At 45.6% G+C, this 72,089-nt stretch overlaps 1 protein-coding gene across 2 annotated transcripts; it reads right to left on the reverse strand.

Moving 5' to 3' along the window:
* Positions 1 to 20,285: 20,285 nt before the first annotated feature.
* Positions 20,286 to 33,164, reverse strand: LOC144791245 (C-C motif chemokine 20-like). Of its 2 annotated transcripts, XR_013602337.1 has the most exons (5): positions 32,810 to 33,164; positions 29,372 to 29,486; positions 25,662 to 25,739; positions 21,036 to 22,879; positions 20,286 to 20,755 (listed from the first exon to the last, which is right to left on the reverse strand). XR_013602337.1 is itself a non-coding variant. In XM_078665900.1 (4 exons), the coding sequence occupies exons 1-4, from the start codon at positions 32,892 to 32,894 to the stop codon at positions 22,780 to 22,782; spliced, it is 378 nt and encodes a 125-aa protein (XP_078522026.1). In that variant the 5' UTR covers positions 32,895 to 33,164; the 3' UTR covers positions 20,286 to 22,779. The 2 variants fall into 2 exon arrangements, 1 of the variants encoding a protein (XP_078522026.1); XM_078665900.1 differs by having other exon boundaries at positions 20,286 to 22,879.
* Positions 33,165 to 72,089: the final 38,925 nt, after the last annotated feature.

Consider the following 72,089-nt stretch of genomic DNA (forward strand, 5'->3'; position numbering starts at 1 on the left):
AAATTAAGCACTGTTACTGCTGGCCAAGCAGTGCTGTCTCTGAGAACATTTTGTGCTTCAATATAAACCCCTGCCAGTGGTATTACTCTTCGGCTTTGCGTGTTCTTTGTACCCTGATAAAGATGGAATCTCTAAAATGAGTGGGGCAGATTTATGATGACTGGCGCATCCCCAGGGATGCCCCAGTCATCCTGCGCCGCTGCTCGGCCACCCATGGTGCGCCGCATTTACAATGCGGCGCACCATGGGGCAAAACCGGCATAGATGCGTGACGCATCTGTGCCGTAAAGGTGGCGCATTGTTGGAGCTGCGTCGCAAGTGCGATGCAGCTCCAGCAAGGCTCGGGGGTGCCCCATCTCCACAATGCTGCGTCAAGACCTACGCCTGCTTCAAGCAGGTGCAGGGTTTTGACGCAGCATTGTTCTGAAAGTGACAGAGTGAAATCTCATAGATTTCACTCAGCCACTTTTAGGAGGCGTTCCTGCGCAGGAACGCCCTCCCCTGCGCAGGAACGCCTCCTTATGGCGCAGGGCTTTACAACGTGACGCATCTCCTAGATGCGTCACGTTGTAAATAGGGAGCATTGTTTGCGCCGCCTGTGCGTCACATTATTTGACGCAACGGCGGCGCAAACAATGCTCCCTATTTACAACGTGACGCATCTAGGAGATGCGTCACGTTGTAAAGCCCTGCGCCATAAGGAGGCGTTCCTGCGCAGGGGAGGGCGTTCATAAATCTGCCCCAATGTATTTATTCTGTCAGCCTCCTGAATCCTTTCGGAACAATACTGATACAGCCGGATTCTTATCTTATCTTACCATCACCAGGAATCCTCTCATGTCGCCATGATCTTTTTATCTGCTAAATGGTGTGAAGGGGAGAAAATCCAATTTTACCACATAATCAAGCAAAATCTATTTTGTAACTCTAAAGGACCACTCACTCCGAAATAAAATTTATGGGGTTTATTACAAAGCCAAAAATAACTGAACATACAAGCACCTCAGCGAGAGGTTAAGAAAATAGATCAGCACTAGTACAAACATAATCCTACGCAGGAGTCTCATCCGACTCAGAATAAGAAGAATAGTTAATTCTAAAAGCATCAGGCATGCAATAAGTGCTCCAATCTCTATTTTAGTCTTCATTAGCCTAGAAAAGAAAAGCAATTAATCTGTCCCTATATTGTCGCTGAGGTGACATCCCTACTTAGCATCATCCCCAGGCAAGAGGGAAAAAGGTGTCAGTAGTGAAGACTTTCTTAGAGGTACACTCACTTTAAACAGGTAAGTAGCCAAAGCTACAGAGTTTGTTCTAAGATGCTCCTTCTAACTTCCCCTCTAGTCCTCAACTGCTCCACCCTCAGGGTTCACTATCCCTAATACAAAATCACAAAACAATAAAACACGCCCTTTACACACCTCTTTGGACAGGTCTTCTTTTCTGTACTTTTCCATTGAAACTCTGACTTCATCCAGAAACCGTTGGTGTGTCCTTGGGTCCCAGGCACCTTCTCCACTGAAAATCATTTCTGCATTCCTGTACACTCCCATGGAGGCTCCGTCGACTATTCTAACTCTTAAAACAAAGGATTATTCTGCCTAACGAGACATGTGTCCTTGCACCTGCAACTGAAGCATGTTAACGAGAAAACTTTCCATTTCAGAAATATGCTGACTAAACAACTGAGAGCTTTCTCAAGGGAAAATACATTTTGGCCTAAAATATTCAGCTAACATAAGAAACAAACAGGCCTTTCTCTTAAACCTATATGTGATTAGGCCTTTACACACTTAAACCACACATTAATAGCATTACATCCATAAACATTTAATGCATTACATTTTCTTTAATGAATAAGTAACCTCCACCTGCAGATGTTAATATGGTGCAGGTTTAAATCTAATACATCACATTATACATGAACTAATATCATATGAACAACATTTAAAATACTATTTCACCTATACATCCTATCAATCACTACAAAGGACATGATATTAATGCTAACACACTCGAATATAATTCATTTTAATGCTACATTATTGCTGATCACACATTAATATATATCGTAAATATGTAGGTGCGAACTAGCCATGATTATGATGCACCCCTACAATTTTCAGAATAACATGACGCTCTATCAGTACCCCCCCTTTGATGACTGGTGTCATCACACCGTTACAGCTCCCTTGGAGAAATGACCGACCTAACCAGAAGTCGTTGCCATTCTTCCTTGTCAGAACCTTTCCAAATTCTTGATATTCTGGTAGTGACTGTTCTGCAGTCTAGCAATTCTCATCTAATTTTCTCTAAGAGATCTCTCAACCTTATTCGCCTTGTACCACTGAAAGGCTCAAACAAATCCCCACAAGAAAACCACACAAACCAAAATGATAATGAGCAGCTTCAAAATATATCCAAGAATACCCTTTCCCAAATTTGCAAACCAACTTCCCACTTTACCAAGTTCTTTTCCAATCTTTTCCCAAACACTTTTTTCTGTCAGATGCTTTATCTGGTGATGGATCAAAGTGATGTTATCTATATGTTTCTCCAGATCTTTGCTGTTATCTCGAATATATGTACAGCACTTCTGAACTTTCAACATTTTACAGACCACACCCTCTTTTGCTAATAGGACATCTAAAGCAAGACAGTTCTGCATCACCATCGTCCTTATCGACAACATCTCTCCATCCACAAGTATCAATGCCTTCGCTGTATTCGTTTACAGCTTATCAACTACAGTTGCCAACTTCCTGATCTTCACATCATTCAGAATCACTCCCAACCCTGGTACTATGGCACCAAAAATATCTCCAATCACTGCTCCTGCACTCGCATCTCTCTTTGGTCTATGATATTTTTCACCTTCCAAAAGTATTGGTCTTCTGCATGATAAATCTTTGGGTAAATAATATTCAAAGAACACGTACCATACCAATTTGTAGGCAATCTCACATAAGCATTTTTCCCACACACATAGTACACCGTTGGTATCACTTGTACCGATCCTTGCAGAAAGTTCTTCGCAGACTCTTCCATGGTGAAAACATGATCACATGCACTCTGACTCACATAGACCTTATCATAATAGGTCTGCACACGTTTCACACATAACTTTCTTCTCTGCTCCATGTCCAAAGCTATAGGACCTTAACTCCTATTTGCTCTGTGATTTCTCTCCTCCTCTGTCCAATCTACTGGACTTTCTCCAGTATGGCGAGTTTGTGTTAGTTGTCTATATCTATCTTCTACCTGATCTATACATTTCGTTTCTACATCTGTTAGTGAACATGTCAAATTGTGTCTGTGGGCATATGAAGTATCTAACGTTGAAGTCGGTATGAAATACTTCCCAAGCCTATAATCCTGCTTGTAATAATCGTACTTATTCAGGTGCCTAAAAGCTGGAACCTCTGAAAGCACCACATCATAATTGGAAAAGAAATACTCATAATGACTTCTTCCATAAAACACAGTCAACAATAAACTACACGAAATCCCATACGTCAGTGGAAGATGGTGATACTTAATACCCTCCTCTACTGAGGCAGGTAACTGCATACACACATAGCAATATTTTGCATCCATCACCTCAACATACTCATATAGCAGCTTGGCATAAGCATTAAGCCTAAAATCACCTTTTGATAAATCTACATGCAATTTACGACTATTTTGATCTCGCATAGCTTTTTCAGGTCCAACTATACCCTCTTTCTTGGTTGAAGTACTAGGTGTAGACCCCCCCCCCCACACAGCTACATCTTCTTCCTTATGTGGAACAACCATTGACACCATAATCACCTCTACTATTGAAGCTATCACTCCTCCTACGAGTCCACATATCATATATTTAGACACATGGTTCGGATTTCCAGACTCCATTGTCTTTGTCGGGTTGTTCAGTATTTAGTCTTTCAGAGTCTTTTTCACTCGCTCTAAATTAAGCTTAAATCAGTTTAAACAACACTCCGAAAAGACTGGAAAATCCCTTTACAGTACTTTAGTTCCTTATTTACATAGTTCAAAAGACTTCCCTAGCCCTCCTCCTTCCTCTATGGAGAGTCCCTAAATTTCTTCTTCTTCCACTCGGGCCTAAGTTATCTTCTTTTAGCTTATTTACAACAAAGTTCACTTTTCAGTCCAAAATAAGATCAACTCCGATTATTTCTAAAACACGCTACAAAAGTTCAAGATGAAGAATTATTGTTTCATGAGACGGAGCTTCAAAACCAAACGGTAGGAAAGGCTAATCTGTTCAAAATCAGATGACAAACTCTACTCAGAACTGGAGGATTCGGAACCGTGATAGTCAGCACTCCTTCAATTTCAAGTCCTGGAACCAACAGTACCACATCGATTTTCACGTTAGGGCTATTGCTGATCCCTGTCACGGACCTCAACCTACCGGAACTCACCACTCCTGGCATCAGTCACAACGTACGTCCACTCCGGAGTAGCGTATCTCTGACAAGGCACTCTTGTTCGTCTTGATCTTCTCAGACCTCCTTGAGCTTGCCCTTCTTTGTTCTCCTCAAATGCAGAGTTCTCAGACACTGGGGCAAGATCTCTCTCAGGAGCCAACCTCAAATTCAGTCTTCTCTGTCTCTCGGGCCAAACTTCTTCTGTTTTGTGAGCTCTTCCGCTTTCTCCGAGTATATCCTGTGCACCACTTCCTTCTTCTGCTGAGTTCGATTCTGTAACACCCACAATGACACTTCCTTCGTCTGAGTCAACGTTAGGATTCTGATTGATGTAATCCTCTTCAGCTTTACCTGGGGCACAACCAGCTGCGTCAGCAACCCTCACAGATTGACTTGCCCTCTCTTGTGCCCCTGCCACATCAGCTGGATTTTCATTTGCGAGAGGAGCTGTTTCTTCCAAGGGTGCTGGAACTCTGCGGGTATTGGAGGCATGCACCCTATTTGGCAATCCTTCACACTTCACTGCTTTATTCGTTATATGTATCACTTGGCACAGGCCTTTCCAGCGAACATCCAGACAACTCTTCCTCACGTGTTTCCGAACAAGCACATAATCACCTGGGCATAGGTCATGGCACAGTTCACTCGAGGCTGGAACAGCTGCAGCTTGTACCTGCTGAGACACAGAATGGACCACATCAGCTAGTCCCTTGCAGTAATCAAGAATCAAATCATCAGTGATGCTTATCAAAGCTGTGGCTGGCACTGACGGCAGTCGCATCGCCCTCCCCATCAAAATCTCATGTGGAGATAACCCAGTCCTCCTGTCTGGAACACTGTGGATACTTATTAACACAAGGGGAAATGCATCAAGCCATTAACAGGGATGTCGACGAACACACTTTTGCCATGCGGGCTTTCAAAGTCTCTTTAATCTGCTCCACAATCCCAGAAGCCTCTGGTCGATAGCTGCAATGCAATCTCTGGTCAATATTTAAAGCGGCACAAAGCAACTTCATGATCCCGCTGTGGAAGTATGTTCCTCTATCCGATTCCAAAGAGGTTGGAAAACCGAACCTCGGGATAAGCTCCCTCAACAACAGCTTAGCTACCGTAAGAGTGTCACACCTTCGTGTCGGGTAGGCTTCCACCCCGTGAGAAAACACACACTGCCACCAAAATGTACCTCAATTCATTACACTTAGGCATCTCAATGAAATCCAACTGCATTCGGTAGTACTGCTCGACCATCACTTGAAACCCAAACATCCACATCTTCTTTCTCACACCCTGATCTGATCCACCTATCTCGTTCCTGCTCTGAGACCTCATCCTGCAATCGTTTGAGTTCCTCCCAAGTGTCTGCCATGGCTAACATCATGTTGAGCTCGGTTCTCTCTTGGCTCTCTCCTGTGTAATCTCCTGTGAAAATACACCATTGCTCTGCACAAAAATAAGCAACTTCATCCATGCAATTGTTTCCCAATGAGACAAAGTCAGTCCCCCTTCCATGTGCTGAACACTTGACGACTGCAATTTATTTTGGACATTGTAACACTTCCAACAGCTCTCTCACATACTCCCCATTCCTGATAGTAGAACCAGATGATGTCATATATCCCCTCTGTGACCACAGCTGTCCAAAGTCATGAACCACACCAAACCCATACTGACTGTCAGTCTAGATAGTAACTCGGATTTGATCAGCGGCCAAACAGGCACGAGTCAAGGCAATGATTTCAGCTACCTGTGCGGAATGTACTCCTTCAAGACAAGCAGCCTCAACCACTCCTGTAATGGTACATACAGCAAATGCTGATCTCAACTGGCCAACATTGTCTCTTAAACATGAACCATTGACAAAAAAAATTCATCAGGGTCAGACAGAGGTTCATCGACAATGTCAGGTCTCGGTTTGGTGCATAGTTCAGTCAAATCGAGACAGTCATGATCCTCACAATCTTCATCATCTGCATATGGTACTGGCATCAATGTAGCAGGATTTAAGACAGAACACCTTTATATTGTCACATTCTCTGCAGCTAGTATAACTTGCTCGTATTACGTTAATCTGTTGTTTGTAAGGTGCTGTGTCTTAGTCCTTGTCATTAACAGTTTAACAGAGTGTGGCACATACACGGTCAGAGAGTGACCCATCACAATGCTTTCACATCTTTCAATGCTGACACCTGTTGCAGCATTGGATGTAAGACATTCCGGCAACGCAGAAGCTACTGGATCTAGAGTAGCTGAGAAATAAGCAACTGGTCTACAGACACCTCCATGACTCTGAGTTAAGACTGACAATGCGCAACCTTCCCTTTCGCAACAGAACAATGAGAACGCCTTGTTGTAATCAGCCATTCCCAAAGCCGGAGCACGACACATGCTCTCTCTCAATTTAAAAAATGCCACTAGGCAGTCATGGTCCCATGGTACCGGATCACTCACGTCCTTGTGCGTCAGCGTTTGCAAAGGTTTCCCTTGCAAGGAGAAGATGGGAATCCACTGGCGACAGTACCCAAATAACCTCCCTCTGAGTGGGCGGTGCAGTAATGTTCATGATTGCCTCAATTCGGTCTGGTGACACCTTCCTCTTGCCTTTCTCAATACGATGTCCCAAGTACTGCACTTCACTCATACAGTGCTGCAGCATGTTCGGAGACACCTTGTGTCCATTCTCTGCCAAATGGTTCAGTAATGCAATTGTATCAATCCTGCAAGCATCTTCTGTCTCTGATGCTATTAGGAGATCGTCTATATATTGCACGAGAACTGAGTTCTGTGGCAATACGAGACTCTCAAGATTCTTCTACAAGATCTGATTAAAGATCGATGGACTCTCTGTATACCCTTGAGGGATACGACACTATGTTAACACATGATTTTCCAGCAGAAAAGCAAATAAAAATTGGCTGTCCTCGTGGAGAGATATCAAAAAGAATGCTTTACCCAAATCAATCACCGTAAACCACTCAGCTTCACATGGGATCTGAAACATTATCAGTGATGGATTCGGTACCACTGGACAACAAGGGACAACTATTGTGTTGATCTTTCCTAGATCTTGCACGATTCTGAATTTCCCGCTCGGTTTCTGTAGTCCCATGATTGGTGAATTACATGGGCTACCCATTATCTCCTTCAAAATTCCCTGCTTAATCATAGACTCAATTACAGGTTTGATCCCTGCAATAGTCTCGGTGACAGATTATACTGGGGTGTCCTACGGAATTCAACATCCTGTTTAACCTGAATCTTCACTGGTTCAACCCCTTTGATCAGTCCATTTTCTTCTCCTGTGAAGTCTCACACTTCGAGCGAAACAGTCTCTCAAATCAAGTGGAAGCTCTTCCACACTCAACACAGGGTACATTTCTATACACGAGTGCTGATTCGCAACCTTAAAGGTAGCATCATCGTCCTTTGTCTGTACTTCAAATCCCTCAGGCGTACAATATATGGTACAGTTAAGTTTGCACAACAGATCATGTCCTAGAAAACAGACTGGATTTGAGTCCCACACCACGAACTGGTGTCGATCTTGGAAAGTTCCTATTCTTAGAGGAATCATCTCAGTCAATGGGCTCGTCATTCTCCTGTTTGCAACTCCTACAACTTGGATTGATTGTCCTGAGTGGGGTAGGTTGGGAACTACTGTAGCTCTCGCAGTAGACTGGGTAGCACCAGTCTCAACCAAAAAGGCAACAAACGGTCCCCTCTGGTCTACCTCCAAGACTGCCACAAGAGTGCAGTCTTCCCCCCCTCCCAGGCACCGTCATGCTAAAGGGTCTGGACTGTACTCATCAAATCCTTCAAAAAGAGGCATCTGCTGGTATGTCCGAGTTCCTTGTGGGACTCTCGGTGGCTGGGGAACTTGTACTTGTGGACCCAGTGTCCCACTTTTCATTGATCTTGGCCTCACCACAGTATTGACCACTTCAGGTACCTGTACTATCTCTGCCTCCTGCTGTATCTGATTTGCTGGGTTCAAAGGACACTCGCGTTTCCAATGCCCTATCTGGTTACAGAGATGACACGCAGTGGTCTTTTTCAGTGTCACTACATCCATTCCTGTCTTAGGGTCTACAGGTTTTCCTCTTCCATGACCTTGCACATTCTGATTCCCTCCTTGATTATTTTCCTGCCTACTGGCTAGCGTCCTTCCATTAGACTGACCCTGATATCCCTTGTCGGCAGTCTGCATTTGGGCCAACATCAGCTTGTCCTTCAAATTCCTGTGTTTCGAGTCTATTTAGTCACTACAGTACCTGGCATACCTCAATATTTCATCCACTGGTTTGTTCTGCCAGCAAATCAAATGTTGCTGAATCATGAGGCTAACCTCTTGTCTTAGTCCCAAAACAAACTTCGAAACAAACTGTCCCATATCCTTGCGGTCTAAAGTGTCCAACCCACTGTACTGTTTGAAGGATTGCAAGAACCTTTCATAGTATTCATGCACCGTCTCTTTTGGTTCCTTGACAGGTCGATCTATTTTTACCCAATTAATGTCTTGTGGTGATACCTTTAGCTTCAACCATGTGATGACCTGTTCAAACTTTTTCATGACTATAGGTGATGGACCATTCGTAACAGAGTCCATGTCTGCTTCTGTAGTCGGCCATTCTACTGCAACCTTACAAGCACCCCACAAATCTCCTGGTACAACAATGTCAAACAATGTGTTCAAATCAATCCACAACACTTTAGAGATTTTAACAAACTGATCGACCTGTTTGTACCATTCTACAGGCTTTTCCCTCAGCTGAGGAAAATCATTAGTAAATGCTGTCAAATCACCTCTACTCCAAGGCACAAGCACGTACCCTCCATTCTTTACCTCTCTCAAAGGAGAGCTCTTTACCTCTATCATCCCTCCTCCCCGAGGCAGTGTTTCACCTATATTCTTTCTGACACTCTTCGTCTTGGACCACCATTCTTCCCATTTGTCAAGCATGACCCATGCATGCATCTCTATAATCAGTTCTCGAATGTGAGTCTTCAATACGATGACTCTTTTCTTTTCCAATTCCTGATCACTGTACTGCAATCTGTGACTTCTTATAGTGATTTAGTTTTAGACAAATCTACCTCATACCTCTTTGCCAAATCTGTCAAATTTTCATGTGCAGTTCTCGCCTTCCGAGTCACATCCCTTGCCACAAACATCAACTCATCTTGTTCATAACATTCTATTCTTTCTAAAGGTAAGTTCCCATTAACTATCTCATCCACCTCCGCTTTCAACCATACCACATCCAACATCCTCGCCCTCATGGCACCCCTTAATATCTCACGACTAGAAGTGCCACTCTGTTCGTGGTTCTCACAGTTCTGATCTCGACACCTGCCTTCTTCTGCTATATTCTTCTGGCTGGGTCTGTTTCCTGGATTATAGCGATCCCCATCGACTGCCATCCTGTCATTATGGTTTCTCACGAGTGGTGCCCACATTCTTATATCTGATCTCGACTCAGCTAACGACCTCGGTCTGGCTGTTCTCACATCCACCATTCCTCTAGACGAGTCTGCGGTGGCTGGTAATGGCGTACTCGACTCTATGGGTCTTGGAGTCTGTACTATTTCGCTCACTGTGCCATTCCCTCCAGTACTAGTCCTCTCCCCAGATGTTAACTGTGCTAAACTCCCACTTCTCACTTGGTCAGGATCATAACCTGACACTATAGGTCCAATTGTGACCGGTACTGTTAGAGCATCCAGTAACCTCATACCTCCTGTAGCCTCTGTAACTGCTATAGGCTGCCTTCTCATTTCTTCTGTTCCTGTTGATATGGTTCCTACTACTCTCACATTTGACTGAATTTGCGATCCCCCAGTCCCCTCTACTGGTGTTGATTTTCCTTACTCGAATCCTGGATTAAACGGGGGTGGTCTTTCCAACAATAACCTATCTAACAAGCCATCATCCGTATCACTGTCGTCTTCTTCAACACTTTCCGTTTGCCCATCCTTTATTAGCAGCGGATACAGTCTATCCCCTTCGATCATTTCCACCCTCCATCTTTTCTCCAGTGCATCCCACCTTGCATCTTGAAATGCCCTGATCGACTTTTTCACCCTTTCTTGACTTCTGTCTCTTTTCCTGTCATACGCTGCTCTAATCCATGCATGCAATGCTTCAAATTGGGTTGGTCTTGGCAGTGGTCGCAGAGAAGACATCACAGATTTCAACTGGTACAGCACTTCCAACCTAAAGGTACCATAACGTGGAAATGTCAATTCTCCCTCTCCAAGTGTCATTTTATACCAATTTTCAAGTCAAATTATGGTGTCTCACATTCTTAGCCATGTAATGAGCTGGTGTATCCTCGGGAGGGGCTTCTTCTTCTCCCTGAGTCACCACTTGTCTATCGCCTCTACACATATTTCGTAAAACTTAAAAACATTTCATGATGGAACCAACTTTGTTAGTGCACAGTATTTCTGTTTTCACTTCCTGATGTCAATCCACCAATACCAACGTGGCTTCACACCAACCGACCTATCACAGCTCGGCACTTTCTGACATCACTCTTCCTCCGCAAGCAGCAGTTCTCCTCCTTTACAATTCGCTTCTCACATGTTCATGCGTCACTTTCACACTCTGAAGTAATCATCTGTCCATGAAACGACCGGACAATCACTTCTCTGACTGTCGGTACACAAAACGACCAGACAGTGTCTCGAAATTGCTGACCTCAAAATCTGGCAATCGTCTGTCCGTGAAATGACCGAACAACTGCCTCTGACTATCTGCCTACCACGGCCGGACAGTCTCGTACTCGATAGGATTCAAACACTTGATATTCCACACACAGTGACCTACGACCAGCGTTGTTAACTCACACACTCACACATATGCTCCCTATCATCCGTGGGTCAGTCAACTACGTCTCATGACTCCCACAATCTCTGGTCAACCAATTTCAGCTCTAGGTGTCTTCTACACCACAATCTCTTATCCCGGGATATCAAATCAAATCTCATGGACCGTGCGCGCTCACCATCCTATCCTCAATCACACGACTCTCATTCCAACTCCGCAAGACAACACACAATCAAATCAATACTGCAATCTAAACAACACACAATCAACCTGTTCATACTCATGCTACCACAAACTGCTACTTCCGCCACACCGCTACTCTCCGTTGGTTTCCATCGAACGCAGTCGTCCTCCACTCACGATCCACTGGATCCCCATTACTTGAATTCTATGGGGCTCAGGAATCTCTTATCCTAATTTAGATCTCCCCTTACTAGCAGAGATAACCATTCTACTCTGCTACCAACTGATAAAGCTGGATTCTTATCCTATCTTACCATCACCAAGAATCCTCTCAGGTCGCTAGGATCTTTTTATCTGCTAAATAGTGTGAAGATGAGAAAATCCAATTTTACCACATAATCAAGCAAAATGAATTTTGTAACTCTAATGGACCACTGACTCCAAAATAAAATTTTAGGGGTTTATTACAAAGCCAAAAATAACTGAACATACAAGCACCTCAGCAAGAGGTTAAGAAAATAGATGGGCACTAGAACAAACATAATCCTACGCAGGAGTCTCATCCGACTCAGAATAAGAAGAATAGTTAATTCTAAAAGCATCTGGCATGCAATAACAGCTCTAATCTCTATTTTAGTCTTCATTAGCCTAGAAAAGAAAAGCAAATAATCTGTCCCTACACTGTCGCTGGGGTGACATCCCTACTTAGCATCATCCCCAGGCAAGAGGGAAAAAGGTGTCATTAGTGAAGACTTCCGTAGAAGTACACTCATTTTGCACAGGTAAGTAGCCAAAGCTACAGATCTCGTTCTAAGAAGCTCCTTCTAGCTTCCCCTCTAGTCCTCAACTGCTCCACCCTCTGGGGCACTATCCCTAATACAAAATCATGAAACAATAAAACACTCCCTTTACACGCCTCTTCGGACAGGTCTTCTTTTCTGTACTTTTCCATTGAAACTCTGACTTCATCCAGAAACCGTTGGTGCGTCCTTGGGTCCCAGGCACCTTCTCGCCTGAAAGTATTATATCTGCATTCTTGTACACTCCCATGGAGGCTTCTCCTACCATTCTAACTCCTAAAACAAAGGATTATTCTGCCTAACGAGACCTGTGTCCTTGCACCTGCGACTAAAGCATGTTAACGAGAAAACTTTCCATTTCAGAAATCTGCTGACTATACCCCTGAGAGCCTTCTCAAGGAAAAATACAATTCGGCCTAAAATGTTCAGCTAACCTAAGAAACGAACAGGCCTTTCTAGTAAACGTATATGTGATTAGGCCTTTACACACTTAAACCACACATTAATAGCATTACATCCATGAACATTTAATGCATTACATTTTCTTAAATGAATAAGTAACCTACACGTGCAGACTGTCATATGGTGCATGTTTAAATCTAATACAACACATTATACATGAACTAATATCATTTGAACAACGTTTAAAATACTATTTCACCTATATATCCTATCAATCACTACAAAGGGCGATATTAATGCTAACACACTCGAATATAATTCATGTTAATGCTACACTATTACTGATCACACAGTAATATATATCGTAATTATGTAGGTGTGTACTAGCCACGATTATGATACACCCCTACAATTTTCTGAATAACATGACGCTCTATTAATACCAACACCTCCCACCAATTTGAGGACATTTTCAGGCTTCACTGCTGGTGGCACCAGGCTATTCCTTTCCTTTGATAATACATTATCTATGCTGAATTGAAATTCCAGATTAAATATTATTTAATATTGTTCAAGGAAGGGTCCACTTCCGGGTCAATGTCGCCATAAATATTGCAACCTGGAATGTGTAGTTTAGAGATGAAGGAAGAGGTGGAGGGAAGAGATGCATTTGATTGGTGCTTTGTGGAGGTAGATGAGAGTGTTGCACCGGAGGGGTGAAGTGAAAAGGGAGGCGGTGGAGAGGTGCGGTGAAGAGGCGGTGTAAATTAGGAGAGTGGTGCAGATGAATGGTACAAAGGTTACATTTTGTGATTCTGAGATATGGTCCCCTTTTAGAAAATTCACTTTTTTCAGCACTGTTCTTTAACTCTCCCTCCTCAGGCTAAGAGTCTTGCTGGGTTCGCCTGCTTGAGTCACCTTTCATCAAAACCTTTCCAGCGCGAGGCATTTTCATAAGACATAGGGGACTCTTAGTCGGTTCCACCATAATAACAGTGGCCAGGATACTCAGACTCGGATCTTGCCATGAGTGTTGCATTTCCCAAATCCACTCAATGGATATAGCAGTAAAATGAGCCTCATCAGTCGTCTTACCGCCCATATACACTAACCCACCTTTAACTACTTTGACAAACATCCCAAAAGCTTCTGTTGGCATCTGGTCAGCTTGGATTAACCCTCCCACTGTCAAGCCTAGCTTACTTCAAGAAAGTTATTAAATGTGGCTTACATTGTCCAAGGACAGGCACTTGTCCCTACTTTGAAACAGTGTTAGTGTCTATTTACTGATCTGTGTATACGTGCGCAAGCGTGTGTGTCTACCAAGAGGTTTGTTGCGCAACAGCCTCCATTTCATTGCTGTGGCTCCGGAGCGCCACTTCTGAGAAGCCTGTGGCTTGGCGCGGCTGTGGGGTTTACGTAACACAATCGTGTGGTTTGGCCCCAGCAGGTGTCTACTTTAAACTAAAAGGCAACAACTGCGAGATCTGTTTACCTATTTGACTGATGCTTCTATAGTCCTAAGAATCGGTGCCATAGTAGAAGTCATATTGTCAGGTCTGACTTACCTTAATCATGTTAGTGTTCACTTGCTGGGACTGACTGGTTTGTGAATCTATGAATAGCCCTTGGCGTATGACTCCAAAAGCTGTCATTGTACAGTCCAGTGGCGTGGTGTGTAGAGTTTTAATCATCGTGCTTCAAAAAGGTATTGTAGCCAGAGTATCACCTATAAAAATATTCTTAAATCAACACACACACACACACACACTCACAAACAAAAAACACTGGAATAAAAAAAATGTTCCTTGCTTCCTTTGCTGGTCGCTTTATGGCAGCACCAGGGCAGGAACCAGCAAGGCATGATTTCCAATGTGAAGACACACAAAACAGCAGGGACAGGATTGCCAATGGTAAAACCACCTCAATCCCTCCCCCAGTCTGGAAGCACAGGCCTACCATAAGCAGGACATTGAGAAGTGTGATACTACCCCCAGTGAATAAGGCATTTGAAACACACACACCCAGACTCTCACACTATCTGAGCATGGTTTGCGACATGAAACATGGTGATATGACACAACATTATATGATGTGTCCTATGGACTCACTGTTGGTTGGTCCCAACTTCCTATATGTTGTTGAGTGCTTTTTCATATATTTCTCTGTAGATTGCCCACAGTAGGACACCAGATATATTCAGTGGGTTCTGCCTAAAGATATTTCACGTGGTGAGTGTATTGTTTAATCATACATCATTCTGATTAGGCCTCATGCTTTCTTTCGCAGGCTTACATTCTCAAGATGAATGGTCCTTAGACCCTTCAAATAACCTAAGGGTCAAAACGTTGATAGTAGGCGCCTGGTCATAATTCGATGAGATTGCTGTCTAGATGAAATGTGATTATAAACAGAAATACAGTTGTGTGTGAAGACGACCAGGCAGCCATAGTCCGTACAGGTAGCAGCGGTGGGACCGGGTGGTGTGGGGATGGGGGAGATTTCGAAGGACGATGCAGAGGGAAAATTAAATAAATAATTATTTTTCCCTCTGCATCGTTCCTCGAAATCTCCCCCCTCCCCCCCATGCGGCCCCACAGCTGTTGCCTGACTGCGGCGGCGACCAGGGATGCAAGGCTGCAACCAGGAAAGCAATGCTGCTTTCTAACTGTATATTCTCGTGTGTGCACCGCAATTTCCCTGTGTTGTCTGCACTTTATGAGATCACCATATGACTTATTTCTTCTACCTACGTGCTGTCAAAAAATAGTTAAAAAAAGAATTACATCTATGTTATGGAGGCCTGTTGTTTGTATTAATTTCTACGATTAATAGCATTGTTTCATTCAATGTACCTCTAATTGATTTTGTGTAGGTACCACCAGAAAAAAAGAGTCCCACTGCACTGTTGTGATTATTATTCTACTTGTAAAGAAGACATGTCCCTCAGCTGTAGACACATAGTAGTGAGATAGCCCTCGTTTCACTAAACGTCAGTGGGAACAACATTCCTGGTAGAGGAGTGCTGTCAGACCAGCGATCCAAGGCTTTCTATCTCAGGGTCACCACTGCCCTTATCATCACTAAGTATACAACCCACAGCCATTCCCCCAGTTTACAATGGATCTTGTGGCCATCAGACCTTTTCACTCTGGAAGGCGTTGTAAAATCTTGTTCTAAAGTGTAATAGTTTCCATTTCCTTCGTCTCTTTTGGTGCCCGGGTTTTCTTTGTGTTTTATGTGGTGTTTACATGTGCCTTACCCGTTGCGTGCTCATGACGAGCTCAGCACGTCATGAGGCATGGTTGAGCTGCACTCATGACGAGCTGAGCTCGTCATGGCCGTTGGAACATTCGCACACGGGCATAATTTCCCTGCTGTGCTGAACGTTCCAAAACTGGTGTGGTCGTGACGAGCTCAGCTCGTCATGAGTGCAGTTCCACTGTGCCTCATGACAAGCTGAGCTTGTCACGAGCACAGCGCCCCCCCCTCCCTCCCACAAAGCAGGTGAAAACGTCCCCCAGCCAAGGGGTTAAATTGTAGAAGATTAAGTGCCAGTGCCCTTCGGGGAAGGTCACTGCAGCTTGCACCATCCATACCCTGCCAGCGCTGCTGAGGACAGTACCAACATAATACTTAACCATCACACTCCTACAAGTGTGACAATTCAGACTATTTCAGGCCACGCAAAGCTATAATAATGTCTTGAGAGGCTGGTATTATTCGTTTTCAATGTGTATTGACTTAACAAGCACTTTTTTTTGTACATCGCAAAACTAAAAAGACAGCGCCACCATGTGGTGGAATGTCACTTGATCCGATGCTGACAATTAAAAGTCCTGGTGCTGAGCACCGGAAACCATCAGCATAAATTAAGCTGCATGTGTTTTCACTTGTCTCACACTGTTTTGTATCTCCACGTTTCTGTTTTTACTGTGCTATAGAGCGAAGGCCCCGCTTATGGAGCTTTACTGTGATATATTCATCTCCTTAATTCACTTTAAGAACTATTCACCAAAATTGACCAATCCTTCCTTCTACCTCTGTTTCTGACCAGCCCCTCATATGCCCCTAACGTTACCAATGATACGCCCCCCTTACTAACTCCACCTCAACCACTTAATCCTCCCACTTACCTACCCACCACTAATTCTCTCGGTGACAACTCTTCCAACTTACTTCTGAAAAACAATGCCTCCTGGCATAATTTCCATCCTATGACTGAGCTCGAAGTGTTCAATATCATTTTGAAACTAAAGCCAACCTCACAAACTAAAGATCCTCTCCCTTCTAACCTTGTTCACAAACTTAACCACATCATTGCCCCTTTTTGGATTAATATCATCAACTTCTCCCTTGCCACTGGTTGCGCCCGACTCCCTTGAACTTGGTTAAATCACTCCCATCCTGAGAAACTTCTCATCTGACCCCAACAATATTAACAATCTCTGCCCTATCTCTAACCTCCCACTTCTTTCTAAAGTGCTTGAAAAATGTGCTTTGCTCCAATTGGATAAACACATAGGTAATTTCAATTTACTTGACTCCCTTCAATATGGCTTCAGAAACGGCTGCAGTACAGAAAACACTATGCTAAACATAGTTGATGACATTCAATATACCCTTGATAATGGTGAGACCTGCCTTCTCATACTCCTTGACCTCTCTGCAGCCTTTGATACTGTTAACCATTCTTCCTTACTGAACTCACTTAAAGCTTGCTTTGGCCTTAATGGTCTGGTCCTTAAATTGTTCGCCTCCTTCCTTCAACATAGAACACAATAAATCAAAATCAAAGATTGCCTCTCCAAATCCACACCTGTCTCTCTGGGCATCCCCCAGGGCTCCCTTCTCTCCCCCTCCCACTTTAACCTCTTTATGGAACCCCTTACCCTCATTTTGAAACAAGCTGGAATCAATTATCACTGTTATGCTGATGATACCCAACTCTACTATAAGATTAGATCTCACTTAGACATTCTTCATCTCAACAACACTCTGAGTAAGATACAAGCCTGGGTCTTCTCTAACCATCTCAAACTGAACCCTAAAAAAACAGAAATTATTCTCTTCTCTCCAAAAAACAACCGTCTCCCCATCCAAAGCTGGATCTCTGACCTCAATGCCCTCAATTGCTCGCTCTCCTTATCCAACTCAGCAAAATCACTTGGTTTCACTCTTGACAAAAACCTTACTCTTAAAGACCACATAAAAAACGTGGCTAAAGGAGCTCTTTTCACTATCCGACACTTCAAGAAAATCAAACCCTTCATTCCATTGGATAACTTCAAATGGGTTGTATAATCTCTAGTTCTCTCCAAACTTGACTAAGGCCATGCCATCCTTACTGGAACTCCTAAAGTAAACCTAGCCCTCTCTTAGATCTGTGCTACACTTGACGGCCAGGCCCATAACTGACTGTAAACGATTTGACCACATCTCTCCGACCCTCAAAGCCCTCAATTGGCTACCGATTGAAGGAAGATGCCCCTACAAGACTGCATGCATTACTCACAAAGCTCTTCACCAACAAACCCTGCTATACCTCACAAACAAACTCAACAAAGCGGGGTGCTCCCAGCCGATAAGGAGCACCAATGCTCTCCTCCTTCTCCCCCCTTTGTTTAAAAAGAAATCCACCCAATCTCGCTCCTTCTCTGGGAGAGCCCCTAACATCTGGAACTCACTCTCTAAGGACATGCACTACAACCCCTCCTACTTCAGCTTTAAAAAAGACCTTAAATCTCACCCCCTCAACAAATACTTTGGTCCATAATCCTCTCCTCTGACCCTACTCTCTACCTCCCCTTATTAATGATCCTTTATTTTCTCCCTTGCTCTCTCTTCGCTCCCCACATGAGACATCCACCCTCTTTACTGCTTCCTGTTCCCCCATTCTCCCCCTCCCCATGTCCTCCATCCATTTCAACCACATCACTACCTTCATCTTTTGTCCGTCGTTTCTCTTTTCTATTCCTTTACAGCTGTTCTCTTCCACTTATAATATTTAGTTGCTCTTCCCCTTCCCTTTTTATTTCGAATCCAATTGTGGTGTGGTAATTGACGGTTTATGTTTTTACCCTCATTCCCTCCTCTCATGTAAATTGCTTTTCCCCATCCTTTTTATTTCTAATGCTCTTGTGGTGTTGTAATTGACTATTTATGCTTTACCCAATGCAATTGTTTTATTTATTGTACTGCCTCTGCTCCTGTAAAGCGCTCTGATACTCACAGGTTCAGCCAGCACTATTCAAAACCTTTCAAATACATAAATAAATAACTTATCTCACCTGCTTTCTCAAACGCTGCCACTGTTTGTCACACCAGCTCCCTCGACACTTTAACCACATCAATGCTGATGGTGTTCCCCTCCTGTGCTGAGATTTGTTGATTCCCATGTTTCATGACGAGCTGGGCTCGTCATGAGCGTGCGAGGAGGCTACCTCATGACGAGCCCAGCTCGTCATCAGCGTCGAAGGGGTTAACACAGTGAATAGCCAGTATCACACTCTGGAACACAAGGTAAGCTGGAAACGTCTGCACAATTTGGGTTTCCAGCTCTTCTTCAGAGTTTCTGTACAGATTGTGTAACTTCCCCAGGGCACTGGCCTTTTCGTGGTGTGGGGCACGCAGTGACTCTCAAACAGGCTTGCCAAGAAGCCTTGCCTCCTTTCCATGGTCATGTCCACACAAAGCTCTTCTACAACTCATTAGACAGTAAATGCCCAAGCCACCCCCTTCTCCTTTCATGCAGTGAATAGTTGTTGGAAAATGGCAAATCTATATTATTCACATAAAAGGTACAGTATACAATGTTCTGTTTGTTTTATATTTACAGTGTGAAACATAATTGCCTAGAAATGTAGGATATTTGACTCTCTGCTTGCCTTTTTAATGTGGTTGAAGGTTATAGTCAATGCTTAATTTGTAAAAAAAACAACACATCAGTGCCAGGTCCCCTGTCAGGAGATCACTGCAACTTGCATCACCCATTGCCCCTGCCAGCGCTGCCAACAACAGCACCACTACAAACACTAACCTCACACCCATACAAATGACAATTGCGACTTTTCCATGCCACCTAAATCTGTTAGATTGGCTTGGGTAGCAGGTATTAATCATTTTGGATCTGTATTAAATGCTTAAACAACTGTTGTTGTGCACGTTTCAAAATTAGTCAAAGAGTGCCACCATGTGGTGAACTGTTATAAGTGCCGGTGTTGACAATTAAGTGCAGGTGCCGAGCACAGGAAACCACTGGCTCAAATTAAGCACTGGTTAGAGGGCTATGTGCCTTTGTCTGTCACCTCCAGGTGACCTCTCGTCCATACCCCCACCGACCTTGTTTCAGAGATAACCTAGCAGCACATGTGACTCACTGTTTTCACTGTTTCCACTCAGTAGATTATGGACCTCCACCAGCTATCCCCTACAGATACCAATACATCTTCTCACAACAGCCAGATTCATCCTACATAACCCTCAATGGGATTCTCAAGAGCAGTGGGGATGCCGAGGAAGGTTTGTGAGGGCGTTCTGTGAGGTGCGTACATGCACCTATAGTGTAGATGCAGCTAAGAGGGTCTGCTTCTGATAGTTCTGATTGCGTGTCGAAAAAGAAACCCAGAAACATTAATGTTCATATACATTTTCTTGTCTTTTATTAAGAAAACAAGAAAGAAATTGGACGTATCTAATCTTAGCTTCCGCCTTGAAGCAACATTTAATTCTCAATGTGAGAAAATAGCAGAGGGTCACAGTTAACCCATCACAGTGCAAAGCAGAGAAGTGTACAAGTTACATTCACAGGTGGAGGACGATTGCATGGATTTATATGCGTCGATGAAATTGGGCTGTTTGGAGTTATATGAAAAGGAGTAATAAGACTGAATGGGGTGGTAAGCACAGGGGGAAGATATGGCTCAATTGAATTACACTGATAGGGCTAGTAGGGCAGGATGGAGTTAGATGCACTGGAAAAACAGGACTCTATAAAGTTATATTTAAGGGGACTTCACTGAGTTATATGCACAGAGGAAACAGGACTTCTTGGTGCTATATGCCCGGGGAAACAGAACTGCATGGTGTTATAAGCACTGGGGAAACAGCTGCGCGGAACTACGTGCATTGCAGAAAAGGTTGCATGATGTTACATTTACAGAAGGAAGTGGACAGCTTGATGTTACATGCACAGGATGAAAGGGCTGCATGGTGTTACATGCACAAGAGAAACGGTTGTTTGAAGTTATATGCCCAGAGAAAAGAGATCTCCTTGGAGTTACATGCATAGGAGAACGTGTTGAATGGCAGTATATGCACAGAGGAAAATGGTCTCCATGGAGTTACATGCACAGGTGAAAGGGATATATGAAGTTATATGCACAGAACAAAGAGGGCTGCATGGAGGTATAGGCACGGGGGAAATAGGGCTGCATGGAGTTGCATGCACAGGAAAAAGGGGTGCATTGCATGGACACATGAGAAAGGACTGCATGAAGTTGTATGCAGGGGAGACAGGGCTGCATGGAAGTATAGGCACTGGGGAAATAGGGCTGCATGGAGGTATAGGCACTGGGGAAATAGGGCTGCATGGAGTTGCATGCACAGGAGAAAGGGCTGCATGGATTTGCCTGAAAAAGAGAAAGGGTTACATGGTGTTGAATGCACACGAGAAAGGGCTGCGTGGAGTTAAATGCACAGGAGAAAGGGTTGCATGAAGTTAAATGCACTGGGGAAATAGGGCGGCATGAAGTTGCATGCACATGAGAAAGGGATCCATGAAGTTAAATGCACAAGGGAAAGTGGACTAGATGGAGTTATATGCACAGAGGAGAGAGACCCACATGGAGTCACATATACAGGTGAAAGGGCTATAGGAAGTAGAATGCACAGAGCAAAGAGGACTGCATAGAGTTATATGCACTGGGGAAATACGGCTGCATGGAGTTATATGCACAATTGAAAGAGGCCAGCACGGAGTCACATACAAAGGTGAAAAGGCTACCTGAAGTTATATGAACAGAGGGAAGTGGATTGCATGGAGCTACATGCACAGGAGAAAGGGCCCTATCGAATTATATGCTCAAGGGGAGAAGAAGGATACACAGATTTATGTTCCAAGGGACAGAACCTGGATGCTCTTGTCTGTTCATGGTGTAGGGGGAAATGTTACCTAAAATACCAAGGGCTGATTGTGACTGGAGTCCTCATACGAAATGAATGCAGAAATGCATACAATGATGTGCAAAGGGAATAATTGGTTCAAAAAAGCAACACAGACATAGAATAAACGACTGCATGTGATAATATACACAAATCCACATTAAGTAACAACACAGAAGGGGTACAGGCATGCTTAGAGCTGCATAGAAAAATGCCTGGCTGCATTGAGCCCCACACAAGGGGTAGAAACATGTCTATGAACACGTGGGGCGGCACAGGGTAACATCCAATGAGTGCATTAGTCTTTGTTGAGTTATACACACAGATGTACACATTTTCATGGAGTAGCACAGGTGTAAAACACAAGGGTGCATGGAGTTATATACACACTGGATGAGATCTGAGTAGAAATAAATATTCATGGAGTACAAGAAAACATGTATTACATACACGATGCATTTAAGTCTGCATAGAGCTGTCTACATAGGACCTGATTTAGAGTTTGGCAGGCGGGTACTCTGTCACATCTGCCTTATTACAAGTACACACAAATATGACAGATATCCTATCCACCTTATTACAGTTGCATTATTGCCTAATGCACTTGTAATAAGACGGACATGTTATATGTTGCATTTGGGGAGGAGTACTATTCTCTGAACTCTAAATCTGGCCCATGGTCTATGAAAGCATGCATGGGTTGACTTGCACCGGGGTTTGACCCTCCTCTTCGCCTCTCTTCCACAACAATACCAAACTGTAACATCGTTGCAAAGTCATTTTTGGCTTTAAGAAAAAAGCAATATTTAGGCATCTGTAGCCCAGGTAAAAGCATTCTGCAGGCACAATATGCGCGCATTTCGCTGGCCTTCAGCAGGTGAGTTAAATTACGATGCAATGTGGATCAATGTCAGCCGATGCTGCAGCTTCTGACGAAAGCAGGAGCGTCTGCCCGGTTGCCAACATGGACTTACTCTCCAGAGGTTAGGATTTGTGAGCCTTGTTTACGGGGGTTGGTTTTAGGACTCTTGCGAGGACCTCGCCTCCCCTTGCTCTTCTTGGTTCCCTTTCTGTGAAAAGAAAAAAGACATGTAACCGAATATGAGTGGAGGGAGCCACTATGCACCCAAAAATAAGTTTCTGCCATGAATGTAGTGGTCTCTCAAACAGGCTTGGTCCGAACACCCCTTGAACAGTCACTGCATCACTCTGACTCTGGTACATGGACACGAATATTGAAGTCTCCAAAATACCACCGGTAGTTGAAGTGACGTCACACACCATTTGACTGATAAATGGCATTACATGGTTCAACATATGAAACTCTTGAGTCTCCAATTGAGTGGGAATTACAGAAATGTATTAGGGATCAGAGACCCCTTTTCACTTTCTGTTCCTGATGCCGCATTCATGACCGCTGAGAACAAGAGTAGCACCAGCGGGATCAAATTGCATGTCCTAGCTATCTTGACTCGATGTTGGTGGAATGGTACGGGTTGTTTTGTGTGGTTTAGGTTGGGTTATAGGGTACCATAACATCAGTATGATGCAAGGTCCTGAAACAGGTTGGTTACACGAAGAGAGCCCTGGAATAGAGGCCAGCGTCCCTTGTGAATGTATGTGTGTGTTGTCAAGCCAACACTGAAAATGTTGTATGTGACTCATTGTACCTCCCCCTAAAAAAGACAATATGGGTTCCACATGGATGCCTATAATGTGGGTACCAAATGGATGCCTAAATAGCTAGGAATATTTAATCAAAAGAGAAATCTCAATAGAATCGTGAGCACTGGGTGGTACCTTAATGCACAACTCAGTCACCTCAAATGAACCAAAAATATAGTTTCTGCCTCATAGGAATGCATAAATGCAGCATCCATCTATGTACTGCCCCCTCTTGCTTCACGCAGTGATGGTGGGTGGCATCATCCACGTCTAGATACACTCCATTCACATTTTCTAGTATGGATTAAGACAGTTCCCAACCAACTTGTGTAGATCTCACCTTGGGAAGGTGACGAGGATACACCCACCCCGCAGGACCTTAATACAACGTGAGATGTTAAAATGCCGGTGTTTAAATAAAGCAAAAAGGGTGGGCCTACATCCCTGGTAGTCCATCTAGCTGTGCCTTCAAGGCAAATGGAACCACTCCCTCTCCAGGAATCAAATCAAATGCATCTTCAACAGCAGACGCTGTGGATGTGCGACATAGGAAATGGTCCTAGATTTGTCTCTGACCCTAAGCCGGATATCAAAGGCTCCTATATTCAAGGGCACATTCCACTCCTAAATAAACTGTCGATGATACGCCTTTTGATCACTGTGCAAAATGTTTGTTACACCAGTGTAAATTTGTCTAATTCCCAAACTTTGCATCACACAAAACGAGCAACGTTTTCGCCGTTTCATATAACATGAAATGTCAAGCGGTTTTTGCTCGTTGGTTACTGGTTTGAGTAGAGTGCATCTTTTTGAGAGACATTTTCTCCTCCAATACATTTTCTCCTCAAACCAATCTGTTGCTGGTATCATGCATGACTTTTATTATGCAAGGAATATCTCATGGAGAGAAGTTATTTGAGATACAGACAACATTTCTTTCCATGTAATACGTGTAATTTTGCTAAAAATGTGTAAATTCCACACACCCGTTCTCCTGATGCCATGCACAGAGGGGGGAACGTCCTTTACAAAGGAACTTTTACAACGAAGTACCGTTACGACGCAGGTTTAACAACGAAAGTCATTACAACGACTTTCGCTGGAGGGCGCTCTAGGATAGGTAATAGTTTAATTTACTATCCAACACCTTCCCTACTATCCACGGGGACTGGAGTTGGAATAGTAAATTAAACTATTCACTATCCAGCGCCCCCCAACGCAAGTCGTTGTAACGACTTGCGTTGTAAAACCTGCGTCGTAACGGTACGCGTTGTAAAAGCACGCGTTGTACCGTCATACATCCCACAGAGGGGTTCAGCACCACATCAGGCTTCCTTAGGTTTGGTTTATTTTTCAATGACGCAAGATTTCTAGTGAACAGTCTAATGAACTCTTGGTGTTGCTGTGTTGAATAAATTTAACTCAGCCTTGGACCCAAGTACCAGAATTCACTGGACTGTTAAAGAGAAAGCTTCCAACTCGAAACATGGTGTCCATGGGAGAACATTGCTACTGTCTGGCATTAGAACTTTGCAAAGTGGTGCATTTCTTGATAAGATGAGCCAGATATGACATACATTTCTGGACTGCAGAAAAGATTCTTAAACATGCAAACCCCACAGCAGAATGGAGAAGTAGTTAGAAGGAGCGACGAAAACTCAACAAGGTACAAGAAAAAAAATGAACTCTGTAAAACCACGCCTTGACAGTAACATCCTTACTTCACGCATCTTGGTCTGGACACGGGAACCCCATCAGGCATAGGTGATTTGCCTTTCAAGCTGTTACAGTGGTTTCTAAGGGACATTTGCCCCAGCTACAGATCGTGGTTACAATGACTTATGTATATTATGACAATTAATTCACTGGGGTGCACAACAAAGTGAAAATGAAAAAAGCTCAGTCTCCATTCTTGTGTCCTGAAGTCAACACAATGAGGTACCTCTTGCTTTATGAAATTTCTAAATAAATAAACATTCAGGAGCTTCTTTTTCCCTGCCATTCTTGCATCACTCAGGCATGCTTACACATTTTTGAAGTGGGTGACCAATGGAGACCATAGAGATGGGGGGGTGTAACTAATGTGAAGAGAAGGCTTCCACAAGGGACATTTTGGGAACAGAAGGATTTGACACGGCCAGGAGGATCCGACATGATAACCTGTAGCAAGGGAGGGGGTAGACTTACCTCAAGGCCTTAAGGATGCGTTTCACCCATTTATCCTCTGGGTTGGCACACACGTTGAACCGTTTCTTTGTGTGAAAGCTGTAAAAGAGAAAACTGGATGTTAACTCATGCAAAGTAAAATGTCCCTCTTTCCCCAAACACACATGGTCAGTTTAGTTTTAGGATCTATCACTATCAGCCTCTATGTTGGCCGTGATGAAAGCTGAATAACTCCATTGTATATTTTTTCACCACATTCAACAGTTGCACACGGTTGGAGGAAACTTTAACAGGGAATGCTGCCTGTCTCTGCTCAATCGGTCTGATTACATGTTAAAATATTGACCATAGCATTTTCGGCCTGCATAGATATCCCTCAATAATATCAATTACCGAGATATCTGACAACATATAATGTTCTAAATACCGTTTACAAACATCATTTTCTATCGGATTTAATAGCAGTAATCCTAAACCCAAAGGTATAATCGTTTTGGTAATGATGAGTAGGCGACAATATTTATGGTAGACAATAACTTTGTTATCAATATTCCAAAGTAAAACCATTGTCAAGATGAATGTATGACGTTACAACGAATTCCGTTGCAACGCATGCCTTTACCACGCAGGCGTTACAACGGAATTCGTTTTCCACGCATAACCTTTACCTCGAATACTTGCGTGGTGACGTCATACGTCGTTAAGAGGAAACGGACGTTTTTTTTCCGATTTCTCTTAAACAACGCTGATTATGTGCATATCCCGACGTGACTTCTGGTGAGTTTTTTTTTGGGGGGGGGAGACCCCCCCAAGCCCCCCTTTTTTTACTTTTTACCTTTACCACATATGCCTTTACTACAAACCTCGTAGTAAAGGTATGCGTGGTAAAGGCTTTAGTGGTAACCATGCATGCGTTGTACTGCATGCGTGGTTAAGGATTTCGTGGAAACGGCTTCGTTGTAGTGGCCGTTTCCCTGTCAAGATAAGCAGGAGGAGGTACAGATTGATCATGAAGTTGATTTTAAAAGCTCAATATTTTGGTAGAACACTGCTCAGATCAAGTATTGGAAAATCCTGCCACTAGTTTATCTCAAAACCCCTCAGACATCCTTGCGATTGGTGCTCGAAGGAGTGGATTTACAAATTGTAAGCTTATCTTGAGATATTGATGGTGCAGAGGTATGGATCCCCAACAGAGTCGGGCATATGTTACAGCCTTTTAATGCACTAACTTGTGAGTCTTTTCCATGCCTTTGTAGTGTGCATCAAAATGGTCTACTGCTCCTTGATGGGCATAGATTTGTGAACATTTCAGAGGTATCAGAGATGGTATTATGTACCTTTTGGATCCCCACCCCATGACCCACAGCAGCCTCTAGTCCACAGCTATTTGGCTATGCAATGGACAAGGAGTGCAAAATGCAAAAAATAAATAGGGTTCCTTTTTGGAGTTGACTTTGCTTCCTTTGCTGCCATTGCCTTCTTCAATTTAAGACAAGGGGTAGCAAGGGCAATGCCGGTGATAATAAATTGTCAAGTTTTTGGTTGCAGCTGCTACTCCTGACTAGCCCTGATTGACACTCCTTGCTTGTATTGCATTGTCTTTTTTTCCTACAACATGCTTCATACATTTAAAGTGAATCCAGATAATTTGTCAAACTATTGCCTCTTAACTATACTACCGTTTTGGGGAGAATGCTAGAGTTTTGTGGCCAGGACCAGCAGCTCTAGGTGATGACAAAGCATGCACCGCTTGTCATGTCAGTATCTTCACCTGGAATCCCACTGACCTCCACATTTTGGATGACTGTCATTGTGTGCTGGATGAAGGAGGTGCCTGCCTGCTCGTCATTTATGACATTTCAGATATTTTTGAAATTACCACACTATTCTCGGATCTATTTTGTGGCTTTAGTGGTGCTGGCCTTGACTGGTCTCTCATTTTTGACTCACTGATTTCAGATGACACAGGTGTGGGCAACGAGCCAACTTTGAAACAACATGACACGCGGGTGTCCTCGGATTTATTCTAACACCTGGGCTGTTAAATCTGTACATTGAGTCACAAGGAGTCTTGATTGGTGAGTCTTCATTTGCCAACATATGGATGATACCCAACTATATCTCCAGGTCTTCCTGATATAGGAGAACAAGCGCCTCAGGTACTCTCCCTGTGCATTAAGGACTGAATGTTCAGACATTTTAGTAATTAAGGACCTCATCTATCAACCTATTTTGCATTCACAAACGGTCCGAATTGCTAAATTTGACTGTTTGTGAAAGCAAAATAGTCTTTCAGGATGTATGAACGGCTTTGTCAGTGAATTTTAGGTAATCGCAAATGGCGATTCCCTAAGCACATGTACCAAGCATTTTCTAAATGCAAACTGGGGATTTAGGAAATGACTCCAAGTCAATTTAACCATGTGCAATTTCTAAAAATGCACAAAAAAATGCATTTTTCAAAGTGCCATGTAGGACCCACATGCCCCTAGGACGTGTTCCATTTACATGTGCACATTTTGGGGGGTGCTTCAGGGGGGCCTTAAGCCCCCAAACACCCTTGGTTTTGCATTTCCTAATTTGCGATTACCATTTATGTAATCGCAAATTATGTAATGCAACACCATACGCACACATGGGCCTTCAGAATGCATGGAGTTGCATTTCCTAATAGTGATTACCTAACTGCAATTCCGACTCTGTAGGAATCACTATTTTCTTACATACCATTTTGCATTGCCTAAATAGTGATGACCTAAAATTATGTATTTAGGAAATGCAACATGGAACATTCCGCCTGATTCATCAAGCTAAATTGCACTCGCAAAGGGCAAGATTCTCAGAATCTTGCCTTTTGCGAGTGCAATTTTTGCATTTGGGATTCATCATCCCAAATGCAAAATTCGCTATTTAAGAATTCGCACATTTGCGAAGAATTGAATTTAAGGAATCTCTATTTGAGATTCCTTAAATGCAATTCATGAAGCATTTTAAAATTGCGAAAATGCAATTTTGGGCCGCTATTTACCGAGAGGTCAGACCTCTCGGTAAATAGCAAAAACTTAGAAAAAGGCTTTTAAAAGCATTTTTCTAAGTTGCATGTTGCACACACACATGTCCTTTGGACATGTGTGTGCGCAACACCTGTTTCAATTTGCATTTAAGGGGTGCTACAGGGTGTCCTTTGGACACCCCTGGCACCCTTTAAATCGCTATCTTATTTGCGATTAGCTAATTGCTAATCGCAAATAAGGAATACTCCCCATTCATTCCTATGGGCCTTTTGGCACATAGGAATGAATGGGGAGTTATTCCTTATTTGCGATTAGCAATTTGCTACTCGCAAATAAGGAATGTGTAGGAATCGCTATTTATTTAGCAATTCCTACATGAATACCGTTTTGCGAGTCCTTAATAGCGATTCGCTATGAATCACTATTAGGGGCTCGCAAAACGGCCCGTTGATGAATAAGGCTGATTGATACATGTGGCCCTATGCCTCCATGGTGAGAGATTTTGCTATATTATGTTGTTCAGTGCTCTGGGGCACTTAGACAAATTGTTCACGGTTGATAACACAAGAAAATGATAAAAAAACATAAATAGAACAGCTGTTAAACCATACTGCTCTCTGCTCCAAAACCTGGTCTGTAATTTTGTCCTAATGAAGGAAAAAGACTCTGTAGACCTCCCCCATACAGTCTAAGACCCTGTCAGTGCTCACTCACATGATGGCGTCCATGTCGCAGACATCGCTTGAGCTCTGGACTGTGAAACTGCTGATTACCTTCAGCCGCAGGGGCTTCTTTGTGTGGGAGTAACAGCAATCCAGGTCACCTTGTGCTAAAATAAAATAAAAAACAGATACATCTAAAACTGAGGTAAAGACTTTCAAACCTCCAGTTACCACTGACTCTCCCTTCTCACCCTCTCACTTTGATTCAGAGTCACCGGGACCCCTGGGGGACAGGCACAGCAGCAGTGCTGATAATTTTCAAGTAACTCTTGGTCAGCTTCCCACTATAAATAAGCCTTTAAAGTCATTTCAGAGTTCTAAAGTACCACAGAAGCCCATCTAGAAGCGCTTAAATATGGAAGATGGGAGCCAGCAGGTATAGAGGTGGAGAAAGGGGGAGGAAGGAAGCAGGCTAGCTTCCAGAAATTCGGGAGTAAGTCAGGAGTAAGACACATTACTCAGAGAAAAAAAATGAACAGGGCAAGAAGTATCTCTGTGTGTCCTCAATGGTTCCCCTTCCCTTATGGATTGGAGGTCTGGGTCTGGTTTATTCTCTCATGTATTTGCAGAAACCCCTATTCGTACAGTGCATCCACTTTGATCGTCTTTAACTCGTTGCCTTGTTTTCGTAACAACATTTTAGAATTCAAATCTCTTGCTCCTATTGGTCAGAATTCCAGCATCTGTGTTTATGTTTAAGGAAAGATCATTGACGACTGGATTCTTTGGTATGTAGCCAATCTCGTTTACAAACAGTGAAATAAGAAAAGGAGTGGCTTTTGCTGCATTGAGCTGGTTTCTTAACCCGTTCCGCAGCGCTACTTCACCTTGGTAATATGGCCCATTAGGGCCATATTACCAAGGTGAAGTATCGCCACTTTTTCGGCGAATATGGCCCATTAGGGTCATATTACCAAGGTGAAGTATCGCCGCTTTTTCGGCGAATTGTGCCGAGAAAGCGGCGATACTTATAGCGCCCTATTAACAAGGGCATGCCAACGCCAGCCTCAAGCCCACTTTGCATGTCAACGAGAAACATCGCTAATGACATGCAAAGTGGGCGTTCCCACGTCCAACCACATGTAAAATGTGGTTGGAGGTGGTAACACCCTATTATCAAGGCAGGTGTTGGGAGAAGGAGACATGCGATAAACTCGTTTATCGCAGGTCTCCCAATGCCTGCTCTGATCAGGTGTTAGGCATTGATAACGTGGGGGTGTGGATCATAAAGCTGAATACACCTCCCCATATTATCAAGGCACACATTAGCGCGTGAAAACAATGCTTGTTTTCACGCCAATGCTCGTTTTCACGCCAATGTTCCCTATCGCCGGATTTAATATCGCCTACTTGTTGCGCGTTGATAATGACGTGCTAACACGGCGATAAAATCCGGCGATAGGGAAATGTGCGATGTGCGTTTACGCACATCTTGGTAATATGGCCCACAATTCGAGACCTGCAGATTACCGCTAAAGTCGACAGCAAGCATTTGGTAAAAAGCCCAGAAAGGCATTTTTTCAGAATCAAAATGTGTATTCACAGGAAACAAATCAGCATAAGCACTGGGTTTTCACCTTCTGCCCCAGAAAATGTCAGTACATAGCCTTGTGCCTCGCATTTTCAGAAAGGGTCAAGAGAAATCAAAGTTTTCATTTGTTTTAGTGCAGAATTAGTGAACAGCTCATATCAGAAATGAAGTTAGTTCTTGCAGTTGGTACTCATTGTATAATTAGCATTTATTTTCCCTTGCTTGTCTCGTTGTTTGTGTTCGCCATTGTTGGTGAACGATTTCAATTATGCCTTTCTGTGCCACTTTGGCCGACGCAAACTGTAGTCCTATTTCACTGCTTGTGGAATGGCAGGCTTTACCCCAAAATAAGCCACCCTATCAGTCCGAATCCTCTCGTAATCATCACAGGTATCACCACCATGTGCAGGTCAGTAAAATCCAATTTAGCTGAAATGTCCCCCTCCGACCGCAAGAGGGCAGACTGCCACATTATTACAGTAAAGATCAGCATTCTTATTTATTGAGTTTGTTATGCCGTACAGTACAATGTTGATTTTCAATGGACGCTGTAGTAGAGACCGGCGTAGAAGACTCATGACAAGACCATTAGGTTTTGTTGAGGTCAAAGGTTAGCTTATAGAATTGCTGGGAGGTAGAATCTGTCATTTTAGTTTGACTAGTGCCAGTAATAAGGTTTTGTTGTAGCCAACATCACCTTCCTTGACTTTGGAGTAAACAGGATGGTGTTTAGCGTGAATCCCCAAACTTCACGCACTGTGTAGTGTTAGGCAAATCTGTTTATATCTGAAAATATACCAAATTAGATCGCATAGTTGACGAAATCACAATACATCGCAGTTCAAGCGCCCAGTTTATTTATTCAGCTCTTTACACGGGTACGGTCAGTTGTAAACAGCGTTTTGTTGCTGTGTATGCTACGGTAAGAAGGGGTCACCCCATACATAAACGAGCACAATTCAAGATCCTCACCCAACTTTTTAGGTACTTCATAGCACTGTCCCAGCACAGCAACAATCGCTATGCACACACCTGCTCAGCGCCCGGCCACACTTCCCAGCGCTCTACAAATCTGCATAACATAACAAGCTGACCAAACTTGACTTGAATAATATCACACAAGGCGTCATCTGGGAGCCCAGTGGCGTAACACAGGCCCCCACAGCCCCTGCGGTGCTATGCACCCTCGGCACAATATACTCTGGACTGACGGCGCCTGATTACATGTAGAGCGGGACCCTCCATGTACCTTGAGTCGTCCCCCCCCCCCCCTCAAGTTTCGTTATGCCACTGTGGGAGCCGCCAGTCACCTCAGGGAATACCAGTGCTTGAACGCTAAGTGGCCATAATGAGACATGATTTGCTTGTGAAAAACTCCGCGAGTTATAAATAAATACATGCCTATTAAGCGCTGCGGTCAAACACTTGCGAACACACACATGTGTCAGTAGAAAAGCTCGTTGGGTAAATGTACACACTTATTAAAGGTTTGTGTCCAATCTGAACGTCACATGCAGTACCAGTGAGGTCGACAAAGTCGATAAATCGAGCACAGTGAATAGGGCAATACATTGGGATTAAATGTAGCACAACCGCGGCTTAAATTGTTCTATTAAATCAAGTTGTTGTTTTTATAATTACTCTTGCTATTTTATTACCACAAATCGTATTATTTGTATTATTAGCGTCGTTATAATTACTATCAAGGGGTCTAATACGCACATAAGCACTGTTTCCTAGAAGACAAACCAGCAGTAAGGTGGTAACAAGACTCTCGAGGTCAGAGTACAGAGGTTTCATCATCAGTGACGTGATATAACAAATAGAACACACCCAGTCCAGAGGAAAGAGAAGGTTTGAGTGATCCTAAATGCAATCAATTAAAAAAGATCAACTTACCTACTGTAATGCCCCAGTTGAGGTGAAACACCCCCAGAACGGCGCAGGAAGCTAAAAACAGACAGTGGCTGTTTAACCCTGTCATGGCTCACGCTGGACTTTCGCTCTGTCTGCTGAAGGCTGCAGGTAGACACGACTCTCTCTTGTTTTGAGGCGGGGACATTTTATAGCCTTCAAAGGGGATTTTTTTCCGAGACGTGCTCCGGCCCTCCTCCTCCGCCGGGGCGCACTGCTTTTCTGTGGTGGGGATTTCCCCTCATCTTGTGTCCCCGAGTGCTTGGTCCCCGGCCCGTGAGACCTGTTGGGATTGTTTTTCAACGTCACCTTGCTGCGTCGGCGTGGAACTGGTTGTGGCACTTGGTTACACTCGGGGGAAGTACACGGCAGGTGTCCCATGGAAGAAATGGGAAGTGCTGTCTCGCTGATGGTGATGTCACTCATCTACCGCGCGTGCCTGGCAGCACTTATTCTGCAACACGGGGAGGTGTGGAAATTCCAAAGGGACTTCAGGACAAAGCTGCTTCAGTGTGAAATTACTGTGAATTGCCTTCCAACTTGGAGAAACTATGCAGTAACTCCCTGTTACTAAGCGCCGCGCACCATTAATTGGGTGATTATACAAAAACAATGCCCTGTTCTAATTCTAGGTGCAACCTCTGACAGTTCATAGCTGAGCCAAAGCACGCATAGCTGCAATTTGAATGTGCGGCTTCTTCATTCATTGGAAGCGGATTGGCCTCATTTATTTTAAAGAAGGGGCAGATCCCCATGCAAGTGGATGCAGTATGTGACTACAGCCGCCTGTGGTATGATGCCTGGTGGTCCCTGGAGTCCCTCCCCCATCCCATGGTGCACTCTCCGGGGAACAGTTATTGTGCACTAACTCCTATGTAGCATACAATAAAGGCACCTCCTGGTGGCTTCTTTGCCTTTGCGCCCATGTCTCTAATATAATTAGAATCTTGCCTCTGACTGAATGTTTGTTATATGATATGACATTACTTCATCATGCATATGGAATGTAAAGAATATTTGTGACAGAAAAACTGAAAATTAGGTTTTCAAAAGTTATTTTAAAACTATTGTTTAACTTCCAAAAACAATAAGACACTGGAATTCATAATCATCTCTCTCTCTTTCTCTCTCTTTCTCTCTCTCTCTCTCTCTCTCTCTCTCTCTCTCTCTATATATATATATATAAATATATAAATATATATATATATATATATACATGTGACCAAGGGCCCACGGGCCCGAAACGCGTCGTGCTGTTGTTGCTTCACCTGCACATTAAATCTTCTGAAGCCAGATCCTGTGGTCCGTTTCTCCTTTGCTTCGCCGATCTGGATGATTGGAGGTGGCGTGTGGAGTTTGTCTTTCGCATATATATATATATATATATATATATATATATATATATATATATATATATATATATATATATATATATATATATATATATATATATATATATATCAAAAAGAGAGAAAGTTCTTTCCGGGATCGAGCCCGTAGTCAGATGGTGTGCAGGACCGGTGGAGCCACAGCCGTACATCCAGCATCCCATAAAGTCCAATGAAGCGCACACTCGGTGTAAGAGTTTGTTCATGCAAGTTTTGGGTGTAACAGAGCCTGTAGGGTATGTGAATGGGTGTGACAGTGTCTGTATGGGCATGTGTTTGGGTGTGAAAGTGTCTGTATAGGTGTTCGTGTGGTTGTGAGAGTCTCTGTGTAGGTTTGTGAATAGGTGTGACAGTGTCTGTATGGGTTTGTGAATGGGTATGACTGTGTGGGTGTAAGAGTGGGTGTGAGAGGGTCTGTACAGGTATGTGAGTGGGTGTGAAAGTGTATGACTGTAAGTGTGGATGTGAGAATCTCCATGGGTTTGTGAATGGATGTAACAGTGTCTGTAGGGAATGTGAATGGGTATGACAGTGTCTGGGTGTGTAAGTAGATGTAAGAGTATTTCTCTGTGTGTGACTGGATGCGAGAGCATCTGTATGGGTGTGTGAGTGGGTGTGAGAGTGTCTGTATGTGTGTATGAATGGGTGTGAGAGTGTATGTATGGGTATTTGAGTTGGTGTGCCAGTGAATGTATGGGTGTAAGAGTGAGAGTGAGTGTCTATACAGATATGTGACTGGGTGAGACAGTGTTTGTATGGTTCTAAGTGTGGGTGTGACAGTGTCTCTATGGGTGTAAAAATGAGTGTAAAAGTATTACCTACTGGCGGTCGCCAGTAGGTAGTTATAGTTAGGACCTAGTTCCCATAGGAAATCCGCAACATTCTATTTGGAATAACTTTGGCGCCGGTCGACGAATCTTCATGAAATTCTCAAAGAAGATGGGACGCTCTGCTTCGCTCCTACCCTGAAAGTTTCGGCGTGATTAGTGAAGTGGGGGCAGAGAAAAAAGGGGGTCCCAAAACATGTTTTCCCCATGCAATTTTCCATAGGGTTCTTTATGTGAGGCTACAGCCCGAACTGCTGAACTGAATTACACCAAATTTGGCAAAAAGGTAGACTTTGGATAGCAGATTACGCTTTTTGTTAAATGGTGTAAATCCGTTCAGTAGTTCCTTAGAAAATCAAAAGTAAAATCATAGATATATATCCGAAGTTGTACCGTACGCGTACCGTCCGAGGACAGTACGCGTACCATTACGAGCACGAGCTGCATGCTACTTGGCTAAAAAGTGTCTGTCAACACTCCAAACCAGGAAGTGTTGGCAGCCATCTTGTGCGTCAGTAGAACCGAGGCACAAGAAACGAGAAAAAGAAACGTGAAAAACGTGAAAAGGGGAAAGAGTAGAAACACCCTGACCCCCTAGGCCTGCTTAGGGGGTCCCAAAAGGACGCGGGGTACGCGTAGGTACGCGTACCCTGGCGATAAAAAAAAAAATTGCATCTTTTTTTTTTTTAGCCCCCGGGGGGCCAAATCCCGGGGGTAATTGACTCTTTCTAATGGGTGGCCCAGAGGGGCCCCCCAGCCCCGGGGACCACCACCCCCAGGGCTTATTTTGATAGGGTGGGGGGCTCTAAGGCCCCCCCAGCCCCAGGGACTGCCAACCCGGGGCTTCTTTTTTTTATAATAATGGGGGGCCCAGAGGGGCCCCCCAGCCCCAGGGACCACCACCCCTGGGGCTTTAATATTATGTATGCAGGGGAGCTCATGGCCCCCTGCAGCCCTGGGGACCGCCACCCCCCAGGGCTTCTTTTTTTAAAACAAAAAAAACCTGTGTGGGGTCTCAAGCCCCCCACACGCCCCGGGGACGGCCACCTCCCCGGGCACTAATATTTAAAATAGGGGCATCCGTGATGGACCCCCCCAGCCCTGGGGACCACCCCCCCCGGGGCTTTTAACTGGTGGGAGGGGGGGCGCGCGGCCCCCCTCCTGGAGCCCTTGATGGCCCTGGGGACCACCACACCCCAGGGCCGGCTCCTGCAGTGTCCCAGGGTGCCTACCCCAGGGACACTGCTGTTTGCTATGGTAGGACGGGAGCCTCGCGCGGCTCCCGCCCTACCATAGCAAACTGCTTTGGTTTTTGAAAGAGAGAGCAGGAAACCTGCTCTCTCTTTCAAAAATCAAAGCGGATTGCTTTTCTGCATGGGGAGCAGCATGTTAGCTGCTCCCCAAGCAGAAAAGCAATGCAGGCTCCCACAGGAAGCGGGGAGCCGTCAGGGACCGTGAGGGGCTTGGGGACCCCCCCAAGGCCCCCAACAAGGAGGGCCAGGCCCCGGGGGATGGGGTCCCCGGGGCCAGAAGTGGCCTGGGAGGGGGGCCACGCGGCCCCTCTCCCCAAATAATAATAATAAAAAAAAAGGATGTAGGCCGGCCCCGGGGGATGGGGTTCCCGGGGCCTTAAGTGGCCTGAGGAGGGGGGCTATGCAGCCCCCCCTCCTTTAAAACTAAAAATAAAAAGTGGCATGCCCCGGGGGGATGGGGTCCCCGCGGCCTTGATGAGCCATGGGAGGGGGGCCACGCGGCCCCCTTCCCCTTAAAAAAATAAAAGTACTTTTTGGAGGTGAGGCCCTGGGGGATGGGGTCCCCAGGGCCCAAAAAATAAGAAAAAGAAGGGGGGCTACAATGCCCCCCTTCTTAAAAACAATTAAAAAAAAACGGGATTGGGAGGAGGCCACGCCCCCTCTCTGCACCTCTCTGCAAACGCTCCCCCTGGCGCGTTTGCAGAGGGGTGTCACGATTGCCGGAGCACTGCATTAAAAGATGGCGGCTGATAAACACGCAAGCGCGAGGAGGTCAGGCTAGCATAAAACCCGACTCTCCCCTAGTCCCAGCGCTTTGTGTTCTAGTGTTTTTGACTATCGGGTTCACTTCTGGGTTGCGTTGAGTCCCGCACTTCCCCTCCGTCTGTACCTTGTTTGGTCTTGCCGCCTGGATTCCTGTTTGGCTGCATGGTTTCCCGATAATTTCCGGACTTCTCCCGGTGCTCCTATTTTCTTGTTCTTGATTCCCCCGGCCTCGCTACTATTGCTGGATACGTCTTTGGGAGCCCCTGCATCGCTTGTACTCTCGGAACCATTGACTTTAAAGTCCCACCGGCTGGCTGGATTTCCAGTACTTTTGTTCCGCTTGTGGGCTGGGCAGAGTGGTTTGTGGTTCCGCTGACTGGCCGGACAAATTCATTTGGTTCCGTTGGCCAGCCAGACTCTGGATCTGCCTGTCCCGCTTGCTAGCCGGACTTAGGGGCTCCTGTGCCAGTCAGCCCTTTGGACTGCTACTTAAAAAATACGGATCCCCCACTCTATATGGACAACAGAGGACTATAAATACGGTAACAGCGCTCTTTGCGCTGCCCTTTTTGTTGTTGTTTTTTGCTGATTAGTTCCTGATTGTGACAGTGCTTGCCTCACAAAGTAACATACAGGTTCAGGGTTACTCCTTAAAGCACTTTCAGAATATTATTATATACGCCACAGTGAGAGTACCACAGGACTTTGCAACTCCCAAATTATTTTACAAGTAAAGGTGGGCAGTATTCCTAAATAGTGGATTAGTACATAGTTTATTGACCTTTTGAATGTACATAACTTTATGCTCTTTACACCAACAGACACTTGCCCAACATTTCTTTTTATGCATCTTCATTTCTATACAGAAGAAGGGAAAGTTAAGGTAAAGACATAGAGGAACTCTTTGAGCATTGTCAATGGAAGTATTCGGTTTTTTCCTAACTGTTCCATTTCTTTCAGTTTATTTGTTTATAAGAAGACTCCTGTGGTGATAAAGACGTCGAGGGATTTCTTTCCTTCCTTTCCTTGTTTTGTTTCCCTTCTTCCCTGAGTTACCATTGTTACCCAGGTTGTAGCCAGGCACAACAGGTTATTGGGTGAAGTAGCGGACCTTTCCTCAGTTCCTTGGTGTTTCCGCAGAAACTCAGGTGAGAATCTGACAAGGGGGAACTAATTCCCCTTGCATACTGGGGGTCCCTGGGGGCCAACTAGCCCATCAGGGGCCTCCACTATGGGCTAGGGGGCTGCAATGTAGAGAGGTGTAATAAGGGGTGTGGCCTCATAACACCTCACTGCAACGCAGCCCCCTGGCGCATACTCGAGGTTCCTGGTGGGCTAGTTGGCCCCCAGGGACCCCCAGTATGCAAGGGGAATTAGTTCCTCCTCTGCAAATGCGCCAGGGAGCTGCGTTGAAGAGAGGTGTAAAAAGGGGTATGGCCTCATTACACCTCTCTGCAACGCAGGCCCCTGGTGCATACTGGAAGTTCCTGGTGGGCTAGTTGGCCCCCAGGGACTCCCAATAAGCAAGGGTAATTAGTTCCCCCTCTGTAAACGTGCCAGGGAACTGCGTTGCAGAGAGGTGTAATGAGGCCATGCCCCTTTTTACACCTCTCGGCAACGCAGCCCCCTGGCCCATACTGGAGGTTACTGGTGGGCTAGTTGGCCCCCAGGGACCCCCAGTATGCAAGGGGACTTAATCCCCCAACTTAGAACACGCTACGGGCGCATTTACACAGTGGTGAAGGTAGGGGCTGGGGCTTGAGGTGATATGAGTGCAAACATGCCCTGTGGTGCATTTTAAGTTGGGGAATTAATTTCTCTTCAATCCAGAGGTCCCCTAGGGGCCAACTAGTCCAACAGGTACCTCTAGCAAGCGCCACAGAGATGCGTTGCAGAGTGTTGTAAAAAGGGGGCGTGCCCTCTAAACACCTCTCTGCAACACAGCTCCCTGGCGCATACTTGAGGTACCTGGTGGGATAATTGGCTCACAGGGGACCTCAGGATTGAAGAGGAATTAATTCCCCAACCTAAAACGCGCCACAGGGTGTGTTTGCACACATGTCACCTCAGGCCCCACCCCCTTCCTTCTCTATTGAGCAAAATATTCCTCTAAAATCAGCTGAACTACGAATTCCGATTTACTCACCTGTTATCACGAGAGACGCCAGTGCTGCAACTTTGAGCGCAGTACGGACCCTGAAAAGTAAACCTAAGCATACTTACCAGTAACCTTTTTATTTCCTTCCATAGGAATTTATTGTGTGGTTTTCACCAGAAAAGTTTCTAAATGTCTGTTTTTGAAATGTACAAATATTCCTCTAAAATCAGCAGAACTACGAAAGTAATTCTAACCATACTTACAGTAACTTGAATTTCCTTCCATAGGCTAACATTGACTGGTTTCACTTGGAAATTCTTCTCAGTGTGGAGTTTTAGAACTTTAAAAAATTCCTCTAAAATCAGCTGAACTACGAATTACGATTTACTCACCTGTTATCAGGAGAGACCTCAGTGCTGCATCTTTCAGCCCACTACTGATCCTGAAAAGTAATTCTAACCGTACTTACCAGTAACTTGAATTTCCTTCCATAGGATATCATTGCCTGCTATATAAAATGTATATAAATTAAAAAAATATAAAATAAAAAAAAATTACAGTTTAAATATTTTTTAAAACATTTTTTTAAATGTATATTAAAAATATATAATGTAATTTAAAAAATAAAATATCTAAAATTAAATACTTTAAAACAATGTAGTAAATTAGTATGAAAAAAGATAACAATCAATACATTTAATAATTATCATTTACAAAACCTTTGAAATTCACTGAAAAAAACACAGGTTTCAGCCACGTTATAGTTAGGAATTAGCATTTAAAAAACCTTAGAAATTCACTGAAAAAACCATAGGTTTCAGTCACGTTATAGTTAGGAATTAGCATTTAAAAAAACCTTCGAAATTCATTGAAAAAACCTAAGGTTTCACACATGTTATAGTTAACTGGACATTTCACTCATACAAAACCATTGAAATTCCCCCGTTACAGTTAGTTTAGCTAACTATAACTCGCGCGTCCGCAATGCATTGCTGATGATGTCACATATTACATCACTCATGACATGGTCAGTGACATCACTCATGACATCATTCATGACATCTCAAATGACATCACTGATGACATCACTGATGACATCATCCAGTGAATGTGTGTCTTTCTGAAAAATAAATATTTTTATATATGTATATCTAAAGGACGATGGAAGAATAAATGGGTAAATAAGTGTTTCAGTACACATGCATTACCCTCTTTTTTTTTAGACACACTAGGGGTCAGGAAAGCTCTCACCTGACCCCTTCATTTAGTTTTCAAGCAGCATTTCAACCTGAGGACTGTTTCCCCAAGATATAAAATGGTGGCCTCAACTTTCCTCTCAGTTTGCGGCTAGCCAATCAAAGCCCTGCTGTGGCACTTGGAGCGGCAGATCGACTGTGGGTGGATCCGTAGAGTCCGAGCCCCTAGATATAAAAAGTTGGATTATGGTTATTATCTCTAAAACTACTGAACAGATTTACACCAAATTACAAAAAGCGTACTTCCAGAACCAAGAGTTGGCTTTATGCCAAATTTGGTGTAATTCCTTCCAGTAGTTCGGGTTGTAGTCGAGTTCAAAAGCCCTATGGGACTTAACACTGGGAAAATGCGTTTTGGGACCCTCCTTTTTCTCTGACCCCCACTACACGAATCACCCTGAAACTTTCCAGAGGGCAACTTTTGTTGGATGATTTCATAAAGATTAGTTAATCAGCGCCAAAGATATAGCCAAGTCAGAAAACGATTTTCCTATGGAAACGTGGTCCTAACAATAACTACCTAAAGGCGACCGCCAGATTCACTTGAAAAACCAAAGGTTACAGAGTCATTATAGTTAGGAAATAGAATTTAAAAAAAGTTAGAAAGTCACTGAAAAAAACACAACGGTTACAGGGATGTTGTAGTTAGGCTCAGATTTCACTGATACAAAACCAGTGAAATTCAGCAGTTATAGTTACCTGATCTTACTACAACGTACACTTCTGCAATGCACTAGTATGACCTCACATATTACATCACTCATGACATTGTCAGTGACCTCACTGATGACATTTCAAGTTACGTCGCTGTAACCTTTGTTTTTTTCAGTTAATTTCGAAGTTTTTTTAAAAGTTCTATTTCCTTCTGTGCCTGACTTACTGGAGGTAACAGGGGGGCTTCTGGGCCGCCAAGAACCCTCAGCATCCAGAAGGACTTCATCCCCAACCAGCAGTTTACCAGGAGACACGTTTACAGAGTAGAGGAGAAAGGGGGCATGGCCTCCGAAGACCTCTAAGCAATTCCGCCGTGTGGGATTTGCTGGAGGTAACAGGAGGGCTTGTCAAAGCAATTGTCCTCTGTTTCCCTGCCCACATTTCTGTGGGCAGGGAAACAGAGGACACCTCAGTGCTCAACAAGAAGGAGAAAAGTTCCCTCTTGATGCAGGGCCGGCCTAAGGCATGTGCAAGCTGTGCACCTGCACAGCGCCGCCAAATCCCAGGGGCCGCCACGCCAATATATATCCTTAGATACATATTTGCGTGGCGGCCCCTAGCAGGGATTTGGCGGCCTCGGGCCCCCTACCTACACTCCCTGCTCAGGGCCTCCGTGAGCCTAGAGCCGGCCCTGCTTGATGGCAGCCGAGAGTTTGCTCTGAATTGGTGGAAGTGGTAAAGCTCCTGCCAAGTCAGAGCAAACAGCTATGTCCCAGGAGAGGGTACCCTGGGACATAGCAGGAGCAGGCCCTGGTGGGTGGTGGTGTCCAGGGACATTATTTGCTCCAGGAGGTGGGCCCGTGGGACCCCATTCTTTATTGAATTTTTTCCTAGGAAGGTGATCGTTCCTGGGGCTTCGTGGGGGTTCTTGCGGCACCTACACATTTATCAGCTAAAGCCCCAGGCAGATGGCTGTCCTGGCGCTGGAGGTGTTCAAGATTTAAAAAGTAAATAAGCCCCGGCGTGTTGGTGGTTCCCCAGGCAGCAGGGGGGTCATGCGGGCCTGCCCCACATTCATTTATTAAGAATCCCCGCAGGTTGATAATTAACGAAACATAGGAGACTGTGCTTTGTTTTTGTTTTGTTTACATTTTCAGCGGGATCTGAAAATGAAAAAAGAAAAAACGCTTCTTTGGCCTTGCAGTGTCAGGGTGTTTCTATACTACGCCATTTTCTTTTTTAAAAATATTTTTTCTCGGACTCGCCTCAAGCTGAAGCCCAAGATGGCTGCCAACACTTTGTGGATTGACCGCTCCCGCCATCCCATAGCAAACAAGTACTCCAATGTATCATCAGTGATGTCATTTGAGATGTCATCAGTACCATGTCATGATGAGTGATGTGATATGTAAGGTCATAAGCAGTGCATTGCAAGGGCGTGAGTTATAGTTAAGTCTGGTAACTATAGCGGCTCCCTGGTTTTGTATGAGTAAAATCTTACCCTAACTGTAACGTACCTGTGAACGTTGTTTTTTTTAAAGTAAACATATCTATCTATCTATCTATCTATCTATCTATCTATCTATCTATCTATCTATCTATCTATCTATCTATGTATCTATCTATCTATCTATCTATCTATCTATCTATCTATCTATCTATCTATCTATCTATCTATCTATCTATCTATCTATCTATCTATCTATCGCCCTCACTCTATCTTTCTGTCCATCGCCCTCACTCTATCTATCTGTCCATCGCCCTCACTCTATCTTTCTGTCCATCGCACTCACTCTATCTTTCTGTCCATCGCCCTCACTCTATTTTTCTGTCCATCGCCCTCACTCTATCTTTCTGACCATCGCCCTCACTCTATCATTCTGTCTATCACCCTCACTCTATTTTTCTGTCCATCGCCCTCAGTGAATCTCTCTATCTATCTATCTATCTATCTATCTATCTATCTATCTATCTATCTATCTATCTATCTATCTATCTATCTATCTATCTATCTATCTATCTATCTATCTATCTATCTATCTATCTATCTATCTATCTATCTATCTATCTATCTATCTATCTATCTATCTATCTATCCATATAAATATATATATTATATATATATATATATAAATATTCCTTGTTGCTGTTCCTTGTTGCTTGCCGTGTTATCGAATCACCCAGAGCCCACCTTCATCACCCGGCAAGAAGAGAAGCGATGTTGCGGCCATTGTGCCTCACGCCGGGCTAGACGCACTGTCATCGGTGCCCTCGCCAAACAGAGTCTCGGACAGAAGGTTGGTGCGGTGTGGGGACCCGAGGGGGTGCTCCACTTCATTGGACACATCAGGACATTGGCCGTGTCCACTTTCCCTGACTCGCCTGCGTAATCCATCTGGCAACTTGGTTCTAACCTACCCCAGCATCGCCCAGCACTGGAACAGTGCATTCTGGGACTTGCGGTCCATTACTACATAATGGTCAGCAATTAAGGTGATGTTTCCACTTGGAGGGGGAGCTATTGGGCCTTAACCAATCAAGACAGAGTGGGACTTATATCCTTGGGTAATTGGGCACGCCTCCTGCCATACTTACCGGGCACTGAAGAAGGCTCCTATGCCGAAATGCATTTGCCTGTTATGTGTATCTCACTGGATTAAAGCACTTCCTTGATGTTCCCCCGCTGTGGCTTCCACTTCTTTCGTGCAAAGGAGGTGTTTGTGGATATATATATATATATATATATATATATATATATATATATATATATATATATATATATATACACATTAAAAAAGCCATAGAAATGAACTGAAAAGAACAAAGGTTATGTGTGTTACGCCACTGGCCGACTCGCGACCTGCAGTGCTACCTGTTTCCTCTAAGCCGGCCATGGTGCAACCTGCGGCACCCCTCCCTCCTCTTTGGGGGCATCGCGGTACAGCATCGCGGCCCACTGTAGCCAGTTCAATGGCATAGCGGAAAGCACCGGCGATGCCTGTTGGTTTTCAGGCACACTGCATACTTGCACGGCAGCCCATCCACTTCCCGAGACACTTTGGGACATTACGCTCACCTGGTGTGGGCGTCTGGTGATCCCCCTTCCTTGGGGGCCATATTGTTGCTCTCCTCTTCCCCTTGCTCCCAGAAAGCAATAGGGGAGGGTTACTTACCTTCCTAACATGGTGATCTTTTGTAATGCACTGCACTCTTTTCCCTATCCAAGATGCCGACACCTCTACTTCCGGTTTTGTCACTTCCTGTATGCCACTCCTGTTTTCTGTCTATAAGGGATCAGGACCTTTTCTTCCTTGTGCTGCAACACTCCTTGTTCCTGCTGGTGTGTCCTCGCTCCTGTTGGTTCCATGGCTCCTCTTTTGGTGATTCTTCCTTCCATTGGCGCTTCTTTTCCCCTTGCACCTTTTGCTCCAGCTTGTCTTCCAGTCTTCTCCTGGTTCCTTGAGGGCCCCTGGCCTTCCAGTGTATTCTGACTCCTTGTCATCTCCTTCATTCCTGGAGTCTCATCATCAACATCAGAGTTTTTTTCCCTACGGCGTTTTCCTCCTGGGACTCCTTCTGGAGGGCACTGGCTGCTTAGACTTTCATTGTCTGAAGCACCCTGGCTACCGGAAGGGGTCTCCCCTATATCGGCCAAACCAGGAATTACAAGCATTGTAGCCGGGAACCATCCAGACGCCTCTAGGCTGGTAAGAAAGACCCTAAAACCGAGTGATTGCAACACCCAAAAACCCTCATGGATACTTCACAGTCCTCTTTTACCGAAGGGTCGGTAGAAACAGCACAGGCATTAGTGCAGATGGTTCAACAACAAGCTCAAGAACTACAACAGCTACAAGAAGAAAACTTAGCCTCACGTCCCGTGCTGACAACCAAGACATCCAATGAACCCATGGTCTGAGCCTCTACTCCTCGTTATTCTACAGATCCCAACAAGCTGAAGGAATTCTTGGATTCCTTGACAGCGTTTTTTGCATTTTATCCAGGCCAGTTTTCCTTGGATAGAACTAAAGTTGGGTACCTGATTAGTGCCTTGTATGGCCCTGCCCTAGCATGGGCAACACCCTTGGTAGCCACAGAAGAGCCAAGACTGTCTAATTATGCGTCTTTTCTTAAGTCATTTAAACAGATGTTTGAAATACCTGGTCTGGAGAGATCAGCGGAAGAAGCTTTGTGTGACATCCAACAAGGAATTCAGGACATCTTGCAATACCTTAAATGTTTCAGGCAATTGGCGGCAGAAACTACTTGGGTGGTGTAGAAAGTAGGATCTGCTTCTTATGGTTACCACCACTTTTTTGCTGATGTCTCACTGTTTTTGGACTAGTCTGACTGGGATCCTGGTATCCAGAACCCCAGTCTATCTCGTTTCTCCCTTACATTACTTTGTGTGTACTTTAGGTATACTCAAGATTGGATACTGGGGTACCCTTATAAGTCCCTAGTATATGGTACACCATGTACCCAGGGCATAGGTACCCCAGAGGCCTCCCATGGGCTGCAGCATGTATTATGCCACCCATGAGAGGCCATACAAAATGATACAACAGGTCTGCTACAGCAGCCTGTGTAAGTTGGTACTTGCACCACTTACTTAGATATAAGTTTGCTATACCTATCCAAATCACTACACATACAAATTTATCAGTCACCTCTATGGCAGGCATTATCAATCCTGAAGGCAGGGTGCTGGGTTTTATGTGACAGGGTGCCCCTGCATGAGTAGGGCCCCTCTAAAGCCTTCTGAGACCATTCTCCGGTGTTGTCTGTGATGCAGCCAGACATATAGGTCTGTGTGCAATATAACCTTGGGGTAAATGCTAACTTTAAAGCCGCTGCTTAGAAACATGTTGTGTTTGATGTCAAACACCTTGGTATCATACCTCCACACCAGTAACTGGTATGGAAGGTATGATTCCACCCTTTTAGAACCAGTAGTGTGGGTCACCGGTCTACCCGGTACCAGCTTTCTCTACCCGGGCAGCACAAAATGGACGCTGCCAGCTACAGACACGATTCAATTCTCGTGCTGCTGAGCCAAGCATGGGCAGAGGAAGGCATTATAATAGACATCCTGTCACAAGGAGATGTTACCACCTACCAGACAGGGTTTAGTGTATTGGGGCTGGGTGGGTGCACTCTGAGAATGCCATAAAGTCTGCACTGGGGGCACATTTGGTGTCCCTGTGCATAGTCCAGCTCAAACCAGTTCTGTGAGCCAGTGGCTCCTGATCTGGTACAAAACTGGACATAGGACATAGGTGTAGCCACCCCACTGCCCTGCCCCTCCCCTAGGAGGGTTCCTAGAATCTTTCCATCCCCTTCCCATGAGTATAAAGTGGGTTACCTGGCTACAGGACTTTAGATTTTACCTGGACAAGATTCTACTAAGAAGAAACCAAGTACTTTGACTGCCTGCACTACAAATGCATGACTGAAAAATCTCCTTTGGAGTAGAGGAGTTACTCCCCTGCAGTAACAGGCACCTAAGCGCATCTGACAGGCTTGCTTTTCTAGAGCTCCTGAGGGCTCCAAAGATTTCAGCAACACAGGAGGTGGGTTTCTGAAGGTCCCTGAGGTAGATCTCATCTCTCAGCGCTTCTGAGACCAGTATCCCTCGTGTGACCTGAACCCCTGTGCACCGCATATATTTGCAAGTGCATATGCTTGTTGGCAAACCCCGATCTTGTGCATTGGACTCTGTGTAGTCCAAACCCCGAGCAGTACTTGCACCGAAGAAATCAAGCCTCCACACACTGAGTCTCTTCGCGACTCCTGGTCCATTGGCCTGTGGGTCCTGGCAATGGCCACCTTGTTTGGTATGGGGCTTACTTGGTTTCTTCAGATATTCCCTTACTCTCCATTGCTTGGAGAGTACCCTGGTCCACACCGCAACCTGTTTGCTCTGCCTGCGTGGGTTGCATTTGCCAAGGCTTGTTGGTGCTCCAGCCAGACTCCTCAGCACTCAATATCTTATGTGGGACAGCTCACCTGCGGATCCTGGTCATCCTCGACTTCTCCTGGTCCCCATGGCTGCAGAGTCAAGCATCACTTCTTCTCACCAGAAGCACCCAACATCGGTTGGCATTCGACTACCGAGCCCCTGGTCACCTGACGTGACCCATACACTGTTCCTTCTGCTTTTAGGTTCTTCTCACCTAGAATCCAGGCTTGGATTCCACCGGACACTCTTCGCCTTCCTGGCAGCAGTACTTCTTTGCAGCTCTCCATTAAAAACAAGGAAGGTTTCCGACACCACTTGACCCCTATGCTCCCGGCTCCTCTGGGATAGGTAACGCGGGGTACTTCGGTACTCACTGGTGGGTTGGCTCTTGAATCTCCTATGTTCCAAAGGGTTTGCTTGAAGTCCTCGTAGAAGTGTCATTAAACTGTAACTTTGTAACCGTGACTTTCCCATAGAGTTGTACGGAGCATGCAGTCGTGTTTCCTCACTGCACCCGTCCTCCGTGGGTGCCCTGTGTCACTGCCTTGGGTGGTTCCTGGACACGTGGTCTAGGCACTGTGTCTAGGCAAGTCATGATTGTTATACCATTTTTTTAGTATATGGTTCAGCATCCCCCTGGAGCCCGCTGTGTATTGTGCTACTTACAAATGTGCTATTGATTCAGTATTGTGTGCTTTATGTTCTAATCTTGTGTAGAGATTAATAGAGAGTGTTATATTAATAAATGCATATTTTTATATAACTACTGTGTGGTTCTCCTTTCATTTAGTCATTCAGGTGGTGATATTCTGGGAAAACAAGCTGCTTTACATTCCTTCAAGATTAAGCCTGAAGGCTGTTCTCCACAGCTACCACCAGGATAGCTTTCTTAAGGTTATCTTTGACCTCACACATCATAAGGGTCGTGTGGACTGGTACAGGGTGCCCACTTTAATTAGTGGACAGCATATACCAGGCCACCTTATCATATTGGTGTGCAGTGGTTGGGATTCAAGCTTGCTATTGTATTACCAGATAAATCTCATTGAGTGATGAACTGAAAACCACTAAGTATTAAGTACATATAATACATCAAGCTTTGAATACGTAAGTTCTACTGAACTTCGAGTTGGGTAAGCCAAGGGTCTAGCACACCCTTTTTTCAACTCAAGGGAGTTTAGTCTCCACTAGGTTAGGTAGGTGCCTACATCACATAACAGTAGTATGTCTTCTAGAGGAGAAGCCAATGGCTCTCTGCCAACTAGGTACAATAGCCTCTCATTTCAAGAACTGAAAGCCATGTGTGTGTCTAGGAAGTTGAGGACAGGGAGAAGTACCAACACCCAACATCACATTGAGGTGTTACTCTTAGATGACCTTAGGAAGACTCCATGGTCTGATGAGGTGGAAAGAGTGGGTGGGGCAGGGAATGAGGATAGGCTAGGAGGACTCACCTTCTTTGACCTAGAATCAAACCCTGACCAGGAGGATCAATATGATTCTAACCTGGCAAACCAGGATCAGGAAGAGAATGGAAAAGGCCTTCATGGCCCTCTTTTTAATCCTCCTGGTAGAATTCAGAGTTTACCTCGGAGACCTAGGTCTCCCTCTGAAGAATATAGACACTCAGAAACTTCTGTAGGGACCTCCATATCCCATAAGAGAGACACTTCTCATGACAGACAGTGCCAATTACTAGAGCTTGAGAAAGTCAAGCATAGGCTCAAGAGAGAGCAACTGGCACTAGATAAGGAATCCTTAGTGCTCCAGAGAGATAGTAAGAAATTGAGACTAGAGTCCCATGGTGACAGCAACAGTGTCCCTAGGGTTAAGGAGTATACTCATGATCACAATAACATGAACAAGTTAGTCCCTCCCTACCAGAGTGGAGATGACATCCACAAATGGATAACTGCACTGAGAGGGCCTGTACGGTACAGAGGTTCCCTCAGGAGCAGTGGGCAGCTATCTTGTTGCTCTCCTTTGCTGACAAAGGTAGAGATAAGCTCCTCACTGTTAGAGAAGAGGATGCTGACAACTATTCAGTCCTGAATAGTGCTCTCATTGAATGGGTTGGCTTAACCACTGAACAGTACAGGCGTAAGTTCAGAGACACCCAGAAGACACAGACTCAGGACTGGGTAGACTTTGCAGATTGTGCTACTAAGGCTCTGGAAGGCTGGTTACTTGGCAGTAAAGTGAATGATTTTAAAGGATTGTACAATTTAATTATGAGGGAGCAGATCCTCAATATTTGCCTAAATCAGTTGTTGCATCAGTACTTGTCGGACTCTGATCTGACCTCTCCCCAAGAATTGGGAAAGAAGGCAGACAAATGGGTCAGAACCAGGGTGAAGAAGAAAGCACAGAACCAAGGTGGTGACTCAAAGACGCAAAATGCTAAAACTTCAGATAAGGGTGGGGAAAAGGGTAAAGACCAGAAATATTCACATGGGTCCTAAACACCTGCATCTTGGGGGGAGTCACAATGTAACAAGGGAAAAGGCAAAAAGAAACCTTGGTGTCATATCTGTAAAGAGAAGACCCATTGGACAAAGGATGCCAATTGTACAAGGGCCAAGGAATCTACTCCAGTCACCACTGCCCCTAAGGCAACTGTTCCCCCTTACTCAGTTTCAAGTGGTGGTACACAGAACAAGAATATAGTAGGGTTGACACTGGGATCTGAGATGGATTCTGGCCTAGTCAGAATTCCAGCTCAGGCTGTTTTAGTCTGTGATTGAGGCATGGATATTACCCCTTAATTGTCAGTCCCAGTAATCTGGGCAAATTCAGGAAACAGCCCATGAAAAATGGTAAGGATGCCATGGCATATAGGGACACAGGAGCAAGTGTCACAACGGTGACAAAAGATCTTGTGGACCCTGACCAGATCATACTTGGGAAAATGTACCAAGTGACCAAAGCTAGCAATGTCAGGACAGACCATTTCTTGGCAGTTGTTAATATCAGCTGGGGAGGGGTAACTGGCCCTAACAAGGTTGTGGTTAGCTCAAACCTCCCTGTGGAAAGCTTGGTGGGCAATTATTTGGAGACTTCAGCTTGGGCTGAAGTGGAACCCTGGACACATGCTGACATGTTGGGCATCTCTGCAGATGTGTTTGCAGTGACTAGGTCACAGGCAAAAATGTCTTACACTGAACAGGCCCTGGATCCTGTAATAATGGACCAGGTGCCTTCCAAGAGAAGAAGTAGCAGGGGTAAGGCAGTGTCTTCTCCTCTGCCTCAGAGTGAGGATCAGTCTCTTGAGCAAGAGGGTCTCAGTCCCTGTGAAGATACTGTCTCAGAGGAACTTAAACCTGATCAGGTGGAGTTCTTGGGGACGGGGGCCCTTCCTGGGCAGATCTGAGCCAGGAGCTGGCTGAGCTACCCCTCTCCTGAACCCCTTAGACAGCACGCCGCTGCTGAGGCTGCAGGGAGTACCAGTGGGTCCCACAGGATCTACTGAGATGATGGACTTCTATATTAAAAAATAAGAGACCTCAAGCCTGGTGCAGCTAGGACATTGGTTATTCCTCTGAAGTTTAGAGGCTTCCTATTAACATTGGCACATGACAGCCCATTAGCAGGACACTTAGGCCAAAGTAAGACCTGGGACAGGCTTGTCCCTCACTTTCACTGGCCTCACATGTCTGAGGACAAAAAGGAGTTTTGTCGCTCCTGTACTACTTGCCAAGCAAGTGGTAAGGCAGGTGGTACTACAAAGGCCCCACAGATATCACTACCTGTGGTGGGGGTTCCCTTTGAGAGGGTTGGGATTGACATTGTTTGTCCCATGGATCCTCCAACTGCATCTGGGAAGAGATTGATACTTGTGGTGGTGGACCATGCCACTAGGTATCCAGAGGCAATACACCTTAGGACTACCACAGCCCCTCCTATGGCTAGAGCCCTCCTGGTAATCTTTTCCAGGGTAGGTTTACCCAAGGAGGTAGAATCAGACCGAGGTGCAAACGTTATGTCTGGTTATCTGACTGGTATGTGGAAGGAGCGTGGAGTGAATTACAAATTGATCACACCCTATCACCCACAATGCAATGGGTTGGTTGGGAGATTCAACAAAACCCTCAAGGGCTTGATAAAAGGTCTCCCTGAAAAGCTTAGGTGTAAATGGGATATCCTTTTGCCCTGCCTTCTCTTTGCCTACAGAGAGGTTTCTCAGAAGGGGGTTGGTTACAGCCCATTTGCACTTCTATTTGGACATCCACTTAGGGGTCCCTTATGTTTGGTGGAGGAGGGATGGGAGTTACCTCTCAAACCACCTAAATAAGACATAGTGGACTATGCACTTGGTCTCCATTCTAGGATGGCTGAGTACATGAAGAAGGCATCCAAATACCTTGAGGCTAGCCAGAAATTACAGAAAGCCTGGCATGACCAAAAGGCTGTTTTGCCTGTATATCAGCCAGGACAGAAGGTATGGGTTTTGGAGCCTGAGGCCCCAGCAGCTCTCCAAGACAAGTGGCGTGGGCCCCATACCATACTTGAGCAAAAGGGAGAGGTTACCTACCTGGTGGACCTTGGAACTACCAGGAGCTCACATAGGGTGCTCCAAGTGAACAGGCTCAAGCAATATGTGGACAGGGCAGATATGGGCTTGCTTATGGCTACTGATGAGGAACAGGTGGAAGAGAGTGACCCACTCCCTGACCTCCTCTCACAGAACCCTGATGATGGTTCAGTTGATGGGGTAGCCTTGGCAGGCAGCGTCACTGAACAGCAACAGACTGATTGCAGGAAGGTCCTCAATCAGTACAGACACACGTTTTCACTGACTCCAAGCCAGACTACCTGATGCAACCATGAGGCGGCCACAGGAGACAATCTGCCCGTTAAAATTAAGATATACAGGCAACCTGATCATGTCAGGGACTGTATCGGGGGCGTGGCTACGTGGCAAATAGAGGAAGACATGTTGGCTTAGGGCTCCGCCGGAGACCTCCCGTGTCAGCCCCTATCATCCGTGTGTAGCACGTTTTTTCGTGCTGCAACGTTACCTGATGATTGCTGCACCCTCCCTGCGGCTCCGATTCGGATTGCTGGGCAATCGGTTGCGGGGCTCCGCCCCGGGGTCTGTGGCCTTTCCTGTAGCCCAGCAGAGTGCTGCTGAACTGGTGTGGCGGCTACGCGAGCCTGTAGTCTGACCCCACCCACTGGGCCTCGCACTGTGTCGCACTAGACACTGGCAGCTGCTGTTCAGACTGAGGGGGCTGCACGATTGCCACCATACTATGTCTGCATTGCCCGGAGACTTATCAGTGGTGACCTGTCGCCCTGGTTGGGGACTGGACGCTCCTCCGACCTGCTCCCTTGAGGCGGTGTGATCACCGAGGCGGGCTCTGGTGAGTGACATGCCGGGACTGGGTTTGTGCCACGCTGCAGAGGGTGGCTGACTTTTGAGATTACTGGGGGCTCCACGAGACAACTGACTACATAGCAGGATTTGCCTTTTTATGCAGCGGGAGAGGCTCGGAAAGTGGAGGTGCCAGCAAAGAGGGTGGCAGGCTGCGATGCCCTGAGCTGAGCCCTGACACGTTGGGGAGCAACACGCTTGTCACCATACTGTGCCTGCATTGACTGGGGACTATTTTATGGTGACCTGTGGCCCAATTTGAGGGCCGGACACTCCTCCGGACTGCTCCTCTGTGGCAATGTAATTGCTGAGGCGGGCTCTGGTGAGTGACGCACCAGGAGTGTGTGCGTGCCGCGCTGAAGAGGGCGGCCGACGTTGAAGACTGCTGGGGACCCCCAGTGACAGCTGCCTGTACAGCGGGATCTGCCTTTTGTGCCGCGGCGGAGACTCAGCGAGTGGCAGCTGTTTCTGGGAGCCAGAGAAGAAGGTGGCAGACTATGGTGCCCTGAGATGATCTGTGACATGTTGTGGGGGCGCTGTGGATGCAGGGGGGGGCCTGCACTGGGGCAGTGAGGGCCGACCAGATGCTGGTGCACCATACATGATGTCAGTGACCTGCACTTGAAGCGCTGGCCCCATAACATGGCGTGTGCGCTTTCCTGCAGCACATCTGGGAACTCTGCCTGCTGTAGTGCCATTGCTGGCTGGTGAGGAGAAATGCGGGGGTGGTGATACGGTGGCGGCCAACGACTTTGGGGGCATTGGCAGTGATCCTTGGAGCATGGTGCACTGTGCATCGTTAGCCCCCCCTGACTCCTTGACTGGGGTGCGCCAAGACCGGCCTATAGTTACGCTGGACTAGCTGTCGCGAGACAGGCACCTCAAAACGAACGTTCCTGACACTCCTGCCTCACCTCCTGAGACAAGAGCGGCAGCGGGGAAAATGGCGGAAGCAGAATCGTCGGCCTTTATATCCAGCACGTTGGATGTGGTGCTAGCGGCAGTGGAGAAGCTAGGGGAATCACTGAATTAACCCGTGCGGCATTGGAAGGTAAAATTGATAAGGCGATCATTGATCTGACCCTTCTACACGCTGACCACCGCAAATTGACGGACCGCACGGAGGCGCTGGAGACCACAATGGCGGAGATGACTCCATGGGTGCTGGCGGCGCATGGGCACATACAGCAGCTCCTCAACAGGGTGGACTTCCTTGAGGACAGGGCAGAGGATGCCGAAGGCTGGGCCTGACGCACCAACGTGAGAGTGGTGGGGCTGCCAGAGGGCAAGGAGGGGAGGCAACCTGTAGCCTTTGTTGAATGTTGGCTTCCCACCCTGTTGCCGGAAGGATCCCTATCCCCACATGTTGTGGTGGAGAGCGCGCACCGGGTGCCGACCAGGCCCTTGCCATCGGGGTCTAACCCTAGACCACTCTTGATCAGGCTGCTGAATTATAGAGACAGAGACGTGATTTTGCAGGAAACCCTGAAACTGCTTGACATTCGAGTGGACAACCAAAAGGTGATGTTTTTTCCTGACTACACAATATAAGTGCAGAAACAGAGCACTCTTACATGGCAGTGAAGAGGAGCCTCAGACAATATGATTTAAAGTATTTGCTGCTCTTTCCGGCATGCTTGAGAGTTGTGGCCAATGGCAAGACGCATTTTTTCACCACCTCTGATGAAGCTGAAGGCTGGCTTGACACCCACTCCCCCTCGGGGACTTCGTCTCTAACAGATCGTGCTAGAAATAATCCTGTCAGTGAAACATCTCGTTGTCGGCGCCCAAGGGGGAAAAAGCTAAAGAAATTGCAATCTCCACAAGTAGCGGGTCCAGACCTGGACCAAGTTAGGTGTGGTCTACGAGACGCTCTACAGGCAGTGGCGACCATCAGCGGGTCACACATGGAAGATAATGAATCTGTCACTAGCCAGCAAGATCAAGGCAGCGATGCTGAAGACCTCTCGGACGATCCACTCACCATGCAGGAGTCTTACGATCTGTCGGTTGTCACTCCACAGACTGCCGATAATATTGTTTGATTGCTCTTGTCTCCTGTTTTGCCTGATTCCTTCTGACTTGATGTAACGCACACAAGTATATGGTTGTGAGATGTATGCCATTGTGGAATGCCTGTGATGCGGATAGTTGCATAATGTGATGTTTCACTGCCAAGTTGTTTTATGGGGTCGCTATGCGTGTTGTATCCAGGAGATGTAACATGGTGTGCGATGTTTCGTGGTCTCTTTCATGATGAATGGGCGGGGCGCTATTGGTGGACATTGCCTGGGTGGGTTCATGATGGGCTGACCATCAGTGGGGGCCTCGGGGACACTCTCCCCCCCTTTTATCTTTTTTTCACTAGATATTTAAAGGTTGCGACACGCAGCTCATCCCCCCTAGATAGAGATTACATGATGCTACCATGCATCATTTGGACGATTGCCTGTTGCATATTCACCCTTTTGGTGTTTCTTTTACATTTTTATGGCTGTCAATTGCATTGTAATTTGTATGGCTTTGTTTCTTTGGTTGTTATGGCTGCTATTTGCTCTGATTTTGACAATGCAATGTTCTGCTTGCTGGGCTGGGTAACCGGTTACATAGGTCGATATGGAGAAGTAGACTCTGGACTCACATCTGCGCACATACGCCTCCCAATCCTTCCTTCTACCCCGCTTTGATTAATCATGCTGCTACCCTTCCTACTCCTATGGCAACTATTAAGGTTTAGACCTGGAATGTAAGGGGCACCCATAGTCCGTCACGCCGCTATCTCATTTATTCCTATCTCAAACAACATCACGTACAAGTAGCCCTATTACAGGAAACACACTTGCAATCATCAGAAGTAACGTGGCTACACAGTCTCCCTTAGGTTAGCCTAATGGCACGATGTCCAGATGATTCTGGGAGGCGATTATAATAGTTGTGATGGATGTGTCGTTGGATCGCTCCTTTCCTCCTTTACCTGGCAAAGCTACACATGCGGCTGCTAAGGCGCTGAACTAATGGGCCACGCATTGGCGCTTAACTGACATCTGCCGCCATCGCAACCCCCATGACATGGTATACTCGTACTACTCGGGTGCACATGGTCTCCATGTGCGTTTGGTGCATGATATCAAATGACCTTCTCACGAGTGTATTTAATTCCTATTATATGAGGCGGTCGCACTCGGATCATAATCCGCATATGATAGAAATACAATGGGAAGACACAGTGCCTCCAATACCTGTATGGCGATTACAGCCAGATGCTCTACTTGAAGCTCCCTTCCGAGACTTGTTGGCCACAAACGTAGCGCAATATTTTGATGAAAATGCAGGTACGACTTCCTCACCCTTGCTTGAATGTGATACCCTCAAGATGGTAGTGAGAGGTCACTGTTTAGGTACATGAGCGGGTCTCAGGGTGCAGCTCGAAAAGGAGCTGACCGCGTTGCAGAAGAGACTGGCAGCCGGGGAGCAAGACGCGGTAGAGGGATCCCAGGGCTCACTTGCTGGCTACAGGGAGGAACACGCGAAATTGCTAGAGCGGCTGCGATGTCTCAATTATGCAGCGCACTCGGTGAGGACGCATCATATGGGAGACATAGCTGGAAAACTGCTCACATGGCTTACGCATCAAGATGACTCTTCAGCCCCCATTACATCTATACGTACGGCGGCAGGGAGAATTGCCTACACTCAGCGGGATATACAAGAGGCCTTTATAGCCCACTATGGGGCCTTATACATATCTCGCGGACGAGGTACGGGTCCAGAGTTACAGCTTTACCTGGACGGGATAGATCTACCGGCACCTACACGTACACAGATGAAGGGAGTAAATGCTTCCCTTCTTGAGGAGGAAATTCGGGACAGTATATACTCCTTAGCGAATGGGAAGTCGCCGAGACCAGATGGCTTACTGGCTGAATTCTACAAAGCGATGCACACATTTTAGTTACACAGCTGCTGAAGGTATACGAGACGGCGTTGGAAGAATCCACGCAAACTGACACGCAAAATGAAGCTTTAATATTATCCCTCCTTAAGCCAGACAAAAATTCGGAGTCGTTGGGCTCCTGCCGACCCCACGCGATTCTTAGTACTGATTATAAAAATGTTGTGTCCTTATTCGCCAGGCGTATATAGCCTTGGTGAAGTCATTGGTGCACCCAGACCTGAATGGTTTCGTGCCGACCAGGAACACCTCACTCAGGGCCGGATGTAGGTCGGTCGGTAACGGCCGAAAATCTGTATTTTCGGCCGTTACCGACCGGTATTGCAGGAATAGTATGTAGGGCCACATATTTTACAGATTCGGTAAATTTACCGATCGGTAAATTTACCGAATCTGTAAAATACCGATTCGGTATTTTTACCTATTCGTTTAATTTGATATGTAGGTGGGACTCTTCTGAGTCCCACAACCCTTACAGAATCTGTATTTTAACATCAAATATATTTGATGGTAAAATACCGATTCCGGTGTGCATGCACATGTGTGCATGCACACCTGTGCCATATGACAGGCAGACCTGCCCTTAGGGCAGGTATGCCTGCCACATGGCACCCGAACCTCTTTTGGGGGTGCCAGAGGGTGTCAAAGTGACACCCCCTGCACCCTTGTGGAATTCGGTATTTACCGATTCGGTAAATACCGAATCGGTAATGCCCATTCATTCCTATGGGCTGTAAAGCCCATAGGAATGAATGGGCATTACCGGTCGGTATTTACCGAATCGGTAAATACAGATTTTTACCGATTCGGTAAAAGGAACATCTGGATGTTCCTACATGTCCCCCCTTCTTATTTACCGATTTTTAATTACCGAATTGGTAAAATTCGGTAATTAAAAATCGGTAAATAAGTCCTACCTACATCGGGCCCCTAATCTCCATAGATTTTTTAGGGTCTAGCAGTATGCAACACACCATTCGGGGTGCTTAGTGTTAGATCTGGAGAAAGCCTTTGATTCGCTTGAGTGGCCTTATCTGGCGGCAGTAATAAAACAAATACAAACTAGGTGACCTCTTTCGAAGTATGGTACAGCTGCTGTATCAACATCCTACTGTCCGTGTTTGCACTGGTAGGCTTACATCGGATCCAATCAGAGTGCGGAAGGGAATGCGCCATGGGTGCCCGCTGTCCCAGCTGCTTTTCTCCCTAGCTATGGAGCCATTGGCACTGTTACTCCATAGAGGTGGCAAGGAGTGGGGCATACAACTGGGTGACGGGACGCATGAATTGTCTCAGTACACTGATGACTTATTACTATATGTACGTAATATAGCTGACATCCCCACCTCTATAGCAGAGGTGATGAAGGCGTTCGAAGAGGTATTCGGTCTCTGGGTAAATTAGGCCAAGTCTGGAGTGTACCCATTTAGTGTGGACACGGCGAAAGCAGACGTAACCATCAACGGTTCACCCCTCCCATGGTACCCCACTATCTTTCACTATCTTGGAGTCCCCATATATCGGACGCCAGATGATTCACTAGAGCGCAACTTAAAGAGGGCAATTTCGGCGGTGAAGGTCCAAATACAATTTTGGAAATCACTCCTGTTGAATGTCATGAGTCGCTTGGTACTGCTGAAGATGATAGTCCTTCCTAAGCTCTTATACTATTTCTCAAACCTCTCGGTTTATGTCCCCACTAAGACTTTCTGTGAACTGGAAAGTATGTTCCGGGATCTCATTTGGAACAAAGGCCGACCCAGAGTCGCGTTGTGGAAGTTGTATGCGCCCACCTCGCAGGAAGGGCTAGCGGTTCCTAATCTGGAACTGTATTACATAGCAGCTCAGCTGCAGTGGGTAATGAAATGGCTCAATGGCACTAACCTGGAAGAAACAGTGACCCTGCAGCAGCTATGGACTCACACCCAAATATGTCACCTGTTCCATCCAGCGGTTAGACTCCCGTGCCCATCGCAATTATATTTGAATTTGGCGTATAGGTGCTACAAGAGAAGTCTGTCTCTTACCCGAGCGACACAGCCCTATGCCCAATATTGCCACTCCTGGGGACCACTAGAGGGCGATCGGGCACCTCTGAGTCCACTTTAGTGCATTGACATGCAGCAGGAATAGACACTCTGGGAGACTTATACGAGGAAGGTGCACTTTTGACATTTGAGGCACTGGCGGAGAACACCGACTTACCAGCTGGACAATTCCTATTACATACCTCCATTACGCGTGCGTTATCTGCTTTCCTGGGAGATATAACGACCAAACCTCCGACACATCTACTGTTGCAGTATCTGCACGTAATGGGGGCGGGGTCTCACATCGTACACTGGCTGGTGACAGCCCTGCTCACGCATACGCTGAAACCAACTTCGCATCCGCTGTGAGATGGACAGAGGCCGGCCCTGGTCGGATAAGGAAGGGTCCACAGTCTTAGCTGGTGCTACCTATATACCCAGAAATTCCAGATTAAAATTAATACAAACATATATAATACACAGGGTGTATTTATCTCCAGACAAAATGAATAGATATTTCCACACAACCTCGGCAGAATGCCCACGCTGTCGGCAGCATGACACGGACCTGCTCCACGTGCCTTGGTCTTGCACCTCCCTTCACGGTTATTGGAGGGAGGTCGCTGCAGCCCTGACGCATTGTACCAACACCTCCTTTCTACCCACATGGGAAATTTGCATTTTAGGGGTATATGTCAGATCAAAGAAAAATAGCGTTGCATCGAGATTCAGAGACCTGGGTTTAATAGCTGCCAAACGCTTAATTACCAAACGATGGGAACAGGCTGATCCCCCAGACATAAACTGCTGGAAGAGCTCGCTCAAGATATGGGTGCAGGCAGTGAGTACGGCGCTGCACAGGGAGGAGACGGTGGGGCTCTGGAAGTACCCCATATCGCACAATGGGACGCCATGCTTGTGGCCCTCAGCTTTAGTTTTGTTGTCCAGTACGTTAACTTAGATAAAATATGCTTTATTGATATGTCTGCTGTTATAATCATTCATCACCTTTTTTCCTCTTCGGCAAAGCTCGCTCCGCTGTAATATTGAGGAGGCCACATGTATGGGCCTCCAGTGCCTAATAGCATTGTGCTTAATTGGACACAAAGAACTTAAATATTGTGAATAATATTGGCCCGTGCTGCTAGCAACATGTCCCTTTGTTCCCCTTTTTCAATTTTATTTCAGCATAGATACTTGGAGGCTGTAGAGATTTGTGGTGGGCAGGCGGTCGCAGTAATGTATGAAAAACTGTCTATTAGAAATAAGCTAATATGAGATTGTGCATGTGAAATCGTGCTTCAGCAGAAGGAGCAGCTTATTATTTTAATGTTGTTCTGATGACGACTGCATGCAGATTTCTATATTGCATTCTTCACCATCTTTGCTTTGCCATGTATTGTAAGGAAATAGAATAACATGAAAAAGACCAATAAAGATATTTAAAAAAAATAAATAAATAAGGGACAGATGTAGGAAGCCTAATACCGGTCGGTAACGGCCGAAATTACCAAATTTCGACCGTTACCGACCGGTATTAGGCTTTTCTGATGTAGGAGGCCACATTTCAGAATTTGTAATTTACCGAATTGGTAATTTAAGAAATCGGTAAATTACCGAATTCTTAAAATACAGATTCGGTAAATTACCGAATACTGAAATGTAGGGAGCACTCAAGTGAGTGCTTCTTACATTTAAGGATTCGTTATTTACCACCAACTATTAGTTGGTGGTTAATGACGAATTCCTTTTAAAAAGCAATTTTTTGCTTTTTATTCAGTGCCATGTGTCAGACACACATGTCCTTAGGGCATGTATGTGTGCCACATGTGCACCCATGCACTATTCAGGGGTGCAACAGGGTATTAATGTGACACCCTGCCACCCTTGAAAGGGTTCCCCCTATTACCGATTCGGTATTTACCGAATCGGTAAATACTGAATCGGTAAATACCGATTCCTAATTACTGAATCTTACAGATTCGGTAATTTTTACTGGAAAATTATCTACATCCCATTTACCTATTCTTAAATACCGAATCGGTAAACTTCGGTATTTAAGAATAGGTAAACTGAGATTACCTACATCTGGCCCTTGATGTCAGGGACTGTATCAGGACTCAAGTACAGAAGATGTTAGAACTTGGAGTGATTGAGCCCTCAGATAGCCCCTGGGCTAGTCCAGTAGTCTTTGTACCAAAACCTCACATCCAGGGTGGTAAAAGAGAAATGAGGGTATGTGTTGACTACAGGGGACTCAATGCAGTCACTAGTTCTGATGCTCATCCAATTCCAAGGGCAGATGGACTTATTGACACTTTGGCCTCTGCCAAATTCTTAAGTACATTTGACCTGACAGCTGGTTACTGGCAAATCAGATTAGCTGAAGAGGCTAAACCAAAAACAGCATTCTTAACCCCTAGTGGGCATTACCAATTTGTGGTGATGCCTTGTGGTCTGAAGAATGCACCTGCTACATTTCAAAGGCTGGTGAAAAAAATTCGAACAGGCCTGGAAGCCTATAGTGCAGCTTATCTAGATGATATTGCTGTATTTAGCTCCACCTGGGAGGATCAACTGGTCCATCTGAGAAATGTTCTGGAGGCCCTGCAACAGGCAGGCCTCACTATCAAGGCCACCAAGTGCCAGATAGGGCAGAGTAAGGTTGTATACCTGGGCCACCTTGTGGGTGGAGGCCAGGTTCAACCATTGCAGAGTAAATTCCAAACTATCATGGATTGAGTTGCTCCAACTACCAAGACTCAGGCCAGAGCTTTCTAGGGCCTGACTGGGTTCTACAGGAGGTTTGTCAAAGGATATGGCTCCATAGGGACTCATTTGAATTATTTAACTTCCAAAAGAATGCCTAAGAAAGTTCAGTGACAGTATGCTGTCAAAAGGCATTTGATGAGCTGAAGCAGGCCACGTGCACTGCTCCCATTCTGCAAAGTCCTGACTATTCCAAACAATTCATTGTTCAAACTGATGCATCTGAATTGGGGATCAAGGCTGTGCTATCACAACTAAATGAAGAGTGTCAGGATCAGCTAGTAGTCTTCATAAGCAGAAGGCTGACCCCCAGAGAGAAACGTTGGTCAGCTATTGAGAGCGAAGCCTTTTGTGTGGTTTGGGCTCTGAAGAAGCTGAGGCCATACATGTTTGGCACTCACTTCATGTGCAGACAAACCATAAGAAATACCAAAGGGGGTAGGCACGGTGCACAGCACAAATATTAGAGTTTTTTTAAGTTCGGTGACTAAACCACTGTACAGTTTTTAGAAAAGGTAGGGTGCTCCAGCAGGTAACGTATCCGTCCACATACGTTTCAAATACTAATGAGGAATGTACGCACATAGATTATGGGCACATCCCTGCCTATGGCACACCGTTGGTTCTTCCTCAGAAGACTCAATGAAAACGTTGAAAATAATTTTTAATGATCACTTTCACATAAGTTCCATTATTACTTTACTTTGATATTCTTATTTCATATCCAGTAATGATCCCAAACAAGCCATGTATAACATATGCATTTCATTATATTGATGATCGCTCCAATGCATTTCGGGCTCCTGCGCCCTTTTTCAAGGAGCTCTGCAAACAAAATACGATAATTCAACATATATGGCCCATCATATCAATTTACAAACAAATTAGATAAATATAACATGCTCAGCCATTTCATGCTACTAAGTGACTGACTAGAAGTGGCGCCCAGTGATGAGGTGGTAAGTGCACGAGTGTATAGACGGCTAGTATTATAGTGCGAACAGTCGGCGCAACCGTGTAATAGATGTGAATAGGACACTTACGCACATGGGCATTGACGGGCTTGTTTCGAGCTGAAAGTAAACAGACACGCATCAGTTAGTGGCTGGCTAACTAGGCAGAAATGCGCTGGATATACAAAGGCGATTCACGTTTAGCATGCAGGCATACTAGCCGACTTACTGGATTAATCAAGGAGACGCTTGCTCTGCCTACTCCAGTTAAACGGCGGGATCGATTCCCCATCTGGTCTCGTAGTTAGCGTCCCGGACCTCCCAGGAAGTGGGGTTTTGCCGGGCTACAGAGTGTTTAAAAGACAGCTACGGAAGCGTAATAAGGGAGCCGTGATTGGCTCTAGGTGCGGTCATGTGTTATACTAAATCTAAAGAACGGACTACGTTTCTACAGCGAGCTAAAAATATAGCGGGCGCCTTGCTGGTGCTGTTCAGGAATGTGTTACTTTCAGGCTAATAAACAATCGGAAATCAGTTGACACTTCATAATACATACATCAGTATACATCACAGTTCAGTCATGGTAATATAGTCAGGCAGCACGCAAGAGTTCTGTATTAGGTCCCCACTAGTGTAGTGGTTACAAAAACACCTAAATTCAGTTCGGTCATTTAGCCCAAATGGCTTCAGTGTCTGAAGGCGGTATATCAATGCTATTTGATACTGTAGCAAAGTTTTATTATTGTCCTTGCCTTCTTTTTTATCAACTATTTCTAATACCAAAAATTTGAGTTGAGCGATACTGTGTTTGTGTTCCACGAAGTGCATTGCAATATTTGATTTTTCATTTCTCGTGTGTATATTGGATTTATGTTCGTTGAGGCGCACTTTTATTTTCCTTTCTGTTTTCCCAATGTAGATTTTTCCGCATGGGCACTTGAGCAGATAAATTAAGTTGGACGAGTCACAGGTCGCACTGACGTTCAGTTTAGTGTTGTAACCCTTCATGGGGTGACTTATAGAGTTACCTTTGATAACATTATTGCAACTATTCCAATAGAGGCAGGGGCGGGTTCCTTTGGATTTTGCACGTATGATGGGTTCTTTTGAAAGGATTTCCTTTAGATTGTTATTCCTTGTGTAGGCGAAAATAGGTAGTGATTTAAACGCTTCTTTAAATTCGGGTTCTGATGCCAAAATGCGCCAGTGGTGCAAGATGATTTTTTTGTAACTAGCACTTTGTGTAGAGAATTTAGAGACTAATACCATTCTGGTATCTTTGGGTTTTATAGCTCTAGTTAAAGCTTTGTCTCTAGGTATTTTGGATACTCAATTTTCAGCATCTTTAATAACTTCCGATGGATATCCTCTTTCCAGAAACCTAAAGGCCATTTCTTTCATTCTTTTCTCACAAACATCAGCTTCAGATGAAATGCGTTTAACGCATAGCATCTGGGAGTATGGTAGGTGCCGTTTTAGTGAACCCTGGTGAAAACTGGAGAAGTGCAGTGTGTTGTTGCGATCCGTTTCTTTCCGAAACAGGTCAGTTTGTAATCCGTTGCTGTTTTTTGTGATCAACACGTCAAGGAATGTGATTATGTCCTCACTAATTTGCCACGTGAGCTGTATTCTGCTGTCTTTGGTGTTTAGATCAACGAGTGCCGTTTCCAGGCTTTCCCTGGTGTCCTTCCAAATGAAGAACAGGTCGTCGATGTATCTGATGAATAGTTTAAGGTTCTTCTTCCACTTGGGAATGTCATAGATATTAGTTGCTTCAAAATCTCTCATGTAAATATTTGCGTATGTGGGCGCGGCACAGTTTCCCATGGACATCTCGGATAGCTGCAAATACCACTTGTTTTCATATGTAAAATAGCTGTGATACAGAGTATACATCATGAGTTCCATGAGCAAGGTTTGCATGGTGTTTTCAATATTACTACTCAAAATGGCTTTTTCAATAGCATCAATCCCTCCTCCATGGGGAATTGATGTGTATAAGCTTTTAACATCTGCCGTGCAGAGAATCAGATTTTCTCCTTCTTGGATGCTTACTTCTGATAATTTAATTAGAAACTCCGTTGTGTCCTTTATGTAGCTTCGCATTTGTTTGACAAGAGGTGGAAGGTACCGATCCAGAAATTTCCCCACCGGTTCATGCAGGGAACCTCTGGTAGATACTATCGGCCTGAAAGGGGGGTCCTCCAAGTTTTTGTGAATTTTGGGGGTCATGTTGATAGTCGGGCTTTTAGGGTTTTCCAACAGTAAGTATTTTTTTGTTCGCTCATCAATCACACCAGCTTCGTGCGCTCTCACTAGTATTTCAGCCATGATCGCTTTAAATTGAGTGGTCGGATTGGCTTCCAGTAGCATATATGTTTCACGATCAGAGATGTGTTCATTAATTTTTCTTTGATACATGCTTGTATTGACAATAACCAGGGCGCCGCCTTTGTCTGCTTTGATGCATTTTATTTCTTTGTTGCCGGCAATTTTTTTCAGCGTGTCTTCATCTTTCTGAGTGATGTTCTGTTTGACCTTCTTATGATAATTAATTTTGGTTAGGTCCTGTTTGACCAATGTTTCAAACATGTCTTTGCTTTTATGTCTGCTTGGTGGCATAAAAGAGCTTGGGGGGCGTAAGCCCATCAACCGATCAGGTTTTTCTTCCGTGGTAGATGTTAACACATTGTCAAAAAAATGACGTAGACGAAATTTACGTGTAAGTTTAAATGTACTGACTTCCAATTCAAGTAAGTTAGTCGACGTGGTTGGAATAAAAGATGTACCCTTTTGTAGTAGTTTCATTTCATGTGGTGTTAACACGGTGTCTGATATGTTTATTACTAAGTGTTCTTCTTTTTCATGCTCCTCGTGTTGGGGGGGGGCTTTTTCCTTTCCTTTTACCCCTCCAGGGTCTACCGTGTCGTTTTGGCCTTCCTCTAAAAAAGGCTCTGATGTAGATGGACTGTCTTCAATGATGGTTGGTCTCTTACTAGTGTGTTTATTACCTCCCGGTGGCTTAGCGCCTGACCCGGTTTGTTTAGGTGGACAGTTAGAGGACTCGCTACCTGATGAGGAGGTGTCGGTTTGTTGGCTGTAAGGCTTATTGCGACGTCTCTGGGCGTATACGTCCGCCCAGGTATAAACTTCACCAAGTTTATAGTCTAGGGTGTCACGTCTAAACTTCCGAATCTTCCTTTCGTTTATTTCTCTTGTGTGTCTCTCAAGTTGTGAATTAATGTCCTCCAAAGTTTTTGACAATTCATCAGCGGAAATTGATTCCTCAAGTTCTTTCTCAACCTCTTTTATTTCCTCAGTGAGTTCCACAAGTATGCTAGATAGTTCATCCACAATTAAAAGGATAAGGTCGAGGCTACATTTATTGAGGATTGCGTTCCATTTTTCCTGAAAGGTTTTTGAATTTTTACATAGTGATGTCTTGAGAGCTATACTGAGTCCACGTGGTATTCGTAAAGCTCTGTGGTATTTTATTAAGGTGTTGGCGTGCAATTTCTGATTAATTCAAACCATAAGCTCATCTTATGGCTAAAACAGCTGAAGGGTGAAAACCCCAAACTTTTGAGGTGATCCATTTCCCTACAGGTGATGGACTATACAGTGGAACATAGACCTGGGTGTAACCATGCCAATGCAGATGGACTGTCCAGATATTTCCACTTAGAACACGAAGACTCAACTGGTCAAGGTTAGTTTAATGTCCCTGCTTCTTATGGTTACCCCAACTTTTGTGCTGATGTCTCACTGTTTTTGGACTCGTCTGACTGGGATCCTGCTATCAAGGACTCCGTTCTATCTATTATCTCCCTTAAATTCCTTTGTATGTACTTTAGGTACACTCCAGATTAGATACTGGAATACCCTTATAAGTCCCTAGTATAATGAACACCATGTACCCAGGGCATAGGTACCCCAGAGGAGGCCTCCCATGGGCTGCAGCATGTATTATGCCACCCATGAGAGGCCATTCAAAATGACACAACAGCTCTGCTACAGCAACCTGTGTAAGCTGGTGCTTGCACCACTTACTTAGATATAGGTTCACTATATCTATCTAAATCACTACACATAAAACCTATCAGTCACACCTATGGCAGGCATTATCAATCCTGAAGGCATGGTGCTGGGTTTTACATGAGAGGGTGCCCCTGCATGAGTAGGATCCCTCTGCAGCCTTCGGAGACCATTCTCCGGGGTTGTCTGTGATGTAACCAGACATATAGGTCTAAGGGCATTATAACCTCGCAGTGAATGCTAACTTTAAAATGGCTGCTTAGAAACATTTCATATTTGGTGTCAAACACCTTGGAGTCCAACCTCCACACCGGGAAATGGTGTGGGAGGTATTATGACACCCTACTAGAACCTCTACTGTTGGTCACCGGTCTACCCGGTACCAGCTATCTCGATCCGGGCAGCACAAAATTCACACTGCCAGCCACAGACACAATTCTGCTCTCCTGCTGCTGATCCAAGCTTGCACAGAGGAAGGCATGACAATAGGCATCCTGTCACAGGGAGGTGTAACCACCTCCCAGACAGGGTTTAGTGTATTGGGGCTGGCTGGGTGCACTCTGAGAGTGCCAGAAAGTCTGCGCTAGGGGCACATTTGGTGTCCCTGTGCATAGTCCATCTCAAACCAGTACTGGGACCCATTGGGTCCTGCTCTGGCGCGAAACTGGATGAAGGACATGGGTGTATCCACCCCTCTGTCCTGCCCCTCCCCTAGGAGGGTCCCTAGAATCTTTCCAACTCCTTCCCATGGGTATAAAATGGGTTACCAGGCTACAGGACTTTAGATTTTACCTAGACAAGATTCTACTGAGTAGAAACCAAATACATCGAGTGACTTCACTACGATTGCACGACTGAAGAATCTCCCTTGGAGTAAAAGAGTTACTCCCCTGCAGTAACAGGCACCTAATTGCATCTGACTGGCTTGCTTCCTCAGAGCTCCTGAGGACTCCAAAGATTTCAGCAACACAGGAGGTGGGGTTCCGAAGGTCCCTGACCTCTCAGTGATTTTGAGAAGAAGTATCCCTCGTGGGGACCTTGTAACCTGAACCCCTATGCACTGTGTACATTTGCAAGTGCATATGCTTGTTGGAAACCCCTGAGCTTGTGCACTGGACTCCATGTAGTCCTGATGCCGAGCAGTATTTTCACTGAAGAAATCCACACACTGAGTGCTCGATGGGTTGGTGCTTTGTAAATTCGTTTGAGGTCTCCGTGCAACTCCTGGTCCATTGGCCTGTGGGTCCTGGTGATGGTCACCTTGTTTGTTCTTAGACTCACCTGGTTGTTCCAGACGTCCCCTGCCTCTCCATTGCTTGGAGAGACCCCTGGACCTTCCTGGTCCACACCGTAACCGGTTTGCTCTGCCTGCGTGGGCTGCATTTGCCAAGGCTTGTTGGTGCTCCTGCTGGACACCAACCCCTTAGCACTCGACATCCTTCATGGAACCGCTCACCTCCGGATCCTGGTTGTCCTCGACATACCCTGGTCCCCGTAGCTGTGGAGTCAAGCATCACTTCTTCGCACCTAAAGCACCCGACATCGGTGGGCATTCGACTACTGAGCCCCTGGTCACCTGACGTGACCCAGACTTTGTCCCCTCTGCTTTCAGGTTCCTCTCATCTAGAATCTAGGCTTGGATTCCACCGGATACTCTTCGCCTCCCTGGCAGCAGTACTTCTTTGCAGCTCGCCATTAAAAACAACAAAGGTTTCCGTCACATCTTGACCCCTATGCACCCCGCTCCTCTGGGATAGGTAACGCGGGTATTTTGGTACTCACTGGTGGGTTGGCTTTAGAACCTTTTATATTCCAAAAGGTTTGCTTGAAGTCCTCGTAGAAGTGTCCTTAAACTGTAACTTTGCAACCACGACTTTCCCATAGAGTTGTACACAGTATGCTGTCGTGTTTCCTCACTGCACCCGTCCTCCATGGGTGCCCTGTGTCACGGCCTTGGGTGGTTTCTCCAGGAACCAGTGATTCTACATGCTCTAGGCAATGTGTCTAGTCAAGTCGTGATTGTTGTACCATTTTTTTAGTATATGGTTTCGTTTTCCCCTGGAACTTGCTGTGTATTGTGCTACTTACGAATGTTGTATTGATTCAGTAGTATGTGCTTTATGTTCTAATCTCATGTAGAGATTAGTAGAGAGTATTATATTAATAAATACATATTTTTAAATAAGTACTGTGTGATTCTCCTATCATTTAGTCATTCAGGAGGTGATATTCTGGTAAAACAAGCTGCTTTACATTCCTTCAAGAGTAAGCCAGAAGGCTGCTCTCCACATCTACCACTACAATAGCTTTCTAAAGGTTATCTTTGATCTCATACATTATAAGGTCCGTGTGGACTAGTACAGGGTGCCCCGTTTAATTAGTGGACAGCATATACCAGGCCATCTTCTCACAGGTGGGACGAACACTCGTAACCCCCTTTTCGCAGAGGTCTGCCTGAAGAAATCAAAGATGAGTTGGTACATTCTCCTCATGCTGAGACTATAACTGAGTGAATAAACTTAACATTATCAGTTAAACATCGTCTCAATGAACATCGTTTGTAGAGACGAAAGTCATGACTCCAGCAGCGTACCGGAGTAACCGGACCTAATGTTCGTAAAACACAAACCCCAGTTTTTTACATACAGTCTTCCACAGTAGAAGAACCTATGCACCCCTGTCTTAGGTCGAACGTGAACACAGAAAAAACAAGGACTGTGTCTGTATTGTGACGCCTTAGGGCACATCATTCACAATTTTTCCACTCTTCCTCCTAGGTAGTCGGAAAACGCCAAATCCTGTCCTCTGTGAGAAGGGAGAGGACAAGATGGTCTGGAATCCCTTCGATCTGTAACTCGAATGAAACTTCCACCTCTCTCTTTCTTCTGCCTATGCTTGTAAGACTGCCAGATGGAGTAGAAGAGAGGATACTAGCATTGTTGGATAGTGTTGTCAGCGGGATGTACTTGGATGAAGCATGGGCTAATGAGAAGCAAATTCAATCAATCAATCAATCAATCATACCATTTGTATAGCGCACTACTCACCCGGGAGGGTCTCAAGGCGCTTTGGGGAGGGGGTATGCTACTGCTCGAACAGCCAGGTCTTGAGTTGTTTCCTGAAGGCGAGATGGTCCTGGGTCAGCCGAAGGTGGATGGGGAGGGAGTTCCACGTCTTGGCAGCCAGGTAAGAGAAGGATCTTCCTCCGGCGGTTGCTCTTCGGATGCGTGGTACAGCTGCGAGGGCGAGGCTGGTGGACTGTAGCTGGCGGGTGGGCGTGTAGAAGGTCAGGCGGTCGTTGAGGTACTTGGGGCCCAGGTCGTGGAGAGACTTGTGTGCGTGGGTGAGGAGCCGGAACGTGATCCTCTTGTCGACGGGGAGCCAGTGCAGGTTCCTCAGGTGGCTGGAGATGTGGCTGCGTCGGGGGACGTCCAGGATGAGTCGGGCGGAGGCGTTCTGGATGCGCTGGAGTCTTTTCTGTAGCTTGGCTGTGGTTCTGGCATAGAGGGCGTTTCCGTAGTCCAGTCGGCTGGTGACGAGTGCCTGGGTGACAGTCTTCCTGGTCTCGGTCGGGATCCAGCGGAAGATCTTGCGAAGCATACGCAGGGTGTTGAAACACGATGAGGAGACGGCGTTGACTTGTCTGGTCATCGAGAGGGAGGAGTCCAGGATGAAGCCCAGGTTGCGTGCGTGGTCGGTTGGCTTGGGTGCGGTGCCCAGGGCTGGGGGCCACCAGGAGTCATCCCAGGTGGAGGGCGAAGATCCCAGGATGAGGACTTCCGTCTTGTCCGGGTTCAGTTTCAGGCGGCTGTCCTTCATCCACTCGGCGACGTCTTTCATACCTTCGTGTAGGCAGGTTCTGGCGGTGTCGGGGTCTCTGGTGAGGGAGAGGATCAGCTGAGTGTCGTCGGCGTAAGAGATGATGTTGAGGTTGTGCTGGCGTGCGATGGCTGCAAGCGGTCTCATGTAGACGTTGAAGAGAGTGGGGCTGAGTGAAGATCCTTGCGGGACGCCGCAGATGACTTCGGTGGCCTCGGAGCGAAACGGGGGGAGGCGGACTCTTTGTGTTCTTCCGGCGAGGAACGAGATGATCCACTCCAGTGCCTTCTCTTGGATACCGATGCTGCTGAGGCGCTGGACTAGGGTGCGGTGGCAGACAGTGTCGAACGCGGCGGAGAGGTCCAGGAGGATGAGGGCCACTGTTTCCCCTTTGTTGAGCAGGGTCCGGATGTCGTCGGTGGCTGCGATGAGGGCGGTCTCGGTGCTGTGGTTGGCTCTGAATCCTGACTGCGAGGGGTCGAGGGATCCGTTCGTCTCGAGGAAGGCGGTCAGCTGTCTGTTGACGATCTTCTCGATGACTTTAGCAGGAAAAGGGAGGAGCGAGATGGGGCGGAAGTTCTTGAGGTCGGTGGGGTCCGCTGTAGGTTTCTTCAGGAGGGCGCTAAGCTCGGCGTGCTTCCAGCTCTCCGGTAAGGTGGCGGTGTTGAATGAGGTGTTGATGATGTTCCGGAGTTGGGGTGCGATGGTGGAGTCGGCCTTGTTGAAGATGTGGTGTGGGCAGGGGTCGGTCGGTGATCCGGAATGGATGGTGTTCATCGTGCAGGCTGTGTCTTCGATGGTCACCGTGGTCCAGGTGCGGAGGGTGGCGGTGGGGGGCGTTGGTTCGACGGTTGGGTGCGTGGGTGGTGCGCCGAAGCTGTTGTGGATGTCGGCGATCTTGCGGTGGAAGAACGAGGCGAGGGAGTTGCAGAGGTCTTGTGACGGAGTGATGTCGTTGGTGCCGGTGCTGGGGTTGGAGAACTCCTTGACGATGGCGAAGAGCTCTTTGCTGTCGTGGGCGTTGTTGTCCAGTCGTTCCTTCAGTGATTTCTTCTTGGTGGTGCGGATGAGCTGGTGGTGCTTGCGGGTAGCGTGTTTGAGGGCGGTCATGTTGTCGGTGGTCCGGTCGAGGAGCCAGGTTTTCTCGAGGGTGCGGCAGGTCTTCTTGGAGTCCTTGAGTTCGTCGGTAAACCAGGATGCCTTCTTGCTTCTGGGTCTGCTGGGAGGGTTCTTTAGTGGCGCGAGGTCATCGGCGCAGGCGGTCAGCCACTGTGTGAAGTTGCGGGCTGCTTCGTTGGGGTCCGTTGTGTTAGCGGGTGGGCTCTGGCTGAGTGACCCTAAAGAGATCAGTGAACAAGTCCATACTGTGGATAGAACTCCTCTTATTTCCGGTCCAGTCAAAACATGACACTGTTATTACAACTTACATTTGGAAAAAAACAAGATCACTTGTCTTTTGACCTGATCGCCTGATTCAGCCACGTCATGATCTTAGGTATACCTTGGCTAATCAGTCAAAACCTGTATATCAACTGGGAGACAAGAACCATTTCCCTGTCATCACATTACTGTCAACAATTCTGTTACCCCACTGAAGAATACTAGTCTCTTAAGGTAATGCCTATGATAAGAAAGGAAGCCTGTACCTCCATTAACTCCGTCCAAGGTGTACCAAGTCATTACCAGGCATACAGTGACATCTTTCAGAAGCCTAAAATTGCAACTTTACCTCCTCATAGGGAGTTTGAATGTGCCATTCCATTGGAACCTGAAGCAACAGTACCCTTCGGAAGAGTATATTCTCTCACTGAATCTGAGAAAGATACTCTCAGACAATACACTGAGGAAAATCTCGAGAGTGGCCTCATCGTTCAATCCTCATCACCTGCTGGGGTGCCCCTCTTCTTCATTCCCAAGAAGACCAAAGGTCTCCGACCATGTATTGACTTCAGAGGCTTGAATTAAGTCACCATCAAAGACCGCTATCCGTTGCCCTTGAGTAAGGATATCCTGGAGTCAGTGTGAGGAGCTCAAATGTTCACTAAGTTGGATCTCAGGGGTGCCTATCATCTCCTTCATACCAAAAAAGGGTCTGAGTGGAAAACTGCATTTCGAACCCTGTTAGGACAT

This window comes from Lissotriton helveticus, chromosome 11 (genome assembly GCF_964261635.1).
Source record: "Lissotriton helveticus chromosome 11, aLisHel1.1, whole genome shotgun sequence".
NCBI classification, from domain to species: domain Eukaryota; kingdom Metazoa; phylum Chordata; class Amphibia; order Caudata; family Salamandridae; genus Lissotriton; species Lissotriton helveticus.

Bases quoted from the DNA above. Each gene is read 5' to 3' on its own strand.
- LOC144791245 (XM_078665900.1), bottom strand. From the start codon at position 32,894: ATGACAGGGTTAAACAGCCACTGTCTGTTTTTAGCTTCCTGCGCCGTT. The intron at 29,487-32,809 runs GTAAGTTGATCT...ATTTTATTTTAG, and splicing joins CAACTGGGGCATTACAGTAG to CACAAGGTGACCTGGATTGC. The intron at 25,740-29,371 runs GTGAGTGAGCAC...TCTCTTTTACAG, and splicing joins TGCGACATGGACGCCATCAT to CTTTCACACAAAGAAACGGT.